This window comes from Pseudochaenichthys georgianus, unplaced genomic scaffold (genome assembly GCF_902827115.2).
Source record: "Pseudochaenichthys georgianus unplaced genomic scaffold, fPseGeo1.2 scaffold_401_arrow_ctg1, whole genome shotgun sequence".
NCBI classification, from domain to species: domain Eukaryota; kingdom Metazoa; phylum Chordata; class Actinopteri; order Perciformes; family Channichthyidae; genus Pseudochaenichthys; species Pseudochaenichthys georgianus.
In genome coordinates this window covers 170,772-242,860 of record NW_027262966.1, presented here as the reverse complement: position 1 = coordinate 242,860, position 72,089 = coordinate 170,772, and the positions used below count along the sequence as shown (strand labels likewise).

The following is a 72,089-nucleotide window of genomic DNA, read 5'->3' as shown; positions in this document are numbered from 1 at the left end:
AGATCATTAAAAACTCTTAAAAGGGCCGTGCTATGCATCGGTTTAAAGCCAGACTGACATTTTTCATGGATACCATGCATGGTTAAAAATGACTGCAGCTGGGCGTAGACTACTCGATCCAGGGCTTTAGATAAAAAGGGTAGCTGGGAGATGGGCCTGAAATTTGGGAGAATGGAGGGATCGAGATTTTTCTTTTTAAGTAGTGGCTTAACCACATGTTTGAAGGCAGCTGGGACACATCCTGAATTAAGAGAGGTATTTATAAGTAATAAAATACTTGCTCCAACTTATTCGAAAACATCTCTAAAAAGGCAAGAGGGAATGCTGTCTGAGGTGCAATTTGTCGGCCGCAGGTGCTTGACTACATCCGAGAGAGAAGAGAGGGATACAGGCTCAAAATGGTCGAGGACAGCAGGGCACAGAAAGGGAGCAGGATCTGGGGTAGCACTAGTATAGGCCTAAGAACAGATATTTTTTCAATATAAAATGTAAGAAATGTATCGCAGAGAGTAGTTGATGGCACAATTGGAGAAGCATCACAAGGATTAATGATCGAATTAAGGACATTAAAAATAACTTGAGGTTTATGGTTGTTTTTGGAGATTAACAGAGAAATATACTCTGTTATATCTCTCACAGGCTCCGCCCTCTACTGGACTCTATGGGTACTCTCTTACCCCGCAAGCATTCTCCCACTGAGACTTCTATGGACGTAGCTGGCCCTGGGCGGGCCTACCTGAATGCGCGCGCATCACACCGTATAAAAGGAGGCCTCGCCTCCTGACTATCATCCTTTTCTCTTCAGCAGCGGAAGTGATTCCACGAGAGACTGAGACGTTTGAAAGAAGAAGAAAGAGTTATCATACCTCCAGGGAGTCGCCACTGCTAGAGACCCGGGCCTGTCCTTCGTGCCCTGGTTTAAATAGCGGGCGCCGATCCCCACCACCTTGCTTCGAGTGGTTGGGGGACCAGGATATGGCTGAGGCGGTGCCATTCACGTTCGCCATTCCTTCCGGGTCTGGCGTCCATGGAAGTCCACCGCCCAGGGCTGTACTCTCCCTGGATGATGATCGTGGCGGCGGATGTGTGGGCTACTCACTTATTGCGAGAGATGCCCCCGCCTCACCAGGTCAGAGCGATTATTGGACCGCATGGCCGAATAAGTAGCTTGGTCCACGGGCCTTGCCCCAGGCCCGGTTCCCCCAGGGACCGGTGCTCGGTGGCTTCACGTGATATAGGGTCGCCCCTACTTCATCACAGGCCGCCACCGCTCCCCGCCGTGTGATGTCCCTGGGAAATACAGCGTTAATACGTGGGCGCGCGGCCCTCGTGAGAGTGGCCGTGGTGCGTTCAGGGACCCTCGCAGGAAAACGGTGGTTTACGTTTGTAAACTCTAGTTCTGGAGTGAGGTGTGTGTGTGTGTGTGGGAAAAATGCATTCAGTAAAGACTATTGCATTTATCCCAGAGTAAGAGTCATTTCTCTCCACAATTCCACTTTCCCCCATAATGTCCGTTTCAAAGAGACGGCATTGTGACGGCGCGCGTGGCCCCCCTCCCGAGGGCGGGCCACGGTGCGTTCAAAGATCTCAGTAGAGAGGTGAGACGAAGGGAGAGGTATTCACTCCAGTTCTGCAGCGTCCCACCCCCTTTTATGGGCATGCGAGAGGTGAAGCTATCCTCTCGAGAGGGGATGAGTTTCCTCTCAGCAGAGATTCAGGCACTGGTGCAGAAACAGACTGTGTCTGTTGTGCGCCCTCAGCGCAGGGAAGAGGGTCTTTATTCCATATACTTCCTGGTTCCCAAGAAGACAGGGGAATTCAGACCTATTCTAGATCTCCGCGTACTTTCATGTAGAAATTGCTCCAAAGCACAGAAAGTATCTGCGTTTTGCCTTCCAGGGAATAGCCTACGAGTACAACAGGCTGCCGTTCGGCTATTCCCTATCCCCACGCACATTCAGCAAATGTGTGGCCACAGCGCTTCAACCGCTGCGCGCACATGGCATGAGAGTTTTATTTTACATAGACGACCTCATAGTCATGGCTGGGTCATGGGAACAGGCAATGTTTTGCACAGCACAATTGATCACACACCTAACCAGATTAGGCTTCGCGATCAATTGGAAAAAGAGCACCCCCATACCTCACCAACGGGCGTTGTATTTGGGTGTGGTGCTCGATGCAGGCACGTTGCGCGCCACCCTGTCAGAGAGCAGACGTGCGTCCCTTCTTCAGGGGGTACGCAGACTGCGACAGGGGGCGACAGTGACAGCTTTTACTGTCATGCAGACGCTGGGTCTCATGGCGGCTGCTCACATGATGGTCCCGTTAGGGTTACTACATATGCGCCGCCTGCAGAGGTGGTTCTCCAGCCTGCGCTTGGATCCCAAGAGGCACAAGTGGTGGCTGGTGACCATACCCCCCTCAGTGAGGGGCAACCTCCGGTTTTGGGGGTCCCCGGATCACCTCCGGAGGGGGTCTCCACTGGGACGGGTGACCTCCTACATCACAGTGTTCACGGATGCATCCGGAACAGGATGGGGAGGGACCTGCCTGAAGAGGGCTATAGGTGGGCACTGGGCTCTAACAGAGTCTCGACACAGAAACCTCCTAGAGCTACGGGCGGTAGTGTTAGTCCTCCGGCATTTCAGGCCCCTAATTTAGGGGGAACATGTAATGGTCAGGAGCGACAACAGCACCACAGTGGCTTATATCAATAAGCAGGGCGGAGTTCGATCCGCCGCCTTGTTGACCACAGTGGAGGAACTGTGGTTATGGGCTTCAGAGGTGGTGTTATCTCTGAGAGCCCTCCATATCCCGGGACTGGAGAACGGGGGAGCCGACCTCATGTCGAGGCCAGGCGAGTGGGTGCTTCACCCGAAGGTGGTGAAGCAGATCTGGGCCCAGTTCGGGAGAGCGGATCTGTTCGCCAGCCGGCGAAACAGCCACTCTGTGGTTCTCCGTGGCTCGGAGCGACGACCCACCCTTGGGGGTGGACGCGTTTGCACATGAGCCATGGCCAAGGAAGCTGCTATACGCCTTTCCACCGCTGCTTCTCATTCTCCCCCTCCTGAGGAGAGTGAGGCGAGAACATCTGTCAGTCATCCTAGTGGCTCCGGATCGCGTTGGGGCGCCGTGGTACTCAGAGATGACACAGATGAAGGTGGGCCAGCCCTGGGCGGTTCCCCAGTTCTGGGGGGCGATGTCTCAAGAGGCAGGTGCAATCGGGGCGTTACCCACTCTCGGCCGTCCTCTCCAGGTTTGGCTCCTGAGAGGGACAGGTTGAGACAGGGTGGATTGTCTGATAGTGTTATTCAGTCTATCCAGGCAGCTAGAGCTGGATCCACCACAGCCTGTTACAGGCCGAAGGTGGCTAGGATTCCAGCGATGGTGTGAGGAGCAGAGAATAGAGCCCCTATCTTGTGAGTTAGGCTCTATTTTATCCTTCTTACAGTTACTGGTGGACAGAGGGCTTGCGCATTCAACAGTGAAGGTGTATGCAGCAGCCATCTCGTCCTGCCATGAGGGATTTGGCGGCCGGTCAGCCTTTAGTCAACCACTGATGTCGCGGTTTTTACAGGGGGTCAGGAGGCTGCGCCCAGTAGTGCACACCTCCACCCCACAGTGGGACCTGCCCCTAGTGCTCGAGGCTCTGGCCTCGGGGGCGTTTGAGCCTCTGGAGCTCTCCTCTCTGAAAGCATTGTCGTGGAAAACAGCTTTGCTTCTTGCCTTAACGTCAGCCAAAAGAGTGTCCGAGTTAACTGCTCTGTCGGTGCACCCGAGCTGTTTACAGATTCGGGGTGACCGGAGCGGCGCAACACTCAGACCGAACCCCTCCTTTGTGCCCAAGAGCCTAAGGAGTGTCAAGGGCTATTCAGTTAGGGGGTTTTAGGCTTCCCCCCCATGGTGGGACCAGGGAAGCTAAACTGCACCTCCTCTGCCCGGTGCGTGCGCTAGCATGTTATGTAGAGCGCACGGCTGCCCTTAGACCAGCGTTTCTCAAAGTGTGGGGCGCAGAGATGTGATAGGTGGGTCGCCAAAAAAAAAAAATTATTTAAATTTTTTTTTTTTACATTTTTTTTTCACATTTATTTATTATTTATACACTGGTGGAATATCAAAACAACGACCCGCCCGGGGTGCACAACGTATCAATGAAAAGCGACCCTCTACCACACAAAACAACACCTGTAGATAACCCAATTTGTGTTCTTTGAAATTGAAAAGGATATTGCATTGTGTTTGTTACTTTCGTTGCAGTTGTATGTCTTAAGTGTAATTTGGCATGCTTTTATTTTGAAGGCAAGTTTACGCTGTTGACAGTTGTTGTTGCTATGGAAACAAGAAACGTTTCACAGCGGGCGGAACTTGTCATAAAGTCCGCGATAATAAAGCCCACCCATTTAGAGGGAAGATATGATTGGTCAATTGTACTGTCATTTGACATTACTCTCGTTCAGTTACTATAGCTGGCCCTCTGTGAATTCATAGCTGGACGTCCAATCAGCTCCTGTCTTCACAGACTCGCAGAGAGGAGCTTCTTTCATTTAACCCTTCACATTCAAACAGAAACTGAATAGGCAGATTCAAAGGATTTATTTCTTTGGAAATGTTATTTTAAATACAATTTAATCAAGTTATTTTTGGTAAAACTATTGACAAATATTTAAAAAAAATATATAAAGAAAAATATAATTTGTTTTAATGTTTTTAAATATTATTTTGTAGAATATCTTAGGCCCTCAGAGACAGGCTCGCCACTGGTAAAAATCTCTCATACACACGTGTGAAACGCTCTCACAGACACACACAACAGCGTTGCAGTCGGGAAGAAAAGCAATGTGGAGCGAGAGAGCGAGAGAGCAAGAAAGAGAGCACAGCTTTATCTATTTAATAAAGTTGTACAAAATAAAGTAAGAAATCATTCCAATGTGTACTATAGGACAGTAAAAAGTTTAAAAGGGGAGTGATTAGGCAAATATGCATAAATAAAAAGAAAGAATGCTAACTAGGTAACATAAGATAAGAATAAACAAGTTTAAATGATTTGTTGTGATCATATTCTAAAGATGTTTGGATTATTGAAAAGTATACAGCTCCCTTTCATGTGAGTGTTGAGAGCTGTAGCCATAAATTCATGTTGGGCTCAAAGTAGGGCTGCTCGATTATGGCAAAAATCATAATCTCGATTATTTGGGTCAATAATTGATATCACGATTATTAAAAACGATTAACCATTTACTTTGAAAAACATCAATTTATTGAAGAAAATAATTTGAAAAGTATGTTTTTAACAGTTGATTACCCTGAACTTTAAGTATAATTCAACTGAAAAACCTATTTAAAAAATAAATAAAATCGTTTTATTTCGATTATGTTGTTTTCATAATCGTTGCAAGCCAAAATCGTAATTGCGATTAAAATACGATTTAATTGAGCAGCCCTAGCACAAAGTGCACCAGATTGATGCATTCAACTTCAACATTTAAAAAAAATCTTCCTGGGGGTGCATGCCCCCGGACCCTCGAGGATGTGACGTCCACCACCAAATAAAGCAGGTTAAAATAATTAAATTGCATACATTTTATTTTAGTAAACACTGAAAACGGGTCCCACAGACCCAAACAGCACTCAAAGGTTAAAGGTAGCATATAATAATGTTAAAATGTGCTAAATATATACACTGCAAAAAAACAAAAAAGAGGAGTAAAAGTAGCTCACGACTTGTTTTATTTTTTGAAATTTTATTGGAGCGATGAGGAACAGGTGGGGCTTGAAAAAGCCCACCTGTTCAAAGTGGGGAATGACAGAAAAAGTTTGAGAACCACTGCCTTAGACGCACCGAACAGCTGTTCGTGTGCTTCGGGGGCGGGGTGATCGGGAAAGCTCTGTCTAAGAAACGCCTGGCAGGCTGGCTCTGCGAGTGCATTGCACATGCCTACGGACAGGCAGGGAGAGCCTGCCCCACGCGGGTCCGTGCACGCTCCACACGGGCTGTGGCTGCGTCAACAGCCTTATTCAACGGTGTGAGTGTGGAGGATATATGCACAGCGGCATCTTGGTCGACGCCAGGCCCCTTCATAAGGTTTTATCTCTCGGACATGTCGGGCTCTTTCTGCTCGTCTGTACTTGCGGGGGCAACACAGGACAGGTAGGGGGGAGGGGGGTTGTGGGTCAGTTGGCATCTGACCCCCTCCCCGGACGTAATGCGCCTTCGCTGTTCTCAGGCCTTCGGAGGGTCCCGGGAGGGGCGGGGGTGGCGCACTGGGCCCTTACAGGGCTGGAGGGCTGCTCTCCTCCTGCCGAGAGCAGGAGGGGGGGAGCCCTCCACACTTTAGTCCACACACTCGACACGGGGTCAGTGTTTGAGTGTGGGGCAGGGGCTCTGGCGCTCTCCCTGTTATCCTTAGGGATTCAGGGAGGCAGGCGTGTAGTTAGCCCTTTCGGGGCCGAGGGGGCTCTCCCCATCCAGGGTGGGGGGGTCCCCCGGCACTGTTTTTTGAGCACACTTTTTGCGAGGTAAGCGCAGCAGGGTGTGCTCTTTCAGCCACAGCCCAGATTTCTCCTCGGTTACAACCGGGTTAAAGGAGAAGGTGGGGCAGCAGCTGCTGACCATAATAGTAGGGTGGAATATTGTTGGACGACAGTGCGCGTATACATCGCGGCTCCACCCACTGTACCCATAGAGTCCAGTAGAGGGCGGAGCCTGTGAGAGATATAACGTCGGGTTACGTAGTGTAACCCTTGTCATATTAGCACAGGCGGAGCCCTCTACTCGGGGCACTGTCTGTCCTATTCCGCTCGCTGAAGAGAGGTGTAGGATGATAGTCAGGAGGCGAGGCCTCCTTTTATACAGTGTGATGCGCGCGCATTCAGGTAGGCCCGCCCAGGGCCGGCTACGTCTATAGAAGTCTCAGTGGGAGAATGCTTGCGGGGTAAGAGAGTACCCATAGAGTCCAGTAGAGGGCTCCGCCTGTGCTAATATCACAAGGGTTACACTACGTAACCCGACGTTTTGACTGCTTTGACGTCTGGTAATCGGAAAGGCAAGCGCGAAGAATTTCTAAGGAGACATGAAGTTTATCCTTTTTCTCTCTGCACGCCTACAAGCGCGTCTAAAAGCGCGAGTACAATCATTGAGCCACGGCTCTGAGAGAACTTTGTTGCGTCTAAGCGTAAAGGGAGCAACGGAATCCAGTATTAGTGTGCATGTCGAATCAAACAAAGAGATAAGCTCATCTGCACTAAAAGCACAGTTCACCTCTAATTTACAAATCGGATAAGTATTAAAAGCATCTGAAAACTGTGAGGCAGCCAAGGGGTTAATTGAACGCAGACAACGCGCAGGGGCCCATGATTCGACTCCTACAGAAGAGATCGAGGTTGTAAACAGAACCGGTAAATGGTCTGAGATACGCGTTCCTGCACAGATTTCATCCACAGAGATAGACAATCCAAACAATAATACTAAGTCTAAGGTGTGTCCTTTATCGTGTGTTGGACCAGCCACAGACTGAATGAGACCGAAAGAGTCAAGGAGGTTTAAAAAATCCCTAACCAGAGGTATAGACTCGCAGCACACATGGACATTAAAGTCTCCGCAGATCAAAACACGATCATATTTCACCATGATCCTGGACAGAAAGTCAGAAAAGTTAGTTATGAAATCATTATTGTACTTTGGCGGACGATACACGACTGCGCAGACTCTGCGCAGAGTATAGGCGAGGCTGGATTCAATTAAAAAAGCTGCAACTCAAAGCTAGCATAGCTAGTTACAGGGTGAAGCAATCGGCATTGGAGATTAGCTCTAAACACTGAAGCTATGCCCCCACCACGGCCGGTGGTACGGGGGGAGCTGAAGAAAGTACAGTCGGGAGGAAGAAGTTCAGAAAACGGTACATACTCGCCGGTGTGGACCCAGTTCTCCGTCAGGAACAATAAATCCAGATCATGAGAGGTGAAGAAGTCGTTTAACAGGAACGTCTTGTTTGCTATTGACCTAGCATTTAGCAAAGCCATGCAGAGTTTTCTCTCCGGGCTGGCCGAAGGTGTAGTGCGTCTCAGCTGACGAAGATGAATCTGAAGGAGACTTGGTGCGTCCCAACTGCACGCCAAAGGACACTGACCAAGCGTCGCTATTAGACTATCAGGGAGTGAGACAGTGTTGGATCACGCACACCTGTGTCTTATATACCTGTGCGTGCCAGTACTACTTGTGTGTCTTACATAATTATCCACGTCATCTGTCAGATGGGGACATTCCCCCATACATATGGAATATGTAGCTGTGTGGAGAGATAGTCTGTTCACTCAGAGAACAACGGTTACAATGTAACCGACAGTTATCTGCTTGGGCCCATCGGGTTGTGTATGTGGTTGGAGCACTGGTGATGGTCATCTGCCAGCCAGAGGTGAGCTGTTGAAAAGTGCATTGTGTCTAGAGTAGGCCAGCTGTTTGTGACAATCCCTGAAAGTTTCCATATGTAATTATGTAAGCTAATATATTTTTGAAAATAAACATTTTGACCCAAGACCACAAGAAAAATGGTCAAGTTTGGTCCTAAAAGTGAATGTCAGGTTTCAGGTTTCAGGCCCGCTTTTTGTGATATTATATTTGGTTATTTAGTGTTTATTCTACTTCTATCATAAATACATTACAATTATTAATGCAAAACACTTTCTTTTAAAAACAGCAAATTCATACTAAACCTGCATGGAAAGTGACCAATCTTACTAACATTTCACAAAATATGTTCTTGCAAAAATAGTTCACCAAGGCAAACGTTTTGGACAAAGAACTGCCGATCTTTGTGATTTACTGTACGTATCACATTAAAGTTAAGGCAGGGGGCCAAACATAGAAAGCTTGATAGTTTATTAATTCCCATAATCCTCAGCTGCACTGATAATCATCTAATGTTAGCATGCTTCAAGGTTTGACATGTTCCAAATGGCTAACAATAGCATTTAATTTAAGTAAAGGTGAAAAAGCAAAGACTCACATGGCTGTAGACTGTTGTTTATTGAATATATTACTTCATCATTACATTTTCATTATAGTAACAAAGGTTGAATGATTCACAACAAAATATTAAAACACAATAACAACAGTAAGTGGTGTAACATCACAATGCCTAACATACAGTAAATCTCAAATCCTGTCAAATCTACTTTTTATGAGGATATGTTAAAAGAAGACATTTTAATATTGACCTTAAATATGCATGAAAAGGCAGAACATAATATGTGTTCTAACTTGAAATCTATTACATTGAACAGAATAGTAATATTTTAACATTTGAGGGAAATTCAAGCCAAATCAAGTTAAATCAAGCATATACAATATTGTTGTTGTGCTTTATGTTGATCTCTATCTAATCATGTATCCCTTTAAATAATTATGATAGGAAACACAATCTAACATGGTCAACATATCCCTTTTATATTTCAGCAGCAGGACCCTTCTTCAGAAATCTTAACACGCCTCCTTTGATTTGAGGCAGACCCAGGCCATACACGATAGGGTTATTGAGGGGGGGAATGATCAGATACGCTAAAGACAAAATAACTGCGATGCTTGGATTCAGTTGACCAGCCTCAAATCGAGTCAAAGACACCTCGAGGAAGAGAGAGATGGAGTAGGTCATAAAGGACACGATGTGAGGCAGGCAGGTTTGTAACGCCTTTCCTCTGAATTCAGACGATCTCCTGCTGCAGACCAGCAGAATCTGTAGATATGTGTACAGGACGAAGAATAGGGGGATGAAGATGATGGTCACCAGGACAAACTGACCAGCTATGTTGTTCAGAGTGGTGTCCACACAGGAGAGCTGCACCACAGGCCAGTTAGAGCAGAAAATCTGGTTCAGTTTATTTCCACACAGCGGTAATCTAACAGTAAGATAGAGGCAGAAGCCAATAGTAAATACTGGGTATAAAACAGCAACGAGCACAAGAACCTGCACCCATTTGAAGGTCATTTTACTGTGGTAGTGTAAGGGCTGACAGATAGCAATGAACCTATCGTAGGCCATGATGGTGAGGATGGTCATCTCACAGCAAGCATAGGTGTAAATAACATACATCTGAATAAAGCATAATGGGCGTGAGACCAAATGAGAGTCAGAGACGATGTCCTGCAGGAACCTGGGGAAGAATCCAGCTGAGCCAAACAGAGAGTTTGAACACAGACAGCTGATGAAAATATACATGGGCTGATGCAGAGACTTCTGCAGGAACACTGCCAGAATAATGACCATGTTAGCAGAGACTATAGTCACATAGATGAACAGACACAAGATGAAGAACAGGTATCTGAGGGGCCCAAAGTCTGCAAACAGGGTGAACTGAAAGTAGGGAGGGTTCAGGCTGCTGTTGCTCTTCATGTCTGCTCCAAAGAGAGGAACAATACAGGAACTGTTAATGAGATGCTGTTAGCTACATTTCAGATATTAATACAAAATCAGCCTGCATGCAATCTCCAACAGTTGTATGTGACCATGTTAAATATAACCTCTGGGAAAATCTCACCTCCACATACAGTAGTTCACAGACGTATTCAGGCTCTCTATATCTGCGAAGGAAGGGGGAATATAAATGCACAATAAGGGAAATGTTCAAAGGAAAATGTCGTAATTCAACACCTACAGTAATGCAAACACACAATAAGCCTGCGTGCATGTGAATTACAACCTTCCTAACACTTGTACTTGACAATATTGAATTTAGCTTCAGGTAGCTGGAGAAGAGAAGCACACAAATGAAGGGCAGGAAAAAAGCCTCATAAACTACATGAACCACCAAGATGGTAATTCGCATTGATTTAAACATTATTTCACACTCGTACACATTGCCTCCTTCATGTTTGCAAGTCGGCCTGAACAGAGAACACATTCATAGAAAGAACAAGAGTTATAGAAAGGAGAAGCAAGACTTAAGGAAAGGTCACAAGCAGACAATAATCAATATAATCTCATTTGAAGTAAGTCAAATATAAGTGAGAATATATTCTTTCCTTATTTTAAATACATATATGTGCCAAATACTTGCATGCAGAAGCAGTATACACATGTATACAGTATGATTATCTACCTGTGTCAAGGTACTAACAATAAAACAACGTATGCTACTCAATATTCATATATTAATACAAAATCAGCCTGCTTGCATGCATGTGAATTGTAAAATCTCCTAGGGTTGTAAGTGACAATATTGTGTTGGGAATATCTCACCTCCACATACACTACATGCAGCAAAGGTCTGGCCTGTCTCAGTTATTCAAACAGGAGTTCACAGACTGACTCAGGCTTTCTGTCTCTGGATAAAAGGACGGAATATAACTGCAACATGTCCTAATTCAACACATACAATACTAAAAACCACAATAACCTGCATGCATGTGAACGGCAAACGTTCACAGTTGGACCTGACAATAGGAAATATACATTCCAAGTAACCGAAGAAGTGAAGTACACAAACTAAGACCTTCTCATAAACTACATGCACCACAATCCTGGCATCTCTCACTTATTGAAACAGTATTTCACTCAGATTTCAAATGTTTGTGTTTGCACCTAAAGCAAAAAGAGAGGTGCATTCAAAGAGCAACCGGTAAAGGAAGGAGAGGAAGACCTGAAAAAAAGGCTGCACGTGCCCCAGCCAGCATATAGCATCATCACCATGAAGGATAATGAAAGTGAGAATAATCCTTAGCATATACACCATGTTAATCAATGTTTGTAAAAGCTTGCATAAGAATACCATATTCAATGAATTCAACACTCTCAGTGCATCAGTACATATAAATACACTCATACAGAATATTTATTGACTTACTGGTTCCATGCCTGAAAGTGTAGAAACATTTACATTTGTTATACTTGTGTTCAGATCAGCACGATAACCTTGAAAGCATTCAATATAATGAGGACAACTATTAAAGACAATAGTTAGACAACAACCATCAACAATTATGTTTTAAGATTCAACGTGGGAACTAACAATAAAACAGTGTATGTGACTCAGCTTGCTAGTGAGAGCTTTGACATGATGAGAGGAAGCCCCCCTCCCCTGTAATGATCCACTCTGAAGAGGCTGGACACTATAGGTTTGTCTGCTGCTAGGATGCAGACGTTGCATCATGTTACTGAGAGGCAAACACCTGTGTGTGTGTGTGTGTGTGTGTGTGTGTGTGTGTGTGTGTGTGTGTGTGTGTGTGTGTGTGTGTGTGTGTGTGTGTGTGTGTGTGTTGGCCTCTCAGTAATATGATGCAATGTAACAACAAAAAAGGTTTCTCCTTTATACAACTTTATAAGATCATTTAATATAATACATGGTTATATAATATACAGAGTAATACAAAATAATATGATGTAACACGTTATAACATAAATGTTAATAAATAACATAAATGTTAATAAATAACATAAATAATAATAATAAAGTGGGATTTAATGATGTTTTCTGTAATCCACTCAAACATCCAAAATCCATATTAAGGATTACATTTTACTGTCTGTGTCTGTCTCACACACACACACACACACACACACACACACACACACACACACACACACACACACACACACACACACACACACACACACACACACACACACACACACACACACACACACACACACACACACACACACACACACACACACACACACACACACACACACACACACACACACACACACACACACACACACACACACACACACACACACACACACACACACACACACACAGTTTTCATCACTTTAGGGAAACAAACTCCTCAAAAGTTAGCATTACATAACTCTTCTTGAACATATTCAAACATGACATGTCAGAACACGTGTAATGTAAAAGATAACTGTGTTAATGTCCGTAATGAGGGGGGGGGGGTTAGTTTATTGTTTACCCTTTTCTCCTGTAGTGTGTACCACATGTCTGAGTTTTACAATCCACCTCTCCTCCTCAGAAGTCTCCACTTCAGTGTCCCTTACTGTGCATCCTTCCTCTGCACATTGTGAGGCTTCTTACACACACATACTGCCTATCACTTAAAAGCTTAACATATGCAGGTATGAACACGTTATTAATAACACAATAGATCAAAATAAAACAATATAACAGACATGTACGCCATGTTAATAAAAGTAGCAGTAGGAGGGTATCGAATCAAATCAAATTTTATATCTATTGCACATTTAAAAACGATTTTCGGTCGAGCCAAAGTGCTGCACATGCAGATAATAAATAACACATTACTACCGATGTAAACAGAAGACAATAAATTACAACAGCAAATATAAAAATCAAACACAGGGAAGTGTCATGAGTCGTGCTCTGCTATGATTAGAAGGCCAGGGTGAAGAGGTGAGTTTTTAGTTTTGATTTAAAAGCCCCTAGGGTCTGGGCCGACCTCACATGGAGGGGCAGAGTGTTCCAGAGCCTGGGGCCAGCCGCCGCGAAGGCTCGGTGCCCTCTGGTTTTTAGCCTGGTTTTAGGCACTACCAGTAGCAGATGGTCAGCAGACCTTAATGCTCTGGCTGGGGTGTAGCGCTGGAGGAGTTCAGCTATATAGGCCGGAGCCAGCCCATTTAGTGCTTTAAAAACAAATAAAAGGATTTTAAAATCAATTCGGAACCGAATTGGAAGCCAGTGCAATGAGGCCAGAATTGGGGTGATGTGGTCACGCTTTTTGTGGCCAGTGAGGAGACGTGCCGCTGCGTTCTGCACTAGTTGCAGGCGTTTAATTGAGGCCTGGTCCATACCCACGTATAGAGCGTTGCACTAATCGAGTCTCGAGGTCACAAAGGCGTTGATAACTCTCTCCAGGTCTTTGAAAGATATAAAAGACTTGGTTTTGGCCAATACTCTTAATTTAAAAAAGCAGGATTTCACTCAATGCTGACCTGCTTGTCGAATTTAAAAGTGTTAGTAAAAGTCACTGCAAGATTCATGACCGAGGGGAGGATGTTTGTTTTAAGAGGACCCAGAAGAAGAGGCTGGAGGTTGGGGTCCAAAAAAGATGACCTCAGTCTTGCTCTCGTTGAGGAATCTAGGGCTAAGGTTGCAGGCCTGTGCTCGGTGAGGGGAGTAGGAAGTGATAAACTGGGTCAAAGGTATGGGCCTAGGAAATATGTTCCTCAACAATTGTAAGGCAAATGTCAGCCTTATGAACGGAGGTACCGTGGGACTTGCCCTTCACATGTACGGGAGTCCGCTCAATGGAAATGCGATGTCAAGTTCCGATGTCAAGTTTCTGTCAGCGGCTAGACAGATGTTACCAGTGTTTACCAGTGTTGCCAGGGGCATGATAACATACTCCACTGGAGGTTGGGTGGTGCTGCTGTGAATAAGGCCGACTATGGGTGCCGATGGGCGGACGGTAAAGCACCGCAAAGTAGACCCCCTTTAAGTGTAGCCAGGGGCACGAGAAAAATCCTCCATGGAGGTTGGGTGGTGCTGCTGTGAATAAGGCCGACTATGGGTGCCGATGGGCGGACGGTAAAGCACCGCAAAGTAGACCCCCTTTAAGTGTAGCCAGGGGCACGAGAAAAATCCTCCATGGAGGTTGGGTGGTGCTGCTGTGAATAAGGCCGACTATGGGTGCCGATGGGCGGACGGTAAAGCACCGCAAAGTAGACCCCCTTTAAGTGTAGCCAGGGGCACGAGATTCTTGAGGGTGTGATCATCTTGGTTTAGTCCGTGGGGGAGTGCTTAAGTTCGGGGGCCCGGGGACCCAAGGTGCTCGAGGTTCTGGAGGTACATGGGAGGGATCCTGGAGCTCCTCAGTCCGTGTTTTGGGGGTCTTGGAGCGGCCCCGAAGAGGTGCCTTTGTCGGTGTACCTAATGGGTAAGAAAGCCAGTCTACACAGGTCGTGAAATGTGATTGAAATGTACAGAGTGCTGTACATTTCAATCACTTTGAATGGGAGTCGTGAGGTGTGGATGAAATGGCCATATCTCCCTTAAATTCACAGCAAAGTTACCCATCTTTCACACACTAATTCATAGGTAACAGAGCCATGTGCACCATGCATTTAAAGTAATGTTAGCCAGCTTTCAGACACTAATTCGTGGGTAATAAAGGCCTGTACATCTCCCTGTTTGAAAGGGCCATATCTCCCTTAAATTCACAGCAAAGTTACCCATCTTTCACACACTAATTCATGGGTAACAGAGCCATGTGCACCATGCATTTAAAGTAATGTTAGCCAGCTTTCAGACACTAATTCGTGGGGAAGAAAGTCACCCTGGTCGGGTCGTGAAATGTGATTGAAATGTACAGAGTGCTGTACATTTCAATCACTTTGAATGGGAGTCGTGAGGTGTGGATGAAATGGCCATATCTCCCTTAAATTCACAGCAAAGTTACCCATCTTTCACACACTAATTCATGGGTAACAGAGCCATGTGCACCATGCATTTAAAGTAATGTTAGCCAGCTTTCAGACACTAATTCGTGGGTAATAAAGGCCTGTACATCTCCCTGTTTGAAAGGGCCATATCTCCCTTAAATTCACATCAAACTCACCCAGCTTTCACACACTAATTCATGGGTAACAGAGCCATGTGCACCATGCATTTAAAGTAATGTTAGCCAGCTTTCAGACACTAATTCGTGGGGAAGAAAGTCACCCTGGTCGGGTCGTGAAATGTGATTGAAATGTACAGAGTGCTGTACATTTCAATCACTTTGAATGGGAGTCGTGAGGTGTGGATGAAATGGCCATATCTCCCTTAAATTCACAGCAAAGTTACCCATCTTTCACACACTAATTCATGGGTAACAGAGCCATGTGCACCATGCATTTAAAGTAATGTTAGCCAGCTTTCAGACACTAATTCGTGGGTAATAAAGGCCTGTACATCTCCCTGTTTGAAAGGGCCATATCTCCCTTAAATTCACATCAAACTCACCCAGCTTTCACACACTATTTCATGGGTAATAAAGCCATGTGCACACTGTATTTAAAGTAATCTTAGCCAGCTTTCAGACACTAATTCCTGGGGAAGAAAGTCACCCTGGACGGGTCATCAAATGTGATTGAAATGGACAGATTCCTGTACATTTCAATCACTTTTAATGGGAGTCGTGAGGTGTGGATGAAATGGCCATATCTTCCTTAAATTCACATCAAACTCACCCAGCTTTCACACACTATTTCATGGGTAATAAAGCCATGTGCACACTGTATTTAAAGTAATCTTAGCCAGCTTTCAGACACTAATTCCTGGGGAAGAAAGTCACCCTGGACGGGTCATCAAATGTGATTGAAATGGACAGATTCCTGTACATTTCAATCACTTTTAATGGGAGTCGTGAGGTGTGGATGAAATGGCCATATCTTCCTTAAATTTACATCAAACTCACCCAGCTTTCACACACTATTTCATGGGTAATAAAGCCATGTGCACACTGTATTTAAAGTAATCTTAGCCAGCTTTCAGACACTAATTCCTGGGGAAGAAAGTCACCCTGGATGGGTCATCAAATGTGATTGAAATGGACAGATTCCTGTACATTTCAATCACTTTTAATGGGAGTCGTGAGGTGTGGATGAAATGGCCATATCTTCCTTAAATTCACATCAAACTCACCCAGCTTTCACACACTATTTCATGGGTAATAAAGCCATGTGCACACTGTATTTAAAGTAATCTTAGCCAGCTTTCAGACACTAATTCCTGGGGAAGAAAGTCACCCTGGACGGGTCATCAAATGTGATTGAAATGGACAGATTCCTGTACATTTGTACAGAGTCGTGAGGTGTGGATGGCCTGTTGAATCCGATTTTGAGCACTCTTTTCCCCGCATAAACTAGTTTAAATCACAGTTAAACACTTATTCTGTTGATGTCTATATAACCGACTTCCCGCTATGCATTAAGTCGGTTATATGGACCCTGTACACTAGGCATACCGCGGCCGGTAGTAAATGTCCAACCATTGTACCCTCTGGTCCCTAGGGTATGTAAGGTCAAGGGCAGTACCCATAGAGTCCAGTAGAGGGCTCTGCCTGTGCTTATAATGACTAGTGTTACAATAAGTAACCCACCATTTTGAAGTATTTTAAAAACAACATCAGAGTAGGAGAAGATGGCGTGGAAGGTTTTCAACCAAAAGCTGAAATCAAAGCTTGTAAGGAGGGTGATCTATCCATCAGCGCAATGAACAGTTTCGTCATCAAACTCTGTGTGATAGTCTATGATGTGCTCGAACATCTACGAGAGTAATGCTTAGTTTAGAAATAAACACTTATAGACCTCCAGTAAACACTAAGATTAGCTTTTCATGTAATGTAATACTAGCATAGTTCTTTACCTTCATGTTTTTATGAGTGGGTAGTTTCCAACACTATATAATTTCTTTATTATTGTTAATATTTTCATTACGGTCATTATTATTATTATCTTACCTCTCTCAATTCCCTGGTCTTCTCTGCCACTGTGCACACCAAGCGAGAATGAAAGCACCAGCGAGTAGGAGCTACCCGTGGAAGCCTATGCTGTAAAATATCATCCAGTAGCTTGGTGCGCTTTGCTGAGCGGCTGAAAAAGGTGGCCAAGCCAGAGAGGTGGGAGAAGAAGACCTTACACTCTCTTATCTTGGAAGCTCCCTTTGCCAAGACGAGATGTAAGATTTGAGCATAGCAGTGAATGAAAAGGGCCTGTGGAATTGTTTCCTTAACTTTCGCTTGCACCCCATTCAATCCAGAGGCCATAACAGCTGCTCCATCATTGTAGCACTGCGCGACCACTTTTTCAATACAGCCACTCTCCCTCAGGAACACCAGCAGCCGTGTAGCTATGGCCTCTGCTCGTTTGCCCTCTGTCACATCTTCGTACTTGAAAAAACGCTCTTTTATCCCATCTTCAGTGACATATCGAAGCACATGACATTTGCGCCACGTCGCTAATGTCTGTTCTTTCATCCAACATGACCGCCACAAAAGGTGCCTTCCTCAGTTCCTTTTTCATGCTATCCGTTATTACACTAGCAACAGCGCTGATCAGGTCATTGTGAATCCTCGAGGACATACCGGTAAAGAGTGTTGATGTGGCGAGGTGTGTGTGCAGGTCGCTGTCATATTCTGCCACTAAATCCACCAACTCTATGTAATTCCCCTTGTTTGATGAAGTTACACTCTCATCGTGACCTTGGAACGGCAACTCCTGATTGCCCAAGTGCACCACAAAGTTTATGAGGCGTTTAAAAATTCCTTGGTTCCTCTTCACCTTTTCATTATGAGCGATGACATCCGGCATTGTGTTGCTCATCCAGCTGGAGCTTTCTCCTGGTGTCCCCAAATGTTTTAAGACGAATAGTAGCTCTGAGGTGACCTGAAGCATTCCGATGGCGATGTGTTGATTTGGATAAACTTCAAAAAGCAAGCAATCCCAGCAGTAAAGCTTTGGTTCCCTGGTTGATCCAGTTGTATCTGGCGTAATTGTCGATATTAAAATGCCTCTCGAACCGTTTTTTTTTAAGTAAGTTAAGCCGTGGTGTTGGTCGCCCTTTGGTAAATAACTCCAATTTATAAGTGTAACTCATTCTTGAAAATTACTCGGTTAGTAGTTTTGCAAGGATGTCATCACTATCACTGACATGAGCCATCGTGAATGAACGTATGCTAATCAGCTACTTCCGCCTAGCTTGACCCGTTGTTATAACACATGCATAAACTTGGCAGCGCAGCGGGCGGAACTTGTTATAAAGTCCGTGATAATAAAGCCCACCCATTTCGAGGGAAGATATGATTGGTCAATTGTACTGTCACTTGACATTACTCTCTTGTTGTTTTACTATAGCGGGCCCTCTGTGAATGTACAGTAGGACCACCAATCAGCTCCTGTCTTGTGACTCGCAGAGACAAACTTATTTTCATTCTTTCAGTCCAGACTGCAGCAGGAGGACCGAGCCTGTCTTATGAAACTGCCGGTAGAGCCATCAGCCATGTTTGGCCAGGGGGCCAGTGCCCTGCTGCAACAAGCTCAGGAGGCCCGCCGTTGTGCTCGGGAGATCTCCCGTACCTTTGGCCACCGCCGTGGTGGGAGTAGGTCATCAACCGCTCAAGCTGTATACCCTAGGCAAGGACCTGAGGGACTACTTGGAAGACTCTAGGCGGAGCAGGCGAAGACAGGCAGGTCGGCGTGGTGGCAGGTCTCGGGTCCATGGTTCCCGGCAGCCGCAGCCTTCCTCCTGACGCCAGCAAGGACCCAGCCCTCGCATCACTACAGCCCATCGCATGGTTTGGACAGCTCTGAGCACGGACCACTGGGTGGTCTCAACCATGACCCAGGGTTACCGGCTTCAGTTTGCTCGGACTTCCCTCTATGGCGAGATCAGCTACGGTTTCGTCAGTGACGGACCAGCGGCACACAGAGGCGTTACGGGTGGAGGTTTCCACCCTCCTAGCGAAAGGTGCAGTCAGGGAGGTGTTGCCAGGGGATCGGCGGGCTGAGTTCTATTCCCGCTATTTCCTCGTCCCCAAAAAGGATGGGAGAATTAAGACCAATCCTGGTCCTCAGTGACCTCAACCGGTTTCTCCAGCCCCTGAAGTTAAACATTTGACAATTCCCAGGGTGAGGCAGGCAATCCAGGCAAGTGATAGGTTTACCACCATAGACCTCAGGGACGACTACTTTCAGATTCCCATCTGGGAGGGTCACAGGCGGTTCCTACGGTTCTGCGAGGACAAGATCTTCGAATTCTGTGTCCACCCCTTTGGGATCTCGCTGGCCCCTCGCACCTTCACGAGAGAAGGCTTCATCCGCTCCCTTTGGGGAGTTGGTTTTGCGTGCTAGCCAGCGCTAGATATTGTCTATGGTTTCCCAACAGGTAACCCGGCTGTGAGTGGCCTGTGTGAGGGTGCCACTTGAACCTGTCAGTTGGCCTCACGTCCAGCAGGCTCCTTAAACCCCTGTGATCACTGGCCTTAGCGTCTTGCGGGGCCAGTGAAGCTCTCGGTAGCGTCTTGCGCCTAAGCTTACAGAGGCCGAAGAGAGCGTCTGGCTGTCCTGCCGGCTCAGGGGTTTTGTAAATACTGTACATTTGTATATATTTCGTTTGTAGCAAGGGCTTGGGCCCATCGGGTTGTGTATGTGGTTGGAGCACTGGTGATGGTCATCTGCCAGCCAGAGGTGAGCTGTTGAAAAGTGCATTGTATCTGGAGTAGGCCAGCAGTTAGTGAAAATCCCTGAAAGTTGTCTTGTTAATCAAATTAATAAAACTGGGACAACAGAAGCAATTTCCATATGTCATTTCGTGGAAGGTAATATATTTTTGAAAATAAACATTTTGACCCAAGACCACAAGAAAAACTGTCAGTTTGGTCCTAAAAGTGAATGTCAGGTTTCAGGCCCGCTTTTTGTGATATTATATTTGGTTATTTAGTGTTTATTCTACTTCTCTCATAGATACATTAACATTTTAATGCAAACCACTTTCTTTTGAAAACAGCAAATTCATACTAAACCTGCATGGAAAGTGACCAATCTTACGAACATTTCACAAAATATGTTCTTGCAAAAATAGTTCACCAAGGCAAACGTTTTGGACAAAGAACAGCCGATCTTTGTAATTTACTGTACGTATAACATTAAAGTTAAGGCAGGGGGCCAAACATAGAAAGCTTGATAGTTTATTAATTCCCATAATCCTCAGCTGCACTGATAACCATCTAATGTTAGCATGCTTAAAGGTTAAACTAACATGTTCCAAATGGCTAACAATAGCATTTCATTTAAGTGAAGGTGAAAAAGCAGGGACTCACATGGCTGTAGACTGTTGTTTATTGAATATATTACTTCATCATTACATTTTCATTATAGTAACAAAGGTTGAATGATTCACAACAAAATACTAAAACACAATAACAACAGTAAGTGGTGTAACTTCACAATGCCTAACATACAGTACACCTGAATTCCTGTCAAATCTACTTTTTATGAGGATATGTTAAAAAAATAGATTTTAATATTGACCTTAAATATGCATGAAGAGGCAGAACATAATATGTGTTCTAACTTTAAATCTATTACATTTAACAGAATAGTAATATTTTAACATTTGAGGGAAATTCAAGCCAATTCTGAGTTAAATCAAGCATGTTATGTTGATCTCTATCTATACATGTATCCCTTTAAATAATTATGGAAACACAATCTAACATGGTCAACATATTCCTTTTATATTTCAGCAGCAGGACCCTTCTTCAGAAATCTTAACACGCCTCCTTTGATTTGAGGCAGACCCAGGCCATACACGATAGGGTTATTGAGGGGGGGAATGATCAGATACGCTAAAGACAAAATAACTGTGACGCTTGGATTCAGTTGATCAGCCTCAAATCGAGTCAAATACAACTCGCAGAAGAGAGAGATGGAGTAGGTCATAAAGGACACGATGTGAGGCAGGCAGGTTTGTAACGCCTTTCCTCTAAATTCAGACGATCTCCTCCTGCAGACCAGCAGAATCCGTAGATATGTGTACAGGACGAAGAACATGGGGATGATGATGGTTGTCACAGTGAGAAAGTAACCTGTGACTTTGTTTGGAGTGGTGTCCACACAGGAGAGCTGCACCACAGGCCAGTTAGAGCAGAAAATCCGGTTCAGTTTATTTCCACACAGCGGTAATTTAACAGTAAGATAGAGGCAGAAGCCCATCGCAAACACTGGGTATAAAACAGCAACGAGCACAAGAACCTGCACCCATTTGAAGGTCATTTTACTGTGGTAGTGTAAGGGCTGACAGATAGCAATGAACCTGTCGTAGGCCATGATGGTGAGGATGGTCATCTCACAGCAAGCATAGGTGTAAATAACATACATCTGAATAAAGCATAATGGACGTGAGACCAAATGAGAGTCAGAGACGATGTCCTGCAGGAACCTGGGGAAGAATCCAGCTGAGCCAAACAGAGAGTTTAAACACAGACAGCTGATGAAAATATACATGGGCTGATGCAGAGACTTCTGCAGGAACACTGCCAGAATAATGACCATGTTGGCAGAGACTATAGTCACATAGATGAACAGACACAAGATGAAGAACAGGTATCTGAGGGGCCCAAAGTCTGCAAACAGGGTGAACTGAAAGTAGGGAGGGTTCAGGCTGCTGTTGCTCTTCATGTCTGATCCAAAGAGAGGAACAATACAGGAACTGTTAATGAGATGCTGTTAGCTACATTTCAGATATTAATACAAAATCAGCCTGCATGCAATCTCCAACAGTTGTATGTGACAATGTTAAATATAACCTCTGGGAAAATCTCACCTCCACATACAGTAGTTCACAGACTTATTCAGGCTCTCTATATCTGCGAAGGAAGGGGGAATATAAATGCACAATAAGGGAAATGTTCACAGGAAAATGTCGTAATTCAACACCTACAGTAATGCAAAAACACAATAAGTGTGCATGCATGTGAATTACAACCTTCCTAACACTTGTACTTGACAATATTGAATTTAGCTTCAGGTAGCTGGAGAAGAGAAGCACACAAATGAAGGGCAGGAAAAAAGCCTCATAAACTACATGAACCACCAAGATGGTAATTCGCATTGATTTAAACATTATTTCACACTCGTACACATTGCCTCCTTCATGTTTGCAAGTCGGCCTGAACAGAGAACACATTCATAGAAAGAACAAGAGTTATAGAAAGGAGAAGCAAGACTTAAGGAAAGGTCACAAGCAGACAATAATCAATATAATCTCATTTGAAGTAAGTCAAATATAAGTGAGAATATATTCTTTCCTTATTTTAAATGCATATATGTGCCCAAATACTTGCATGCAGAAGCAGTATACACATGTATACAGTATGATTATCTACCTGTGTCAAGGTACTAACAATAAAACAACGTATGTGACTCAATATTCATATATTAATATAAAATCAGCCTGCTTGCATGCATGTGAATTGTAAAATCTCCTAGGGTTGTACGTGACAATATTGTGCTGGGAATATCTCACCTCCACATACACCACATGCAGCAAAGGCCTGGCCTGCCTCAGTTATTCAAACAGGAGTTCACAGACTGACTCAGGCTTTCTGTCTCTGGATAAAAGGACGGAATATAACTGCAACATGTCCTAATTCAACACATACAATACTAAAAACCACAATAACCTGCATGCATGTGAACGGCAAACGTTCACAGTTGGACCTGACAATAGGAAATATACATTCCAAGTAACCGAATAAGTGATGTACACAAACTAAGACCTTCTCATAAACTACATGCACCACAATCCTGACATCTCTCACTTATTGAAACAGTATTTCACTCAGATTTCAAATGTTTGTGTTTGCACCTAAAGCAAAAAGAGAGGTGCATTCAAAGAGCAACCGGTAAAGGAAGGAGAGGAAGACCTGAAAAAAAGGCTGCACGTGCCCCAGCCAGCATATAGCATCATCACCATGAAGGATAATGAAAGTGAGAATAATCCTTAGCATATACACCATGTTAATCAATGTTTGTAAAAGCTTGCATAAGAATACCATATTCAATGAATTCAACACTCTCAGTGCATCAGTACATATAAATACACTCATACAGAATATTTATTGACTTACTGGTTCCATGCCTGAAAGTGTAGAAACATTTACATTTGTTATACTTGTGTTCAGATCAGCACGATAACCTTGAAAGCATTCAATATAATGAGGACAACTATTAAAGACAATAGTTAGACAACTGAAACAACCATCGACAATTATGTTTTAAGATTCAACGTGGGAACTAACAATAAAACAGTGTATGTGACTCAGCTTGCTAGTGAGAGCTTTGACATGATGAGAGGAAGCCCCCCTCCCCTGTAATGATCCACTCTGAAGAGGCTGGACACTATAGGTTTGTCTGCTGCTAGGATGCAGACGTTGCATCATGTTACTGAGAGGCAAACACCTGTGTGTGTGTGTGTGTGTGTGTGTGTGTGTGTGTGTGTGTGTGTGTGTGTGTGTGTGTGTGTGTGTGTGTGTGTGTGTGTGTGTGTGTGTGTGTGTGTTGGCCTCTCAGTAATATGATGCAATGTAACAACAAAAAAGGTTTCTCCTTTATACAACTTTATAAGATCATTTAATATAATACATGGTTATATAATATACAGAGTAATACAAAATAATATGATGTAACACGTTATAACATAAATGTTAATAAATAACATAAATAATAATAAAGTGGGATTTAATGATGTTTTCTGTAATCCACTCAAACATCCAAAATCCATATTAAGGATTACATTTTACTGTCTGTGTCTGTCTCACACACACACACACACACACACACACACACACACACACACACACACACACACACACACACACACACACACACACACACACACACACACACACACACACACACACACACACACACACACACACACACACACACACACACACACACACACACACACACACACACACACACACACACACACACACACACACACACACACACACACACACACACACACACACACACACACACACACACAGTTTTCATCACTTTAGGGAAACAAACTCCTCAAAAGTTAGCATTACATAACTCTTCTTGAACATATTCAAACATGACATGTCAGAACACGTGTAATGTAAAAGATAACTGTGTTAATGTCCGTAATGAGGGGGGGGGGGGTTAGTTTATTGTTTACCCTTTTCTCCTGTAGTGTGTACCACATGTCTGAGTTTTACAATCCACCTCTCCTCCTCAGAAGTCTCCACTTCAGTGTCCCTTACTGTGCATCCTTCCTCTGCACATTGTGAGGCTTCTTACACACACATACTGCCTATCACTTAAAAGCTTAACATATGCAGGTATGAACACGTTATTAATAACACAATAGATCAAAATAAAACAATATAACAGACATGTACGCCATGTTAATAAAAGTAGCAGTAGGAGGGTATCAAATCAAATCAAATTTTATATCTATTGCACATTTAAAAACGATTTTCGGTCGAGCCAAAGTGCTGCACATGCAGATAATAAATAACACATTACTACCGATGTAAACAGAAGACAATAAATTACAACAGCAAATATAAAAATCAAACACAGGGAAGTGTCATGAGTCGTGCTCTGCTATGATTAGAAGGCCAGGGTGAAGAGGTGAGTTTTTAGTTTTGATTTAAAAGCCCCTAGGGTCTGGGCCGACCTCACATGGAGGGGCAGAGTGTTCCAGAGCCTGGGGCCAGCCGCCGCGAAGGCTCGGTGCCCTCTGGTTTTTAGCCTGGTTTTAGGCACTACCAGTAGCAGATGGTCAGCAGACCTTAATGCTCTGGCTGGGGTGTAGCGCTGGAGGAGTTCAGCTATATAGGCCGGAGCCAGCCCATTTAGTGCTTTAAAAACAAATAAAAGGATTTTAAAATCAATTCGGAACCGAATTGGAAGCCAGTGCAATGAGGCCAGAATTGGGGTGATGTGGTCACGCTTTTTGTGGCCAGTGAGGAGACGTGCCGCTGCGTTCTGCACTAGCTGCAGGCGTTTAATTGAGGCCTGGTCCATACCCACGTATAGAGCGTTGCACTAATCGAGTCTCGAGGTCACAAAGGCGTTGATAACTCTCTCCAGGTCTTTGAAAGATATAAAAGACTTGGTTTTGGCCAATACTCTTAATTTAAAAAAGCAGGATTTCACTCAATGCTGACCTGCTTGTCGAATTTAAAAGTGTTAGTAAAAGTCACTGCAAGATTCATGACCGAGGGGAGGATGTTTGTTTTAAGAGGACCCAGAATGTCAACAGAAGAGGCTGGAGGTTGGGGTCCAAAAAAGATGACCTCAGTCTTGCTCTCGTTGAGGAATCTAGGGCTAAGGTTGCAGGCCTGTGCTCGGTGAGGGGAGTAGGAAGTGATAAACTGGGTCAAAGGTATGGGCCTAGGAAATATGTTCCTCAACAATTGTAAGGCAAATGTCAGCCTTATGAACGGAGGTACCGTGGGACTTGCCCTTCACATGTACGGGAGTCCGCTCAATGGAAATGCGATGTCAAGTTCCGATGTCAAGTTTCTGTCAGCGGCTAGACAGATGTTACCAGTGTTTACCAGTGTTGCCAGGGGCATGATAACATACTCCACTGGAGGTTGGGTGGTGCTGCTGTGAATAAGGCCGACTATGGGTGCCGATGGGCGGACGGTAAAGCACCGCAAAGTAGACCCCCTTTAAGTGTAGCCAGGGGCACGAGAAAAATCCTCCATGGAGGTTGGGTGGTGCTGCTGTGAATAAGGCCGACTATGGGTGCCGATGGGCGGACGGTAAAGCACCGCAAAGTAGACCCCCTTTAAGTGTAGCCAGGGGCACGAGAAAAATCCTCCATGGAGGTTGGGTGGTGCTGCTGTGAATAAGGCCGACTATGGGTGCCGATGGGCGGACGGTAAAGCACCGCAAAGTAGACCCCCTTTAAGTGTAGCCAGGGGCACGAGATTCTTGAGGGTGTGATCATCTTGGTTTAGTCCGTGGGGGAGTGCTTAAGTTCGGGGGCCCGGGGACCCAAGGTGCTCGAGGTTCTGGAGGTACATGGGAGGGATCCTGGAGCTCCTCAGTCCGTGTTTTGGGGGTCTTGGAGCGGCCCCGAAGAGGTGCCTTTGTCGGTGTACCTAATGGGTAAGAAAGCCAGTCTACACAGGTCGTGAAATGTGATTGAAATGTACAGAGTGCTGTACATTTCAATCACTTTGAATGGGAGTCGTGAGGTGTGGATGAAATGGCCATATCTCCCTTAAATTCACAGCAAAGTTACCCATCTTTCACACACTAATTCATGGGTAACAGAGCCATGTGCACCATGCATTTAAAGTAATGTTAGCCAGCTTTCAGACACTAATTCGTGGGTAATAAAGGCCTGTACATCTCCCTGTTTGAAAGGGCCATATCTCCCTTAAATTCACAGCAAAGTTACCCATCTTTCACACACTAATTCATGGGTAACAGAGCCATGTGCACCATGCATTTAAAGTAATGTTAGCCAGCTTTCAGACACTAATTCGTGGGGAAGAAAGTCACCCTGGTCGGGTCGTGAAATGTGATTGAAATGTACAGAGTGCTGTACATTTCAATCACTTTGAATGGGAGTCGTGAGGTGTGGATGAAATGGCCATATCTCCCTTAAATTCACAGCAAAGTTACCCATCTTTCACACACTAATTCATGGGTAACAGAGCCATGTGCACCATGCATTTAAAGTAATGTTAGCCAGCTTTCAGACACTAATTCGTGGGTAATAAAGGCCTGTACATCTCCCTGTTTGAAAGGGCCATATCTCCCTTAAATTCACATCAAACTCACCCAGCTTTCACACACTAATTCATGGGTAACAGAGCCATGTGCACCATGCATTTAAAGTAATGTTAGCCAGCTTTCAGACACTAATTCGTGGGGAAGAAAGTCACCCTGGTCGGGTCGTGAAATGTGATTGAAATGTACAGAGTGCTGTACATTTCAATCACTTTGAATGGGAGTCGTGAGGTGTGGATGAAATGGCCATATCTCCCTTAAATTCACAGCAAAGTTACCCATCTTTCACACACTAATTCATGGGTAACAGAGCCATGTGCACCATGCATTTAAAGTAATGTTAGCCAGCTTTCAGACACTAATTCGTGGGTAATAAAGGCCTGTACATCTCCCTGTTTGAAAGGGCCATATCTCCCTTAAATTCACATCAAACTCACCCAGCTTTCACACACTATTTCATGGGTAATAAAGCCATGTGCACACTGTATTTAAAGTAATCTTAGCCAGCTTTCAGACACTAATTCCTGGGGAAGAAAGTCACCCTGGACGGGTCATCAAATGTGATTGAAATGGACAGATTCCTGTACATTTCAATCACTTTTAATGGGAGTCGTGAGGTGTGGATGAAATGGCCATATCTTCCTTAAATTCACATCAAACTCACCCAGCTTTCACACACTATTTCATGGGTAATAAAGCCATGTGCACACTGTATTTAAAGTAATCTTAGCCAGCTTTCAGACACTAATTCCTGGGGAAGAAAGTCACCCTGGACGGGTCATCAAATGTGATTGAAATGGACAGATTCCTGTACATTTCAATCACTTTTAATGGGAGTCGTGAGGTGTGGATGAAATGGCCATATCTTCCTTAAATTCACATCAAACTCACCCAGCTTTCACACACTATTTCATGGGTAATAAAGCCATGTGCACACTGTATTTAAAGTAATCTTAGCCAGCTTTCAGACACTAATTCCTGGGGAAGAAAGTCACCCTGGATGGGTCATCAAATGTGATTGAAATGGACAGATTCCTGTACATTTCAATCACTTTTAATGGGAGTCGTGAGGTGTGGATGAAATGGCCATATCTTCCTTAAATTCACATCAAAGTCACCCAGCTTTCACACACTATTTCATGGGTAATAAAGCCATGTGCACACTGTATTTAAAGTAATCTTAGCCAGCTTTCAGACACTAATTCCTGGGGAAGAAAGTCACCCTGGACGGGTCATCAAATGTGATTGAAATGGACAGATTCCTGTACATTTGTACAGAGTCGTGAGGTGTGGATGGCCTGTTGAATCCGATTTTGAGCACTCTTTTCCCCGCATAAACTAGTTTAAATCACCGTTAAACACTTATTCTGTTGATGTCTATATAACCGACTTCCCGCTATGCATTAAGTCGGTTATATGGACCCTGTACACTAGGCATACCGCGGCCGGTAGTAAATGTCCAACCATTGTACCCTCTGGTCCCTAGGGTATGTAAGGTCAAGGGCAGTACCCATAGAGTCCAGTAGAGGGCTCTGCCTGTGCTTATAATGACTAGTGTTACAATAAGTAACCCACCATTTTGAAGTATTTTAAAAACAACATCAGAGTAGGAGAAGATGGCGTGGAAGGTTTTCAACCAAAAGCTGAAATCAAAGCTTGTAAGGAGGGTGATCTATCCATCAGCGCAATGAACAGTTTCGTCATCAAACTCTGTGTGATAGTCTATGATGTGCTCGAACATCTACGAGAGTAATGCTTAGTTTAGAAATAAACACTTATAGACCTCCAGTAAACACTAAGATTAGCTTTTCATGTAATGTAATACTAGCATAGTTCTTTACCTTCATGTTTTTATGAGTGGGTAGTTTCCAACACTATATAATTTCTTTATTATTGTTAATATTTTCATTACGGTCATTATTATTATTATCTTACCTCTCTCAATTCCCTGGTCTTCTCTGCCACTGTGCACACCAAGCGAGAATGAAAGCACCAGCGAGTAGGAGCTACCCGTGGTAGCCTATGCTGTAAAATATCATCCAGTAGCTTGGTGCGCTTTGCTGAGCGGCTGAAAAAGGTGGCCAAGCCAGAGAGGTGGGAGAAGAAGACCTTACACTCTCTTATCTTGGAAGCTCCCTTTGCCAAGACGAGATGTAAGATTTGAGCATAGCAGTGAATGAAAAGGGCCTGTGGAATTGTTTCCTTAACTTTCGCTTGCACCCCATTCAATCCAGAGGCCATAACAGCTGCTCCATCATTGTAGCACTGCGCGACCACTTTTTCAATACAGCCACTCTCCCTCAGGAACACCAGCAGCCGTGTAGCTATGGCCTCTGCTCGTTTGCCCTCTGTCACATCTTCGTACTTGAAAAAACGCTCTTTTATCCCATCTTCAGTGACATATCGAAGCACATGACATTTGCGCCACGTCGCTAATGTCTGTTCTTTCATCCAACATGACCGCCACAAAAGGTGCCTTCCTCAGTTCCTCTTTCATGCTATCCGTTATTACACTAGCAACAGCGCTGATCAGGTCATTGTGAATCCTCGAGGACATACCGGTAAAGAGTGTTGATGTGGCGAGGTGTGTGTGCAGGTCGCTGTCATATTCTGCCACTAAATCCACCAACTCTATGTAATTCCCCTTGTTTGATGAAGTTACACTCTCATCGTGACCTTGGAACGGCAACTCCTGATTGCCCAAGTGCACCACAAAGTTTATGAGGCGTTTAAAAATTCCTTGGTTCCTCTTCACCTTTTCATTATGAGCGATGACATCCGGCATTGTGTTGCTCATCCAGCTGGAGCTTTCTCCTGGTGTCCCCAAATGTTTTAAGACGAATAGTAGCTCTGAGGTGACCTGAAGCATTCCGATGGCGATGTGTTGATTTGGATAAACTTCAAAAAGCAAGCAATCCCAGCAGTAAAGCTTTGAGGGACTACTTGGAAGACTGGTTGATCCAGTTGTATCTGGCGTAATTGTCGATATTAAAATGCCTCTCGAACCGTTTTTTTTTAAGTAAGTTAAGCCGTGGTGTTGGTCGCCCTTTGGTAAATAACTCCAATTTATAAGTGTAACTCATTCTTGAAAATTACTCGGTTAGTAGTTTTGCAAGGATGTCATCACTATCACTGACATGAGCCATCGTGAATGAACGTATGCTAATCAGCTACTTCCGCCTAGCTTGACCCGTTGTTATAACACATGCATAAACTTGGCAGCGCAGCGGGCGGAACTTGTTATAAAGTCCGTGATAATAAAGCCCACCCATTTCGAGGGAAGATATGATTGGTCAATTGTACTGTCACTTGACATTACTCTCTTGTTGTTTTACTATAGCGGGCCCTCTGTGAATGTACAGTAGGACCACCAATCAGCTCCTGTCTTGTGACTCGCAGAGACAAACTTATTTTCATTCTTTCAGTCCAGACTGCAGCAGGAGGACCGAGCCTGTCTTATGAAACTGCCGGTAGAGCCATCAGCCATGTTTGGCCAGGGGGCCAGTGCCCTGCTGCAACAAGCTCAGGAGGCCCGCCGTTGTGCTCGGGAGATCTCCCGTACCTTTGGCCACCGCCGTGGTGGGAGTAGGTCATCAACCGCTCAAGCTGTATACCCTAGGCAAGGACCTGAGGGACTACTTGGAAGACTCTAGGCGGAGCAGGCGAAGACAGGCAGGTCGGCGTGGTGGCAGGTCTCGGGTCCATGGTTCCCGGCAGCCGCAGCCTTCCTCCTGACGCCAGCAAGGACCCAGCCCTCGCATCACTACAGCCCATCGCATGGTTTGGACAGCTCTGAGCACGGACCACTGGGTGGTCTCAACCATGACCCAGGGTTACCGGCTTCAGTTTGCTCGGACTTCCCTCTATGGCGAGATCAGCTACGGTTTCGTCAGTGACGGACCAGCGGCACACAGAGGCGTTACGGGTGGAGGTTTCCACCCTCCTAGCGAAAGGTGCAGTCAGGGAGGTGTTGCCAGGGGATCGGCGGGCTGAGTTCTATTCCCGCTATTTCCTCGTCCCCAAAAAGGATGGGAGAATTAAGACCAATCCTGGTCCTCAGTGACCTCAACCGGTTTCTCCAGCCCCTGAAGTTAAACATTTGACAATTCCCAGGGTGAGGCAGGCAATCCAGGCAAGTGATAGGTTTACCACCATAGACCTCAGGGACGACTACTTTCAGATTCCCATCTGGGAGGGTCACAGGCGGTTCCTACGGTTCTGCGAGGACAAGATCTTCGAATTCTGTGTCCACCCCTTTGGGATCTCGCTGGCCCCTCGCACCTTCACGAGAGAAGGCTTCATCCGCTCCCTTTGGGGAGTTGGTTTTGCGTGCTAGCCAGCGCTAGATATTGTCTATGGTTTCCCAACAGGTAACCCGGCTGTGAGTGGCCTGTGTGAGGGTGCCACTTGAACCTGTCAGTTGGCCTCACGTCCAGCAGGCTAGCTTGAGCGGCTCCTTAAACCCCTGTGATCACTGGCCTTAGCGTCTTGCGGGGCCAGTGAAGCTCTCGGTAGCGTCTTGCGCCTAAGCTTACAGAGGCCGAAGAGAGCGTCTGGCTGTCCTGCCGGCTCAGGGGTTTTGTAAATACTGTACATTTGTATATATTTCGTTTGTAGCAAGGGCTTGGGCCCATCGGGTTGTGTATGTGGTTGGAGCACTGGTGATGGTCATCTGCCAGCCAGAGGTGAGCTGTTGAAAAGTGCATTGTATCTGGAGTAGGCCAGCAGTTAGTGAAAATCCCTGAAAGTTGTCTTGTTAATCAAATTAATAAAACTGGGACAACAGAAGCAATTTCCATATGTCATTTCGTGGAAGGTAATATATTTTTGAAAATAAACATTTTGACCCAAGACCACAAGAAAAACTGTCAGTTTGGTCCTAAAAGTGAATGTCAGGTTTCAGGCCCGCTTTTTGTGATATTATATTTGGTTATTTAGTGTTTATTCTACTTCTCTCATAGATACATTAACATTTTAATGCAAACCACTTTCTTTTGAAAACAGCAAATTCATACTAAACCTGCATGGAAAGTGACCAATCTTACTAACATTTCACAAAATATGTTCTTGCAAAAATAGTTCACCAAGGCAAACTTTTTGGACAAAGAACTGCCGATCTTTGTGATTTACTGTACGTATAACATTAAAGTTAAGGCAGGGGGCCAAACATAGAAAGCTTGATAGTTTATTAATTCCCATAATCCTCAGCTGCACTGATAATCATCTAATGTTAGCATGCTTCAAGGTTAAACTAACATGTTCCAAATGGCTAACAATAGCATTTCATTTAAGTAAAGGTGAAAAATCAGAGACTCACATGGCTGTAGACTGTTGTTTATTGAATATATTACTTCATCATTACATTTTCATTATAGTAACAAAGGGTGAATGATTCACAACAAAATATTAAAACACAATAACAACAGTAAGTGGTGTAACTTCACAATTACAGTACACCTGAATTCCTGTCGAATCTACTTTTTATGAGGATAGGTTAAAAAAATACATTTTAATATTGACCTTAAATATGCATGAAGAGGCAGAACATAATATGTGTTCTAACTTTAAATCTATTACATTGAACAGAATAGTAATATTTTAACATTTGAGGGAAATTCAAGCCAATTCTGAGTTAAATCAAGCATATACAATATTGTTGTTGTGCTTTATGTTGATCTCTATCTAATCATGTATCCCTTTAAATAATTATGTAAACACAATCTAACATGGTCAACATATCCCTTTTATATTTCAGCAGCAGGACCCTTCTTCAGAAATCTTAACACGCCTCCTTTGATTTGAGGCAGACCCAGGCCATACACGATAGGGTTATTGAGGGGGGGAATGATCAGATACGCTAAAGACAAAATAACTGCGACGCTTGGATTCAGTTGATCAGCCTCAAATCGAGTCAAAGACAACTCGCAGAAGAGAGAGATGGAGTAGGTCATAAAGGACACGATGTGAGGCAGGCAGGTTTGTAACGCCTTTCCTCTGAATTCAGACGATCTCCTCCTGCAGACCAGCAGAATCCGTAGATATGTGTACAGGACGAAGAATAGGGGGATGAAGATGATGGTCACCAGGACAAACTGACCAGCTATGTTGTTCAGAGTGGTGTCCACACAGGAGAGCTGCACCACAGGCCAGTTAGAGCAGAAAATCCGGTTCAGTTTATTTCCACACAGCGGTAATCTAACAGTAAGATAGAGTAAGAAGCCAACAATACACACTGGGTAGAAAACAGCAACGAGCACAAGAACCTGCACCCATTTGAAGGTCATTTTACTGTGGTAGTGTAAGGGCTGACAGATAGCAATGAACCTGTCGTAGGCCATGATGGTGAGGATGGTCATCTCACAGGAAGCATAGGTGTAAATAACATACACCTGAATAAAGCATAATGGGCGTGAGACCAAATGAGAGTCAGAGACGATGTCCTGCAGGAACCTGGGGAAGAATCCAGCTGAGCCATACAGAGAGTTTGAACACAGACAGCTGATGAAAATATACATGGGCTGATGCAGAGACTTCTGCAGGAACACTGCCAGAATAATGATCATGTTGGCAGAGACTATAGTCACATAGATGAACAGACACAAGATGAAGAACAGGTATCTGAGGGGCCCAAAGTCTGCAAACAGGGTGAACTGAAAGTAGGGAGGGTTCAGGCTGCTGTTGCTCTTCATGTCTGATCCAAAGAGAGGAACAATACAGGAACTGTTAATGAGATGCTGTTAGCTACATTTCAGATATTAATACAAAATCAGCCTGCATGCAATCTCCAACAGTTGTATGTGACCATGTTAAATATAACATCTGGGAAAATCTCACCTCCACATACAGTGGTTAACAGACGTATTCAGGCTCTCTATATCTGCGAAGGAAGGGGGAATATAAATGCACAACAAGGGAAATGTTCAGAGGAAAATATCGTAATTCAACACCTACAGTAATGCAAACACACAATAAGCGTGCGTGCATGTGAATTACAACCTTCCTAACACTTGCGCTTGACAATATTGAATTTAGCTTCAGGTAGCTGGAGAAGAGAAGCACACAAATGAAGGGCAGGAAAAAAGCCTCATAAACTACATGAACCACCAAGATGGTAATTCGCATTGATTTAAACATTATTTCACACTCGTACACATTGCCTCCTTCATGTTTGCAAGTCGTCCTGAACAGAGAACACATTCATAGAAAGAACAAGAGTTATAGAAAGGAGATGCAAGACTTAAGGAAAGGTCACAAGCAGACAATAATCAATATCATCTCATTTGAAGTAAGTCAAATATAAGTGAGAATATATTCTTTCCTTATTTTAAATACATATATGTGCCAAATACTTGCATGCAGAAGCAGTATACACTTGTATACAGTATGATTATCTACCTGTGTCAAGGTACTAACAATAAAACAACGTATGCTACTCAATATTCATATATTAATACAAAATCAGCCTGCTTGCATGCATGTGAATTGTAAAATCTCCTAGGGTTGTACGTGACAATATTGTGCTGGGAATATCTCACCTCCACATACACCACATGCAGCAAAGGCCTGGCCTGTCTCAGTGATTCAAACAGGAGTTCACAGACTGACTCAGGCTTTCTGTCTCTGGATAAAAGGACGGAATATAACTGCAACATGTCCTAATTCAACACATACAATACTAAAAACCACAATAACCTGCATGCATGTGAACGGCAAACGTTCACAGTTGGACCTGACAATAGGAAATATACATTCCAAGTAACCGAAGAAGTGAAGTACACAAACTAAGACCTTCTCATAAACTACATGCACCACAATCCTGACATCTCTCACTTATTGAAACAGTATTTCACTCAGATTTCAAATGTTTGTGTTTGCACCTAAAGCAAAAAGAGAGGTGCATTCAAAGAGCAACCGGTAAAGGAAGGAGAGGAAGACCTGAAAAAAAGGCTACACGTGCCCCAGCCAGCATATAGCATCATCACCATGAAGGATAATGTAAGTGAGAATAATCCATAGCATATACACCATGTTAATCAATGCTTGTAAAAGCTTGCATAAGAATACCATATTCAATGAATTCAACACTCTCAGTGCATCAGTACATATAAATACACTCATACAGAATAATTATTGACTTACTGGTTCCATGCCTGAAAGTGTAGGAACATTTACATATGTTATACTTGTGTTCAGATCAGCACGATAACCTTGAAAGCATTCAATATAATGAGGACAGCTATTAAAGACAATAGTTAGACAACTGAAACAACCATCAACAATTATGTTTTAAGATTCAACGTGGGAACTAACAATAAAACAGTGTATGTGACTCAGCTTGCTAGTGAGAGCTTTGACATGATGAGAGGAAGCCCCCCTCCCCTGTAATGATCCACTCTGAAGAGGCTGGACACTATAGGTTTGTCTGCTGCTAGGATGCAGACGTTGCATCATGTTACTGAGAGGCAAACACCTGTGTGTGTGTGTGTGTGTGTGTGTGTGTGTGTGTGTGTGTGTGTGTGTGTGTGTGTGTGTGTGTGTGTGTGTGTGTGTGTGTGTGTGTGTGTGTGTGTGTGTGTGTGTGTGTGTGTGTGTGTGTGTGTGTGTGTGTGTGTGTGTGTGTGTGTGTGTGTGTGTGTGTGTGTGTGTGTGTGTGTGTGTGTGTGTGTGTGTGTGTGTGTGTGTGTGTGTGTGTGTTGGCCTCTCAGTAATATGATGCAATGTAACAACAAAAAAGGTTTCTCCTTTATACAACTTTATAAGATCATTTAATATAATACATGGTTATATAATATACAGAGTAATACAAAATAATATGATGTAACACGTTATAATAAATAACATAAATAATAATAAAGTGGGACTTAATGATGTTTTCTGTAATCCACTCAAACATCCAAAATCCATATTAAGGATTACGTTTTACTGTCTTTGTCTGTCACACACACACACACACACACACACACACACCACACACACACCACACACACACACACACACACACACACACACACATACATACACACATACACACACACACACACACACACACACACACACACACACACACACACACACACACACACACACACACACACACATACATACACACATACACACACACACACACACACACACACACACACACACACACACACACACACACCACACACACACACACACACACAGTTTTCATCACTTTAGGGAAACAAACTCCTCAAAAGTTAGCATTACATAACTCTTCATGAACATATTCAAACATGAATAAAAGATAACTGTGTTAATGTCCGTAATGAGGGGGGGGGGGGGGTTTCATGGTGATATCTGTTAGTTTATTGTTTACCCTTTTCTCCTGTAGTGTGTACCACATGTCTGAGTTTTACAATCCACCTCTCCTCAGAAGTCTCCACTTCAGAGTCCCTTACTGTGCATCCTTCCTCTGCACATTGTGAGGCTTCTTACACACACATACTGCCTATCACTTAAAAGCTTAACATATGCAGGTATGCACACGTTATTAATAACACAATAGATCAAAATAAAACAATATAACAGACATGTACGCCATGTTAATAAAAGTAGCAGTAGGAGGGTATCAAATCAAATCAAATTTTATTTCTATAGCACATTTAAAAACGATTTTCAGTCGAGCCAAAGTGCTGCACATAATAAATAACACATTTTGATTTTTGATATACTTTATTAATCCCCGTGGGGAAATTGTTTCTCTGCATTTGACCCATCCTAGTGTTAGGAGCAGTGGGCAGCCATTTTTGAACAGCGCCCGGGGAGCAGTGTAGGGAACGGTGCCTTGCTCAGGGACACCTCGGTAGCACTTGGTCTTGCCGGGACTTGAACTGGTGACCTTCCAATTGCCAAGCCAAGTCCCTATCGACTTCGCCACCACCGCCCCACATTACTACCGATGTAAACAGAAGACAATAAATTACAACAGCAAATATAAAAATCAAACACAGGGAAGTGTCATGAGTCGTGCTCTGCTATGATTAGAAGGCCAGGGTGAAGAGGTGAGTTTTTAGTTTTGATTTAAAAGCCCCTAGGGTCTGGGCCGACCTCACATGGAGGGGCAGAGTGTTCCAGAGCCTGGGGCCAGCCGCCGCGAAGGCTCGGTGCCCTCTGGTTTTTAGCCTGGTTTTAGGCACTACCAGTAGCAGCTGGTCAGCAGACCTTAACGCTCTGGCTGGGGTGTAGCGCTGGAGGAGTTCAGCTATATAGGCCGGAGCCAGCCCATTTAGTGCTTTAAAAACAAATAAAAGGATTTTAAAATCAATTCGGACCTCAGTGCAATGAGGCCAGAATTGGGGTGATGTGGTCACGCTTTTTGTGGCCAGTGAGGAGACGTGCCGCTGCGTTCTGCACTAGTTGCAGGCGTTTAATTGAGGCCTGGTCCATACCCACGTACAGAGCGTTGCACTAATCGAGTCTCGAGGTCACAAAGGCGTTGATAACTCTCTCCAGGTCTTTGAAAGATAAAAAAGACTTGGTTTTGGCCAATACTCTTAATTTAAAAAAGCAGGATTTCACTCAATGCTGACCTGCTTGTCGAATTTAAAAGTGTTAGTAAAAGTCACTGCAAGATTCATGACCGAGGGGAGGATGTTTGTTTTAAGAGGACCCAGAATGTCAACATAAGAGGCTGAAGGTTGGGGTCCAAAAAAGATGACCTCAGTCTTGCTCTCGTTGAGGTTAAGAACATTTCTGCTCAGCCAGGACTTCATTTCTGTCAGGCAATCCATCAACTGCTGTAGTGAGTGTTTGTCATTTCCTTTGAGAGGCAGATAAATCTGAACATCGTCAGCGTAGCAGTGGAAGGGAATGTTACGTTTTCTGAGGATTGAACCTAGGGGCAGTATATACAATAAAAAGAGGATGGGGCCCAGGATAGAGCCTTGGGGAACCCCACAAGTAAGATGGGCCTTTGCAGAGGAGAAGGCACCTAGCTGCACTGAAAAACTGCGGTCTGTCAGGTAGGACCTGAAACATGCAAGGGCAGAGCCTGTGATGCCAGCGGACAGTTCGAGCATATATTGGTATATTGCACGAAGTATTGTATATTGTTAATTGGAGGATAACAAGCTCTTTATTGGTTACAAATACATTTAAAAAGCACACAGTGAAATGTGGTCTCTGCTTTTAACCCATCCTAGTATAGCTATTGAGGGCCCTCTCCCAGCAGTAGCAGTCCACACTCCATTTTTAGATCTGTGCGGGGACTTGAACCGACAACCCTACGGCAGTTATTGCACATCAGAAGTCTGGTAGCTCTGTGTACAAATGTGCAAAATAATCTGAGGGTTGTCCCACCGGAGGAGAACGCTGGCATTTCTACGACTTCTACTTGAAAGACTACGGAGGGATAGGGGCTGCAACATTAGTTTGTGTGTATATATATATATGCTATATATGCTCTGAACTTTCCACTTCCTGCCTGCCCGACATTACGGCTGCGTCGCGTCAAAAATAGGATTCATCCTAATTTTAGAGGAGCCCTGCGCTGAGACGCTTCTGAGCCGTAACGCGCCGCGTGTGGTGGAATAGCACCCATTGACTAGAGTGGCCGCGATTGCCGTGAGCTCCGCGATTGCCGTGAGCTCCGCGATTGCCGTGAGCACCGCAGACGGACCCGGTGGAATCTAGGGCTAAGGTTGAAGGCAGTGGATAAACTGGAAGTGATAAACTGGGTCAAAGGTATGGGCCTAGGAAATATGTTCCTCAACAATTGCTAGGGATAAGGAGGCAGCATTTCCTACAGCATATTATCCAGATTATCGCCAACTCCGCTGTTGACGTTGCCAAACAGGTAGTGTTGGATATGTGTTGCTGGCCTGGGCGAATTGGGTCCAGTGACACCGACAAATGGATGGTGGAAACCTGGTTCTTGCAGAAGGCTGTGTCCTGAAGAGGCACCTGAATAAGCCTCCACCAAACCTCCTCTCCTTACATCATTTGTATCTGAGTTTACAGTGAACGCTCACAGTAACGTGATCAATCCACGTTACATCAAACATTGCCTTTGTATTCAGTACAATTCAGCTGAAGCTCTTCACGTGTTGATGGAGTTGAATGAGATCCATAGAGGAGTTAGCAGTCAGATGAAAAACCTCCCACAGACTCAGACACTGTCTGCCACTCTTTGTGTGAAGCATTAGCACTCTGCATCACAGCTTGCATGTTACTGCAAGAGAGACTGTTCAGGTATTGTTCATGAGAGTGAACATATGATTTGCCTGCATTGCTGATGGATGCTCAATTCAATGTGACATCACTTTTGATGGGCATGTGGAAGTGCAGAGATATAGATATCTGTATTTTGTGATCATGTTTACAGTTTATGTTCTGATCATCTGCAGTATTTCCACTATTGTATGAACCCTGTTATTCTCAAAAGCCTCCATGAGCCTATGTACATCACATCACATGTCACTTGTTAGACGCTTTTATCCAAAGCGACTTACATACTCAGTACTGTGGGCAATCCCCACAGGAGCACTTTGGGGTGAAGGGTCTCAGGGACACAACGACATGCTGACTGCAGTGGGGTTTGAACCTGTGACCCCCTGAACCTAACACCAACGCTCAACCCACTGCGCCACACGTACATGTTCAATCCAGCTTTGTTGATTGACTCTGTTCTTTATAGCACCAATATTTACCCCAGGCTTCTGATTGACTTGTTATCAGAGAAACAGATCATATCTTCTCGAGCCCGTCTGTTTCAAAATGTGATGAATATGACTTTGACCTTTTCAGAGTCTTCCCTGCTGGCAGCCAGGGCCTGCGACAGATACGTGTCTCTGTGTAAACCTTTGCATTATTCAACCATCGTGAGGAAAATGACTGTTGATGTCTGTCTGGTTTTGTCTTGGCTTCTGCCGACTTGTGAGACTGCAGTGGGATGTATTCTTTATTCTAATAGCAAACTCTGCGTTTTTACTATTACGGGGATTTTTGTAACAATTACATTTACAATCTTCAGCGTGTGAGCTCGAGCGCTCTCTCTGTATGTGGAGTGTTCATGTTGGTAAATCTGTCCCTTCTGCTTCTTATCTTCATACTTTTTACATACACCAGGAGACTTATACTATCATATCAACATGGTAGAGAATACAGGAGAAAAGCTGCACAGACCTGTTGACCCCACCTGTTGGTTTTAATCAGCTTTCCCTGTTTATTTGATTTAGATGTTGTTATAATTCGTCTAGGATTAAATATTCCCAAAAAGACACGTTTGATATTGACTTTGCAAATAGTTTCCTATCGCTCCGTCTTCAACCCAATCATATATGTACTGAACGTGAAAGAAATCTCTGAACACCTTAAATTGTTGTTGTGTGGGATCAAATCACACTAAAGTCACCTGGGTTGGGTGAAGAGTTACTAAACACAGCACAACAAGTCAGGACATGTGTGTTTGGTAGACGACTACTTTTTTGTAACAATGCTTCTTGGCATTACATTTCATACCGTCGGAAAGCCTGTTTATTTCTCTTTTAAATGGAGCCACGTTTGTGAGGAACAAGCGTTTGTGGGATGAGAAACAGAGCTGAGTGTGTGGGTCACGCCACGAACAATGTGCCAGAGCTTCTCTGCCAAAGCCAAACAGCTTTGTGTTGCTGTTGACTCTTCGTTGGTGTTGTTTGGTGTTTGGAAACTTGAATCAAATGCAGATGATGAAAAATGAAGAAATGTGACAGAAGAGATCAGGAAGCTGCAGCTTTAACAGCCGCCCCCTCAGAGACGGATACTAACAATTACAAAGAAGAATCACAAATAATATTTACCCAACATAATAAAGTACACAACAAAAGCCTAAAGAGTGTGTGTGTGTGTGTGTGTGTGTGTGTGTGTGTGTGTGTGTGTGTGTGTGTGTGTGTGTGTGTGTGTGTGTGTGTGTGTGTGTGTGTGTGTGTGTGTGTGTGTGTGTGTGCCTCTCAGTAATATGATGCAATGTATTCAGATGACAGCAGTGTCCACAGAAGCTGATGTCATGAGGGTCTTTAGGCCCCCCCCGAAATCATGAATCAGCTAAATATTTTCTCTCTTACACATAAACGTTTGGCAAATACAAAAAAGTCTAGTTTTAGTTGCGTCTCTAGGTAAGACTGGAAAGTGTGTATGTGTGTCTATTAGGGTATGTGTGTGAAGTGGAGACTTCTGAGGAGGAGAGGTGGATTGTAAAACTCAGACATGTGGTACACACTACAGGAGAAAAGGGTAAACAATAAACTAACAGATATCACCATGAAACCCCCCCCCCCCCCTCATTACGGACATTAACACAGTTATCTTTTATTCATGTTTGAATATGTTCATGAAGAGTTATGTAATGCTAACTTTTGAGGAGTTTGTTTCCCTAAAGTGATGAAAACTGTGTGTGTGTGTGTGTGTGTGTGTGTGTGTGTGTGTGTGTGTGTGTGTGTGTGTGTGTGCGTGCGTGCGTGCGTGTGTGTGTGTGTGTGTGTGTGTGTGTGTGTGTGTGTGTGTGTGTGTGTTGGCCTCTCAGTAATATGATGCTAATGAGGGTCATTAGAGCCCCTCCCCCCCTCTCCGACTACAGCCAGTGCACATAGAGCTAATTATGACCCAGTGGTCACAGTGAGTCTCGGGGGGGGGCTCTCTTGTCATAATCACCTGAGCTGCTGAGGTGATTATCTCAGTAATTGGTCCGAGGCGGTCAACAGAAACGTTTTCTCCTTTGTCCTCTGAGGAGAGAAACTTTGGCCTGTGAGCAAACACATTAACGACAACTTTATAAGATCATTTAATACATGGTTATATAATATACAGAGTAATACAAAATAACATGATGTAACACGTTATAATAAATAACATCAATAATAATGAAGTGGGACTTAATCATGTTTTCTGTAATCCACTCAAACATCCAAAATCCATATTAAGGATTACGTGTTACTGTCTTTGTCTGTCACACACACACACACACACACACACACACACACACACACACACACACACACACACACACACACACACACACACACACACACACACACACACACACACACACACACACACACACACACACACACACACACCCACACACACACACACACACACACACACACACACACACACACACACACACACACACACACACACACACACACACACACACACACACACACAGTTTTCATCACTTTAGGGAAACAAACTCCTCCTCCAAACATGACATGTCAGAACACGTGTAATGTAAAACATAACTGTGTTAATGTCCATAATGAGGGGGGGGGGGGGTTCATGGTGATATGTTTATTGTTTGCCCTTTTCTCCTGTAGTGTGTACCACATGTCTGAGTTTTACAATCCACCTCTCCTCCTCAGAAGTCTCCACTTCAGTGTCCCTTACTGTGCATCCTTCCTCTGCACATTGTGAGGCTTCTTACACACACAGAATGCCTATCACTTAAAAGCTTAAAATATAATGTACCTGTCACATCCTCACGATGCTGATGGCAAACACTCTACCGATGCAATAGGGAACGTTCTGAGTACCTCATAACAGCCTTCATAAAGATCTCATCAGCATCAGAACCAGAAGTCCTTTATTCGTCCCGCATCGTGGACATGTTCATGAACAGCAGATCGTGCAGGTAAGGTCAAGAAACAAATAAAAGAATGGCTAAGTAAGCACACGTTATTAATAACACAGTAGGTCAAAAACAATATAACAGACATGTACGCCATGTTAGTAAAAGTAGCAGAACGAGGGTATATTGCACAAAGTATTCTATATATATATATATATATATTTTTTTTTTTATTGAGGCAGGCACAATGAGTTTACATTTATACAGTCAATATTTTTTTTTTATTTTCCCCCTTTCCCCCCCTCCCGGTCCTAGCTAGTAAATTAAATAACTAACTAAATAAATAGATACATGTATAGGTAAAAGTAAAGTAATGTAGAAGATAATATTAAAAGAAAATTAATAGATTGATTGATTGATTTTTTTTGATTGATATACTTTATTAATCCCCGTGGGGAAATTGTTTCTCTGCATTTGACCCATCCTAGTGTTAGGAGCAGTGGGCAGCCATTTTGAACAGCGCCCGGGGAGCAGTGTGGGGAACGGTGCCTTGCTCAGGGACACCTCGGTAGCACTTGGTCTTGCCGGGACTTGAACAGGTGACCTTCCAGTTGCCAAGCCAAGTCCCTATCGACTTCGTGGCAAAGTCGATAAGGGAATAAAGAATAGTAACAGTAATAAATGTACCCATACTCACATATATATACCCACATATACACATACACATACACATACATGTGTGTACATACCCACACACATCTACACATGCACATACATACACGTACCTACCTATATACATGTATACAAAGACACAAGGGAAAAAAAGAAAAAACATACACATATATTCGTAGTTCCCCCCATTTCTTCTTAATTTAGTGTCTTAAGTTCAGCTATGTAGTGTCTTAAGTTCAGCTATGTAGGCTATCATAGAGCCCCAGACAGATTCAAATAGTTTTGAGGAGCCCCTCAGGTTATATTTAATCTTCTCAGTCCTTAATCTTAAAGTTCAGGTACAACATTACATCTTTAAGCCATAGAGATGCTTTAGGTGGTATAGAAGATGTCCATTCTAGGAGTATTCTTCTACGTGCTAAGATAGATGCAAAGGCTATACTGTCTTTAGCTTTCCTCTTCAACATTCGGTGGCCAGGTAGTACTCCAGAAATGGCAGTTTCTGCACATGGTGTCAATACCACGTCCAAGGCCTCAGTAAGGTGTTTGAAAATGCTTGTCCAGGATCCTTGTAGGCGAGAACAAGACCAAAACATATGAGTCATGTTTGCTGGTGACGTGTGGCATCTGTTACAGGTATCCGTAACATTTGGGTATATTTTGGAGAGTTTAGAGTTGGTGTAATAGATACGGTGGACAACTTTTAGTTGTATAAGATTAAGCCTGGCACAGGACGTACTATTTTACGAAAAAGTGATTTTGGTAGGAAGACTGGCAGACATTAAAAGAGGTACAGAAAGCGAGGGAGAACGTTCATTTTGATACAGTTTACCCTCCCTCTGTATATTTTTAATTGGAGGATAAAAACCTCTTTATTGGTCACAAATACATTTAAAAAGCACACACAGTGAAATGTGGTCTCCGCTTTTAATCCATCCTAGTATAGCTATTGAGGGCCCTCTCCCAGCAGTAGCAGTCCACACTCCATTTTTAGATCTGTGCGGGGGCTTGAACCGACAACCCTACGGCAGTTATTGCACATCAGAAGTCTGGTAGCTCTGTGTACAAATGTGCAAAATAATCTGAGGGTTGTCTGAAGATAAAAAAAGTGGACATCTCGTTTAATATCCAAGATGTACAGACATATTTAGCTGTATAAGTTTTGACCTGTATGAAGACAGAACATTTGTAGATACAGCTTTGGGTCTCTAGAACATTTGCTCAGAAAAACTAAAGTGAAAAGTAACAAATAAAATAATAAAAATCTTGATCTCTAACGAGGGGTTACATATGGTAACCCTTGTCATATAAGCACAGGTGGAGCCCTCTACTGGACTCTATGGGTACTACCTTATCATGCAAGCATTCACCTACTGAGACCTCTATAGATGTAGCCGGCCCCAGGGCGGGCCTACCTGAATGTGCGCGCATCTCACCGTATAAAAGGAGGCCTCGCCTTGACCGCCTCCTACACCTCTCTTCAGCGAGCGGTATAGGACAGACAGTGCCCCGAGTAGAGGGCTCCGCCTATGCTTATATGACAAGGGTTACCATACGTAACCCCCCGTTAAATCTCTCACAGGCTCCGAGCCCCGATGTATACACATGCTGTAGCTTCCAGCTCCGTTATCCGGCCGCTATGGTCCGTAGCAGCTCGTTCAAGCTCAAGCACAGTTTACCGTGTTGCTCGACTTTATCTTGTAATGGTCCCATTGACTCTTTTTTTTTTTTTTTTCAATATGTTTATTGATTTTCAGTTTACAAAAAATCACATAGGACGAAGACATAGAGCCAAAAGCAATACATATATACACAGGACAGCTACTTTACATTAAAGAAAAGTAGCAACACTAAATTAAATTGGTACATACCACAAGGGCACTCTAATACATCGGCAATCATCGAGTTTTCCAGTAAAAGGACCGTATTTCTACAGAGGATATCACAGTCATTTACATGTTACCATATTGTAGCACATTATAAAATTATCGCATTATCCTGCCCCAGTTTCGTTCAGAAATTGAGATAGGTCGTTGTTCTTGGTGTACTCTATAAAACATCCCAAGACCTTCTGGAACAGTTCTTGTTTGTCTTTAAGAATGTAAGTGATTTTTCTAAAGGCAGACATAAAGAAAGTTCCCTAAACCACTGTGCAATACTAGGTTTGCCCAACTTTTTCCATGTTAAGGCAATCACTCTTTTTGCTTGAAATAAACATATATCTATAAAAACTTGTTTATAACGTTGTATGTTATGTCCATTCGGATATAGGCCAAGTAGGAACATTTTTGGTTCCAGCTTTAAGCTGATCGCTAAAATATTCTGTACTGTTACCCTAACCTCTTCCCAGAATTCCTTTATTCTTGGACATAACCATAGACAATGAAACAGTGTGCCTTTTCCTTCCCCACATCTGGTGCACGTGTCTGGGATATTAGCGTTACATTTATTCCATTTTTCTGGTGTAATGTACACTCTCATGAGCCACTTGTATTGCAGAAGCTTTAGACGTGTATTACCCGTCTGTGTTTCGGCCGCCTTACAAGCTGTGCTCCACTGTTCCAATGTTAGATTATCCTGTAAGTCATTTTTCCAAGCATTGAGTCTGGAGTTCGAGGATTCTGAGGAGAATGCCAGCAGGAGATCGTAGAATTCAGATATGATGCCCTTCCCAAAGGGGTTTTTAATTAAAACTTTCTCCAATATGGACAGAGGAGGGGCCAGCATGAGTCGGTCCTGGTTCGCTCCTACAAAGCTCCTGAGTTGCAAGTATTTAAAAAAAAATTTACGAGGAATTTCGTGTTTACTGACAAGTTCCTCAAATGATAAAAACTTCCCATTATCACTTCCAAACATGTCTTTTAACTGTCCCACCCCCTTTTCCACCCATAGTCTAAAACCTCCATCGGCATTGTCTGGCACAAATTGAGTATTTCCCCATATCGGGCTGAACCAGGAGAGAGAAGAAGGTTCGTTCATATATTTTTTAACCTCCTGCCAAACATCAATCATATTTTTAACTATAGGGTTAGTTGTAGTTTTTTTAAGGTTTTTAGGGTTGTCAGAGTATAGATAAGTGGGAAGTGGGAGCTTTAAGGAGCAAGACTCAACATCCCTCCACATCGGATGCCTCTACTCTGTGTAGTAAAACATCAATGTTCTCAGCTGAGCTGCCCAGTAGTACCACAACATGTTAGGGAACTGTAATCCTCCTCTATCATAAGGCAAGTACAAAAGAGATAAACGGAGCCTGGGGCGTCTGTTATTCCATATACAATTACTAAACATTTTCTTCATTCTAGGAAAAAAATCTGGTGGGGGTGGCAGGGGGATGTTTTGAAATAAATATAAAAGCTTGGGGAGAACATTCATCTTGAGAATATTAATTCTACCCATTAGAGAGATCGGAAGGTTTGACCATCTATCAACTGATTTGGAAATGGACTCTATAATCGGATTATAGTTAGAGTTCACAATATCTTCCAATTTGGGGACAATCTGAATACCCAAGTAAGGAAAGTATTTACTGTTCTAAAATGACCAGCATGTTTGGGTGGGTTATACCTTTCCTCCGAGTTAAGGAGCATGATGGAGGATTTTGAATTATTTACTTTGTAACCCGATATTTGGCTGAACCCTTTAATCAGATCCATAAGAGCCGGTATAGAGTTCTCCAGATTTCTAAGGAAGAGAATCACGTCATCAGCGTAAAGAGCTATTCGATGGTCAAACCCTCTCACATGTATGCCTGAAATCATTGTGTGCTCTCTCACAGCAACAGCAAATGGTTCAATTGTGATTAAGAAAAGAAGGGGGGATAGAGGACAACCTTGTCTACAGCCCCTACCGATCCTAATCGGCTTTGATATGATATTATTTGTAATTATTTCCGCATACGGGTCGTTGTATAAAAGTTTTACCCAATTACAAAAATTCTCCCCAAAGCCAAAGCGGACAAGAAGTTCAAACAAATAGAACCATTCCACCCTGTCAAAAGCTTTCTCAGCCTCTAATACCAAGAGAGCTGTATCTGGCGCCCCCCTTTGGTCATGGAGAATGTTCAAAACCCGTCTCACATTGTGAAATCCCTGACGGCCAACCATGAACCCATTTTGATCCTCTTTTATAATTTCCGGCAGCAGGCCTTCCAGTCTTCTTGCCAAGATCTTACAAAGTATCTTCAAGTCTGAGTTTAGGAGGCTTATAGGGCGCATATTTTCGCACTTGTCATTTGATTTCCCAGGTTTTGGCAGAAGTGTGATCAGGCCCCTCTCAGGGTGGGAGGAAGTATTCCATTTTGAATAGATTCAATAAACATTTCTAAAAGGGGTGCCTTTAATTTCGCTTCAAATTTTTTATAGATATCGATGGGCAGGCCATCCGGTCCTGCTGCTTTCCCCAATTGCATGCTCTTTACTGCCTCGTAAATCTCCTCCAAAGACACTACATTCTCTAATTTCAAACTTTCCTCATCCGATAATTTGGGAATCGTGAGGCTATCTAAGAATGGACTCTGGAGCATTGTCCCCTCGTCTATTTCAGAGCTGTATAATCTTTCATAGTAATCCCTGAAAGCCCCATTTATTGCCACAGGGTCTGCAACGGTCTCCCCCTTGTCATTATTCAGCACAGTGATAGTCCTTTCAATTTGAAGTTGTTTTATACGCCATGCCAGGATTTTACCTGACTTTTCCCCTTGATCGAAGATGGATTGTTTAAGCTTCAGTAAGTTATCTGCTGCTTTAGAGGCTGACATTTCATTATATTGTGCTCTTAATAGTAACACTTCTTGGTGTAATTTAGGACAGGGATCTTTAAAATAGGTGTTTTCCATGGCTTTAATTTTGGACTCTAATAATAGTATTTTATTGACTCTTTTAGTTATTTTCGGACAGAGGTAATCTCGGAGCGTAGGCTGGAAGACAAAGAATACATTTTTCCAAAAATGTCGGCTTTCAGGGAGTCCATCATACTTTGTAAAAGTTTGGCGTCGAGTGCGTTAGCTTCAGCCACCCCTCGAGTAGCGTTAGCCGGGTCAGGCAAAGGCGAGGTTTTGCTGCGGCCTCCTCTCTGTGCTTCGGATTTTTGGCGAGCAGAAGACATTTCGGTTGTTTTGGTTAACAAAAGTCACGTACGACGAATCCTTAGTTTATGTTCTATTTCATTTCAACAATAAAAGACCAAAATTGTGCAGGATTTATGAAATTAAGTCACATTCCCAGGAGCAGCGGAGAAACACGTCTTACATCCTCAGTGCCAGTGACTCACCTGGACAGCTAATATTAGAGTTTTTCTTTTCAGACCTGAGAGCAAATAGTTTATGCTGCCTACGTTTCTTTGCTCTCCATTATAGAAGCATTGAGATCCATGTTTTTAATTATTATTTAAATGTTTTTCTCTCTTGTGTTGGACTTGAAGCATGTGACATGAAAGAAAATGTTTTGCTGTTTGCCGGGTGGGAGAAAGGGAACTTTGAAAATGGATTGAAGGGGAATGGCGGTATATACGGTGAATATAAAGTCATTTGGGCAAAGATGGAAACGTGCTGTAAATGCTGAGCTTGAAATGGATGTGTAAGAACCGCAACACTAGATATGATTGTTCTCAGGGACATTTTAGCTTCCGTTTTGTTTTACTGGTTTGAGTCTTTTGTGTTGTCCCATATGATGCAAATAAAGTAATCAAATGTGAGAAAGTATGGTATGTTCCTTTTAAAAATGTCTTAAAGTAATGTGTTGTGTACAGTACCATTTATGTGATGTCTAATGACATATAACATGATAGAAGGAAAACACTTTTTTCAACATTTGTTTAAGTCACAAACAAATGTCTTTTGTCTAATTGTGTGTAATGTTACAGAAAATGGCAAAACACAAGTAACTAATTTGACATTTTGGTAAATTACTAAAGGTGAAGATGTGACAGGGTGGAGGCTTTTAATCGTTTTCTTTTTTATATATAAACAAATATAAACGGAGGGCGAGATTTGGTACAAGTCCATCAGAGAAAACCTCTTTTATACTTATTGTATGTTTATTGTGTACATTATGAAAAATGCAGAACATTGAGTGCAAGTGACTATGAAATAAGACCTTTGTGTTTTGTAGAAAGGTTGTATCTACCTGTGCTTGGGTGGAAGTTCTTGTTGATGAGCAGACAGGTTCCGATGCAGGGATAGTCCATCTTGTAGCGGTAAGGGTCACTACAGCTGCGGGGGGCGAATCTCACTGCTGCCTGCAGGCTTTGCACCCAACCTAAAAATACACACACACACACACACACACACACACACACACACACACACACACACACACACACACACACACACACACACACACACACACACACACACACACACACACACACACACACACACACACACACACACACACACACACACACACACACACACCCTTGTGGAAACAGGGATGGATACTGAACAGGCCTACCAAACAGAGGCCCCATTACCCAAATGATCATAGCCCTTCTTGGCTTCACCAACAGAATGAAACTAAAAGAGCTACGTACAGAAAAAGACTCAAAATAATCACAAAGCAACAACAGAGAAACAAAAAAATACTTTGTAGGGTTAGGGTTAGTGTTAGTGTTAGGGTTAGGGTTAGGGTTAGAGACACCAGACGACTTTAAAGAGTTAAACAGATGTCAAAGAGACTCAAAACTATTTTAAAAAACATAAAATAATTGTAAAGAGTTACAAAGACTTCGAAGAGACACAAACATATTTTAAAGAGACAAAAAAGATTATTAGAGATGCACTTGATAATCAAGATGTATGTTATGGATGTAGGTATGACCTTGAGTTGTTTATGTCAAAGTGCTTCAGATGATAGAGTACTTTAGAAAGACGGAGAAAACTGAGCACACACTAAGACTAAGGAACAGTCATGCTCGTGAACCTTCTATATTTACATCAGTATATTGAAGTTTGACAGCTGGAACGTTCAAACAAAAGCCTTGAGATGCTTTTGTTTCTTTTCAGACATTCCCACACCCTCACTGACATGTTTGCAATGCCTGCAGTTCACAGACCGTCAGGCACCGGCTGCTTGTTCTTTTTGTCAGCCTGCTTGTCTCTCATATTCACTGTGAGCGTCAGAAGAGTGATCTATGCTTCTCTTCAATGAGACTCATTCCTGCCACCTGGCATCAACCTGGCTGCCACTTAATTTGTTCAAGTCTTTCTCTGCAGCACTAGACCAAATTACAAAACAATAATCAAGCTGTGACAGAACCAATGCATCCAAAACCTGTCTAGTGACATCTAGTGGCAAATACTTGTGACACACCCCTTCCCATGTTACATACATCTTGCAATATTATGAGAAACCTCAAGACAAGAATGGGTGAAAGCACAAACAACAGAAGAAAATATAATAAATCACATGCGATTCAACAATCATTTCTTAAACCAAAATGCAAAAGTTATATCCCTTGAAATCCTGAATCCAAAAGATTGAAATCTACAAACCACATTAGTTGAGGTTTGTAGCTCAAGGTTCAAGGTTCTTTATTGTCAAACTAACATAGCTACAGAGTAATTATGTCGTTGAAAATCTTAGGTCACAGGCTTCTCCAACAATGCAACACAATAATACAGATTAGCAGATAATATTAAAACAATATTGTAACAACATGTAAGTCCACGTGGTACAGAGAGAGTATTTAGAAGCAACTCATGAGTTTATTTTGAGCCATTTGACTTCTGCACCAGAAGGTGACAGCATAGTCCCAGCAAGATTCTTTGATGTCACGTACAGTCTACAGTTACATCTCACAGGGCTGCTTTCCTGGAAAATCATTTTGTTTTAAGGTTGAACTATCTGTATTTATTTCCAACTGGTCTAAAATAATTGCGCATTAAGGCCGATGAAAGGCTTTGAACCTGTTTTCTACTGGGTTTGGTTTGCTATAAAAATAGGAATGATTAACATAGTTTATCAGGATGGTTTTTGTAAGTCGGTGGTGACATGTTGAGCATGCAGCCTACAGTAGATGAAGCCAGAGGAACATATCAAATGTAGTTAAGAAGGCCTTTAATTAATCAAAAGCCCTGCAAAATGTACACTATTTCAGGAATTGAAATTATTACAACTGCATGTTTAATTAGGAATATATTTGAATCCCAAACTGCAATGGTGCATTAAATGTGGATGTTCATAAAATACTGTAGTTTCTCTATTCTTTAAACATGTTCTGACATGACAAGAGATTTCTAAGCCAATGAACTGCTCCCTATGGTCAAGGTGCGTCTGGTTTCTCCCGCCCACAGAGGGAGCGGCGTTCCTGATTGGCTGAAAGTTGAAGAACAGTTTGACATTTCCTTATACTGTAATAATAGTAGAGACGGGGGCCACCGACTTACAGAGAGGTAGGTTTATCTAAAAAAAACAATATATATTATAGATATGTCATTAGTTTTAAAATAATAAAATTCAATAATGTGCTTTAAAGGGCCCATGTCATGGCCATTTCTACTGATCATAATTCTATTGTTGAGGTATACTAAAATAGATGTATACTCTGCAATGTTCCAAACTCACATTGGTTTCTCATACAGCATCTCTGTAAAGTATGTGTATTCACTCTCTGTCCTAAACGGCCCCCCTGTGAGCCCAGTGTGCTCTGATTGGTCATGCGACATGCAGCTGCTCGTGTGGAGCTGCTGTGAGGAGCAGACAGGGCTTCCGTGTCGGTAAAACAAATACAGCAAGTACAAGCGAAACTCATCCTGAGCACACACACACTCACAGCCGAAGTAAAAACAATAAGTGTGGCTTGATATTGAGTAAGGTTTATAACGCTGTGAGCATGGGTCTGCGGAGAGAATTTCTCCGCGATCCCAACTTAGCAGTCCGAAAAACGTTTACCCATTTAAACAGTCGTGGTAGATACCTTGTTTGTTTTAAGCATCATAAATACACAAACAACAATGAATACTTACAGGTTGTGTACCCGAATCTCCCGCTGGTCCAAACAAAGTAGGAACAGCATCGTTCTTCAGTGCCCTACACTGTACATATCCGGCATGAGTCGCTGAAAGGTTTGTGTCGTGAAAGGCTGGCAGAGGGTGAAAATGGGAAATCTCCAACGAGGTGTTACTCACTACAGGGTGTACTTTGAGGGTTTTTGACTCTGCAGACCGTTTACATGCATACAAACCTTCATAACACACAAGGGGACGGGTAATAACCGGAAAAGCCTGACATGGGCCCTTTAAGGTGTCCCTTTCTATCAGCTCTGCACCGTTATGGTGTAAATACAGCCTATCTACCAATTGGATCAAATATAAAAGTCAGCCGAATTAGTGTTGATACTGCAAGGAGACGTATTAATAATAATAATAATAGATTTAATTTGTTAGCGCTTCTACAGGTGCTCAAAGACGCTTTACCGATATAGTGAAGGGAAAAGAAGAGGAAGGAACAACAAATAAATATATAGTTAAAGTTAAAGTAAAATAATACAAAAACAATCACACATTAAAAGCCAGATTGAAGAGGTGAGTTTTTGTGAGTTTTTTTAGGGTGGTGAGGTCAGTGCAGTCTCTGATGGGTTGGGGGAGTGAGTTCCAGAGGGAGGGGGCAGCGACGGAGAAGGCTCTGTCCCCCCAGGTCCGGTGATTGGTGCGGGTGGGGATGGACAGGAGGTGGGGGGGGGCCTGATTGTTGAGGGCTTTGTGAGTAATGAGGAGGACTTTGAAGTTGATTCTTTGACGGACGGGGAGCCAGTGGAAGTTCTGGAGGACGGGAGTGATGTGGTCTCGGGAGCGGGTGTGGGTGAGGAGGCGGGCAGCAGAGTTCTGGATATGTTGGAGTTTATTGATTAGGTTGGATGGTATGCCGTAGAGCAGGGGTCGGCAACAGGCGGACCGCGGTCCGGATCCGGACCCAGACGCCGACCTATACGGACCCGGAGCTATAATCAATACATTAATAGGGGATTATTCAGCTCCTCCCGCTTTTTTAACGCTGATTTGGGTGACTTGTGTAATCCGTGGAGAACCGAAGAGTTTTCGTTTTGGGGGTGGGGGGGGGAGTCCGTCCGTCCGTCAGTCTGACTGACGGACAACTTCTCACTTCAAAAAAGAAGAAGAAATATAGACCACAAAACAAATTAAACAAGCGATTAGGACTACCTGTTTTTCCTGGCTAAGGACAGGTTCCTTGAACACAACAACGTGTCTTCACGTGGTATATGTCTCGTCTGAAAGGAGTGCTGACAGAGAGCACCGGAACGCCGCTCCAGCCCTTAAAATATTGCAATACCCATAAGGAGCCGTACACATGCATGCTGCAGTGTTTGCGTGGCTGTGTCTTTAGTTGTAAGCACAGTGGCGATCTGTTGTTATTAGCATCTGGTTAGCTAGCTATGCTAACGAATTTAAAGAGCTTTTCTACAACCAGGTGGAAGAGAGCTCTCTCCTGAGAGGCTCAAATAACCTCAGCTCAGTGAGGTTAAGGCACACCTTGATATGATCAATATAGTTATTAATGAGACTAAATGAAAAACAGGTATAAAATACTATATGACAGTAACAAAAAAGTTGTTAAAAATAACAAGAATAGAGTTTAAAATGGGAGTGATTTGTAAAATATCCAAAAAGAAAAATATGCTTACAGTTCTGTTTCATATGGGTGTTGAGAGATGTATCCATAGATCTCTTAATGTTGCTCTCAAAGTGTACCAGATTGATGCTTTTAACTTCAATATTTAAAAAAAAATCTTCCCAGAGGAGGTTAGGGCCCCCCCCACTTAAATCATGTTCACATGGATAGGATACTAAATACATTTGCACACATCTTGTGTCCATATCCTCTGTTTTGGTGGTCATGCCACACCGTGGTGAGATATCTGGATTAAGAGGTTGCTTTTTCTTTGCACAGCATGAAAGAAAGGCCAAATGAATGGGCTGTGATTTTAGTTTGTTTAAGCAGAGATTGAGTTCAATAATTTGTACAACCCTCGGAGTATGTTGTAAAAATTGAAAGGAAAAAGGTTCCCCACCCCTTCTGTAAATAATAATAAAAACCCTTGATTTTTAACTTAACATCTCTGTCTCCTATTGATCTGAGTATATTATAAAGAATAGCCAGTTAATTGAAGCATTATAGCACAGGCCTTTGTCAGATGGTATATTACGCTGTTTTTTTTCTGCTTCGAATAGTTATCTCTTTTTCAACCATACCTGTGTTTGCATCACTGTAACCAATGAGCACCTGCATGTATGAGAATAGCCCTGACTCCATGTCGGCCCAGATTTACAAATTCCTGGCAGGACAAGCTCGAGCTAAATTCTTACACTGAATTTAAAAAAAGTGAGTGAGGGACTGCAATATAAGAGGGAAAGAAAGAGAAACTTTAAAACTGTTCAATTGTTATGATGTGTAAAGACTGATGTTGTTCTATAATCGTCTGAAACTGTTAAATCATGATGTGAAATGGTTAACAAAGAAAAAGGGACTCTCAAGCTGCTGCTACACTTTATTTTATTTATCTAAAATTAAGCACTTTTAAGATGCACATATTTTCAAAAGCTATTTTATTTATTTTCTCTATTTTATTTGTAAATGCAGCCCGAGAGGAACATTACACATATCCACAGTATTTACTGTATAGTTCAATGTTAATTGACAATAAATATTGTTGTTTTTGTACTTTCTTTATTTGATTGGCAGTCAGTTGTTGATTACATGCAGACGTTGATAACGCTACAGGTCACTTCAATATATATAATACTAATTCATGAAGCAAGTTAGACATTTTGATGTTCCGGATGGGGAGATTTTCTCTAACTGGACCTCGTTGAATTTTAGTTGAAGACCCCTGCCGTAGAGGATGCTATTGCAGTAGTCGAGTCGTGAAGTGATGAATGAAAGAATCAGGGTTTCAGCAGCAGAGGAGGAGAGTGATGGGCGGAGACGGGCAATGTTTTTGAGGTGGAAAAAGGCGGTCCTGGTGATGTGATGTATGTGGTGGTTGAATTTGAGCTGACTGTCGAAGATGACTCCGAGGTTGTGGATGTGAGGGGGGTGGGGAGATATAGTGTGGCTGTCAATGGTGAAGTTGAAATTCTGGATGTCTTTGATACGGGATGGGGGGCCGATGATGATGATATCTGATTTGGCACTGTTCAGTTGGAGATAGTTTGTTTGCATCCATGCTTTTATTTCTGAGAGACAGTTGGTGAGAGTGGAGTGTGTTGTGGGGGTGATGGTTTTTGTTGAGATATAAAGTTGGATGTCCTTGGCGTAGCAGTGAAATTGAAGGTTGTGGCGACAAATTATTTTTTTTGTATTGTGTGAACTAGAGCTAGATAGAGAGAGAAAAAGGAGAGAAGGTTTGCTGACACATAACAGGTTTGGTTCTCCAAAACACTGACGATAAATCTTGTTGAGTGCTACTAACACATGTTTGTTTTACCATTGCCCATGATCCTTTAAATGTACTGTCTCTTGCAATAATGGGGAGTTAAAATGTATAAAAACAATCATCATATTGAGGCTGACGATAAGTATTAAAGCTGCAAGCAGCGATGATCGGACCTCGCTAGGGCTGCTCGATTAAGGCAAAAATCATAATCACAATTATTTTTGTCAATATTGATATCACGATTATTAAATACGATTATTCATTGACTTTGAAAACATCAATTTATTGAACTTTTAAAAAATAAATAATAATAATTTGAACAGTATCTTTTTAAGAGTTGATTACCCTGAACCTTAAGTATAATTCAACTGAAAAACCAATACAAATATAAATAAAATAAATTATACATTTATATCTACAATTAAATAAATAATATCAAATTAAAGAATACCAATAAAGAAGATCAACAAATATGTTTGGGCGCACTTCCACAACCTACTGAACATAATAAATAAAAAATAAATTAGATTGTTGGCAAAGTATTCATCTGAAGACACATATTTTTCAACTTCCCCACAGACTTTGTCACAAAGGGCAGAGTTCAAGTTATGTGGGAGCCAATGGGAGCTGAGCTCCCATGAACTTGAAATCATACATCTGTGGGGGTCGCTAATACATTACCAACAACCTTTATTTTAATCACAGATAATGCATGTGTCAATGCAACGAGTATTATTTACGTTAAGGAGGTAAATAGGCTAAAAGAAAAACATATTTTCCAAAAGAACTACGCGTCGTATTCTCTCTTGAATGACAATATGCTGCACTGCACTTCCAAGGTGCGCAATCAATTATTGGCAATCTATGCCTGTGAGCGTGGTGCGCGAGCAGAGATGATGTGTGTGTGCGCAGTTAAACCTTTTCATATTTAAGTTTGTAGCAAGTAGATAGCTGCTGCTGCTGTGTGTGTGTGTGTGTGTGTGTGTGTGTGTGTGTGTGTGTGTGTGTGTGTGTGTGTGTGTGTGTGTGTGTGTGTGTGTGTGTGTGTGTGTGTGTGTGTGTATGCATAAAGCTCAGAATACTCTCAGCCAGCTGCCTCATTGCGAAAGGGAATGCAGCAAAGATAATCGTTTTATTTTGATTACGTTGTTTTCGTAATCGTCGCAAGCCACAATCAAAATCAAGATTAAAATACGATTAATTGCACAGCCCAAGCCCTCGCACATCCATTCAAGTTGGGGTAGTGCCATGACTGGTGGAGACAGGATCCAAGGATCAACATTACGTTCTGCATGGAGGGTGATGTGCTGAAAATGCTGTGTTGCAAATAATAATAATAATAAGAATGCATTTTATTTGTATGTTGCCTTTCAAGCCTTTCAAGGTCGCTGTACAAGATGAGAAAACACAAAAACAAAACAACAGCATAAAAACCAGACAATGCAGTATATAATCAATCACAACAGAGGATGTATGATGAGTAGTGATCAGGGTGGTATACCAGTGTGAAGAGACATGTTTGGTGACGTGGTTTGAGTGTGGTGGCGAGGTTGAAGAAAAAAGTCCCAGACTCTACTGTGCACAGTTTTAACCGGCGGTTGTCCAAGACAGGATCCTGGTCAAACGTGCATCCTGTTCCCGACGCCAAAATGTGCTGGGAATTCTTGAAATTAACTAATCAAAGAGATGTCTTTTTAATCTTTTGCAAAAGAGGCATACAACATGAAGAGCAATGTCTCCACAGCCGAGTGCAACCACTCAAACTGATGAGAGAGCTTTTATACAGTTTAGTAAATAAAATAAACAACTCTCTAACAGACATATGGGGTTTTACAGAAGAGCGGGAAAGGTAGTCTGTTCTTATGGGATTTTTTTTGTTTGTAGACCAGGGGTGTCCAAACTGCGGCCCGGGGGCCAAATGCGGTCCTCTGAATCGGCCCTCAGCAAATTCCTGAAAGTGTAATGAAATACGGCCCACACATGAAACTTCTGCTTGTCTTATATTGTACTTCTTAAATATATGTATACACATATATTACACAGTAGTATTCATGTGTTAATAAGCCCTCCTTTCTCCACAAACATGCGGTGGTCAACATGGTCCTGCTGTGCACTCAATAACTTAGCATGAACTGGCATTGATATATGGAAGTGGGGTTGCATATGGTCCTGCTGTACACTCAATAAGTTATTGAGAATATGGAAGCCCACTTCTCAATATTATTAATAATTCCAAAATAATAATAATAGTTTTTATAACTTTTGGAGATCCCACATCTCAATATGGATGCCCACTTGCCTGGGGGGTTCCCACTTCAGGACTCCCACATCTCAATATGGAAGTCCACTTCTCAATATTATTAATAATTCCAAAATAATAATAATAATAATAATAGTTTTTATAACTATTAAATATGCACTTGGGTCAATTCATAAGTAGTGCTGTGGTGCAGTGAGCAGTGAAAGCTGGGTAAAAGTTATGTGAATGCAGCAGCAGCAGGCTGTGACACGGTGGTACACAACGATGTGTACACTGGGTCATTCAGAATGTGCTATTTCTGAATAAATAGCACATTCTGAACATATGTCAAACAGAGATTCCTATTAAAAGTTATCTATATATACCTATGGGGATTGGGGCGATGTCCCACATGTCAATATGGAAGCCCACTTCTCAATATTATTAATAATTCCAAAATAATTATAATAATAATTGTTATAACTATTAAATATGCACCCATATTGACTTGGGTCACATATAGTAATGAATTCAAGGAACTCAAGATTTGATGCCATGGGCGGGATTCGTACCCCACTCTCACCACACCAAGGTGTCAATCAAAATTGACAAAAAAACACATCAAATCACATCTACAAATCAATACGAAGCTAATGAAACCACTTTCAGACTCCTGAACGCGTGTTTACAAGTTTTAAAACGTAGCAATGGCTTTTCACATCACACCATTGTGTGATATATGATTCATATGATTAATATGATGAAATTAATGTGTATAATGTTTTTAAATGTTCCCAATGATTGTTCTTATAATGTTTCTTAAATGTTTTTGTATAAATGTATTTGTTCGGCTATATAATATGGAGAGTCTGACAGGAGTTTCGATCCCGTGTCACCCGTGTAGCGACCTGGATCGCCTCAAGCTTATAGCTGTGTTGTCTATTATAAACATTCTGAACGGCACATTTACCTATGTTTTCCACCATCAAAATGTACAAACGACACATTAAATCACATCTACAGATGAAGACGAAGCTAATGGAATTACTCGCAGACTCATAGTGTGTGGAAATTGAGACTTGAGATCTCTCACATTTCTGGGCTAACCAGAAATGTAAATAGTGCTCAAACAGACAAACTCGACTCAACCGAAACTGGTAGTCAAAATATAATTATTATAATATATATTATAGATATTATACTATATATATGTTGTGGTGCACTTTTTTTTTTATTCAAATATTGCTATATCTGCAATCAAAGTCAGTCAGTCTCCCAGTACTGGGTACTAGTTAATTCCACTATCCCCACTATATTTAAAAAATAAGTCATATATAAAAAAATAATTTAATGAAGTCTGAGTTTTTTTTGTTGAGATCCATAGAAAAGGGGTGAAAATGGAAAAAAAAGTATCCTAAAATAGTGTCCCGTAAGGCGGGTAGAGTCCCTGACAACTCCCCTTACATTCCTCCAGAGTCGGAAAAAGTCTAAGTCAACTTTTGGAAGAACCATAGAAAAGGGGTGAAAATGGAAAATATGTATCCGAAAATAGTGCCTCATATGCGGGTAGAGTCCCCTGACAACTCCCCTTACATTCCTCCAGAGTCAGAAAAAGTATGTTAACTTTTGGAAGAACCAGAGGAAGGGGTGAAAATGGATGAAATGTATCCGAAAATAGTGCCTCATATGCGGGTAGAGTCCCCTGACAAATCCCCTTACATTCCTCCAGAGTCAGAAAAAGCATGTTAACTTTTGGAAGAACCAGAGGAAGGGGTGAAAATGGATGAAATGTATCTGAAAATAGTGCCTCATATGCGGGTAGAGTCCCCTGACAACTCCACTTTCCTCACATTCCTCCAGAGACCAGTTCAAAAACTTAAAGTTTTTGAAGAACCATACTGGGGGGTCTCCAGGCAACACATGTACCGGGGCCAGAGTGCACATGGAGCGGGGAGACATTCCTCCATGAAGTGAGGCAGCCGTTTTTCTTCTGAGTCCTTTCAAAAACCGACTTCCGGTTTCCGATTTCGTGCAGACAGTAGTCTTTTACACCATCAAAATGGACAAACGATGCATCGAATGACATCTACAGATCAAGACGAAGCTAACCGAAGTACTCCCAGACGTATAGCGTGTGAAACACGTGTACAAAGTATCCGCAAACGGACCAGTGGCTGTGATGCTAGCTTTGCTGCTAGCGGTTAGCATTTTCAATGGAAAAATACATTGAAATGGCTGCCGTTAGCTTAGCGACTAGCGGTTAGCATAATATTAGTATTTCACACATTCACTGTTCACCCTGACATAAATTATAATGTAACCCATTATCCCTCTCTTAATTCAACACAATTGTTTTATATTTAATAATTCCATAATAACTAAACCTATAATAATTATTTTAAAAGTATCCCTCTCTCAATTCAACTAATTTTAAATATTTTTCACATTTCCATTAAAAGGTCTCAGGCGGGTATCGTACCCAGGTCCCCGAGAGCAAAGAGTAACGCTTATCTCAGTACGACACAGGGCCGCTTAGAGATTACAGGGAAAAAAGTCTCCTATATATGTATATATTTTTCAGTATGTATATCAACGGGACATTTTCATATCTTTTCCGCCATCAAAATGTATAAACGACACATCAAATCACATCTACAGAACAAGATGAAGCGAATGGAAGTAATCCCTGCGTGTGAAAAACGTGTATTTTACATTTAATAGTTACAAAATGAATAAACCTATTAAACTAACTACCCTAAAATACTATAACACTAACTATACAATAATCAACTTCAAATATGGAGAGTCTGAGAAGACAACTTTCCACATATAATTATCTCTTGACTAAATATAAAATTTGTTTCATGCATGCCATAGCATGGATTCGAACTCGCGACCATCCGCACCAATGAGCAACGCTGATATCACTGCAACTGCACTGCTTAGAATCTGCCAGCCTTGTGGTGGGGGAGGGGAATAAAATGAAATGGCTCTTAGTACTGTGTACACGGTCGCAGGGTCCCCACATTTTGCAAGCAGGGTCCACACAAGTGCAACAACACACTCTCAAAGGCTCGGAGCGCCAAGCACATTTTTTGAATTTTTTTCAATTTGCTCATTCTTCTCCAGCAAAACCCTGTCTGACTCTACGAGTAAATCAGGATTTTGTGAGAAAGTTTGCCATTTGATTGAAAAAAAGTTATGTTATTTAGGCCCTTTTTGTGCCCTGTGAAAAAATTATCTATTTATATCTCTTTTAGGATTTCACGTTTTTTTTATTAAAAATATCTTATAGGAGCGAACGGTAGCAGCTGGATCCCTGAAATTATACACCAGTGTACTACATATAGCGGGGAACATTTGCTGTGAATATCAATTGCGTCACTCAAATGCTTGATTTTATATCAATATTATTCCAATGAAAAGCTAATTTGTCCAAAAGTGCTACTAAGTCTACTAAGATAACAACGTCTGATCGGTTCGGGCTCAATGGCTATTCCCCACCTTTAATTATTCCGCATCCTATGGTACCCTCTGTGAGTCTCTAGGACCTCAGGGGGCGGAGCTAGGGCAGTCAGACGTCAATGGCAGTAATGCATGATGGCATTTGATTGAAAAAGAGTTCTGGGTGGGCTAGGGTTCCCATATTTCAGATTCCTGATCTGGGCCCTATTTAGAGGCCCCCTGAAAAAAATTATCTCTTTAGCCCTTTTCAAAGTACTTTAAACACTCACGGAGCACTGCGGCTTCTCAAAAGGCCTTAAGGGAAGGTTTTGTTACATTTTAAGCCGTAACCTTTGACATTTAGTCGCACCAGAGGCACCAATTTGCATCTGCTCTCCGAGACGGTTAAAATGACATCAAGCTCAAAGCGGTCGGACTTTCCTTTGTGCTGTAAAGGGCACCGTACGGCATGAAAGCGTGACCTTTGACCTTTGGAGCTTTGTTACATTTCAAGCCGTAATCTTTGACATTAGGAGCAGCGGAGGCATCAATCTGCATGTACTCTTTGAGCCGGTTCTAATGAGAGCAAGCTCAAAGCGGTCGGAACTTCCTTTGCGCCGTCGAGGGTACTGTCGGCATTGCGAATGTGACCTCTGACCTCGGTTTTGACCTTGTCCGAGGTCGCAGGGTCCCCAAATGTTGCAAGCGGGTTCCACACAAGTGCAACAACACACTCTCGAAGTTTCGGAGCGCCAACCACATTTTTTTAATTTTCTTCCCCTCTGCCAACACAAGCCTGTCAGATGCTAAGCTCCAGACAGCATTTTGTGAGAAAGTTTGACATTTTATTGAAAAAAAGTTTTGGGTGGGTTACAGTTTACATACTTCAGATTCCTGATCTGGGCCCTATTTAGAGGCCCCCTGAAAAAAATTATCTCTTTAGCCCTTTTCAAAGTACTTTAAAACACTCACGGAGCACTGCGGCTTCTCAAAAGGCCTTAACGGAAGGTTTTAGTAAATTTTAAGCCGTAACCTTTGACATTTAGTCGCACCAGAGGCATCCATTTGCATCTGCTCTCCGAGACGGGTAAAATGACATCAAGCTCAAAGCGGTAGGACCTTCCTTTGTGCTGTAAAGGGCACCGTACGGCATTAAAGCGTGACCTTTAACCTTTGGAGCTTTGTTACATTTCAAGCCGTAACCTTTGACATTAGGAGCAGCAGAGGCATCAATCTGCACGTACTTTTCGAGCCGGTTCTAATGAGAGCAAGCTCTAGGCGGTCGGACCTTCTTTTCCGCCGTAAAGGGCACAGTACGGCATGAAAACGTGACCTCTGACCTCGGTTTTGACCTTGTGGAAGGTCGCAGGGTCCACACAAGCTAAACAACACACTCTCAAAGGCTCGGAGCGCCACCCCACCCCCCACCCCGGGGGTGGGGGGTGTCCGACAACTCAATATGGGGTCCCACTTACCAAATATTTGTAATGATGTGGGGGGGTTGTCCGACAACTCAATATGGGGTTCCACTTACCGAATATTTGTATATAAGTATAAGTACACAGTACGTTAATATTTGTTTAATATGTGGTAAGTGGGCTCTCATATTGACTTTCTGCCACCCCCCATGCAGTACAAGTACAATTTGTATTATTAGAAGAACTATTAGAAGACCGCCACCTAGGGTCCAATAACATGCACCACACGCATATGTTGTGTCCGGCACAAATATGGACATGTCGGGCTCTTTCTCCTCGTCTGTACTTGCGGGGGCAATACAGGACTGGTAGGGGGAGGGGGGTTGTGGGTCAGTTGGCATCTGACCCCCTCCCCGGACGTAATGCGCCTTCGCTGTTCTCGGGCCTTCTGAGGGTCCCAGGAGGGGCGGGGGGGCGCACTGGGCCCTTACAGGGCTGGAGGGCTGCTCTCCTCCTGCCGAGAGCAGGAGGGGGGAGCGCTCCACACTTTAGTCCACACACTCGGCACGGGGTCAGTGTTTGAGTGTGGGGCAGGGGCTCTGGCGCTCTCCCTGTTATCTTTAGGGATTCAGGGAGGCAGGCGTGTAGTAAGCCCTTTCGGGGCCGAGGGGGCTCTCCCCATCCAGGGTGGGGGGTCCCCCGGCACTGTTTTTTGAGCACACTTTTTGCGAGGTAAGCGCAGCAGGGTGAGCTCTGTCAGCCACAGCCCAGATTTCTCCTCGGTTACAACCGGGTTAAAGGAGAAGGTGGGGCAGCAGCTGCTGACCATAATAGCCGGTCAGGGGCAGTAGGGTGGAATATTGTTGGACGACAGTGCGCGTATACATCGCGGCTCCACCCACTGTACCCATAGAGTCCAGTAGAGGGCTGAGCCTGTGAGAGATATAACGTCGGGTTACGTAGTGTAACCCTTGTAATATTAGCACAGGCGGAGCCCTCTACTCGGGGCACTGTCTGTCCTATTCTGCTCGCTGAAGAGAGGTGTAGGATGATAGTCAGGAGGCGAGGCCTCCTTTTATACGGTGTGATGCGTGCGCATTCAGGTAGGCCCGCCCATGGCCGGCTACGTCTATAGAAGTCTCAGTGGGAGAATGCTTGCGGGGTAAGAGAGTACCCATAGAGTCCAGTAGAGGGCTCCGCCTGTGCTAATATGCCAAGGGTTACACTACGTAACCCGACGTTTCAAGCCAGTACTTTCGACAGAAACACACGGCAATGTTGTCCGGACTGTTGTTTTTATGCGGCACCGGCTTGAACAGGTCATGTGATCTGATCACGCCGGCGTGACGGTCGACTCCAAAGGGTTAATATTAAATACATATAAGTATTTTTACAACTTGTATTTAGAAATACTCTGTTGTAATTATTGATGCATACATGTGTTCATCCATTCAATGTGGCATCTGCTATAATGGGGTTAATGTATGATATTACTTATATAATACAATACATTATAATATATGATATGATAATTACATTTTAGTTTTATTCATTTCTTATTTCATAGTTTCTCATTATTATTATTTTTATCGCTCATCTTATTTTTGATTTTATTAATCTGTTTGAATCTGTGCTGTCCTGTTTTTTACTCTCACCCTGTTGCTGTTTGAACTACTGAATTTCCCCACGTGATTAATAAAGGTCCATCTTATCTTATCTTAATGTATAAGTTGATTTACTTCAATCTACTGTACTGTGTAAAAACACCCCAACAATATTACAAGAAATATATTGCATAAAGCAAACTATATACTTTATTTGATCAAAAATATTGATGTTTCTACAACACCCAGTTGTCTTTGTGTATTTTGTGAATGAAGCGCCATCTCATGGTTAAATCCTGTAATTGAACAAATGGGGATATTGGGCAATGCCCTCTAGCAATTTGGCAACACCCCCAGCCACTGGCATCTGCTGGGCTTTTGACCGGGACACACCCATTTGAGTCTGATTTGGAGTGCTACATCTGTAGCATCTGTAGCACAGAACTCAAGGTAAAAATACCCTTATAACTTATCGTAACTGCACAAACAAGATATCCGATTAAAGCTGAGATTCCACAGATTATATAGGAATTGGTATCATCACAGAGCGATCAGAATTCGCAAAAGCAAACACAGACATCACAACACCAGATTGTCTCACCTTAGCTGTTGGTTTCTGATCAAAAGTCATGTTCAATGGCATTAAAACGATAAAAAAGCGGAGGATTCACTCTGACAAAATAAGATCAAATCGACTCCCTAATTAGTCATTCCAAAAACTTTGATTCACCACTTTTTTGCGTTCAATTTGTAAAGCAACTTCAGTCCTAATCAAAAATACCAAATATGTAATCATTGTCAGGATTTTAACCCTTTAAATGCCATTTTGAAAACATCAAATCATTGTTTTCCATATAATACATATCTGGGAAGTGGCTTCTTTTTTTTATCACAGTCTTGGATATGTCACAGATAGTGAGAGTAGAGAGTGATACGGAGGATGACGGTTATAAAGAAACATGTTTCTGAGATACTTTAAAGAGGCGTTAGACATACCGGCTGCAGTCTGAAGACGACGGGGATCTTCTTCTCGGAGCAGACGGCGATCAGGTTGCCCGGCAATAGCTGATTGGCCGACAGGAACTGATCGTCCCGCCCCTGATCGATCAGGACGTCCAATGGAGGGCCGGGGTACATCGTACTCCTGGAACACACACACACACACACACACACACACACACACACACACACACACACACACACACACACACACACACAGTTACACACAAACGTCAACATTTATTGAAATACTAAAATAGTTGACGGTTATTTACTGTATCGTTCGGTAGATTCAGTTTGCATTAAAAAGAAAAATCATCGTAACAAACGAGTCAATATACAAACGTCATAAAGCTCTGGAGGCTCCAATACATATTTAAATAGCTAGAATAGATATTAAAGAAACAGAAAATAGGTGCTTTTTCTACACTATAAACCTCGAGCTTGCTTTTAAATGCTCTTTAAAAAAGATTACTAAATGAGATCATGATAATTATTTCTAAAATTAACATAAACTATGCGTATCTAACCAAAAAAATCTGCTTTAATCCATCTTTGTTTTCATCTATTTTGCACATTCTTTAGACAAGCTAAACACCTGAAGTACTTCTACACATCATCTAATGTACGAGTCTAAACAAGTTAAATATCTGCAGAAATACGTGACTTCACAGACTCTTCTGCAGGATACATTAACAGCTACTAGCATAACACACTTGAATCTGTGGTGGAGCTAATGCATTGTGGGTAATGTAATTACCCAATAAGATCAGTATCATTATTTCCAAACTTCACATAAAATATTTTCATTTAACCAAAAATTCTGCTTTAACCCATCTTTGTTTTCATATGTGACCTGTTCTATCGAAATCAGTCGCATTGACCCGAAGACACATTTTGAGTTGTATACGCTGTTGGAAAGAGGAGATTCCGAGCTTTCTAATGATATCAGGATTGTTTTTGTTCTCCAAATATTAAGCAAAACATGTCACATTATATAATGACTGATGATTGATTATTAGTGGATTATTAGTGGAGCAAATGATCAAAGTAGTACGGAGGGAAGATATATTCGTTTGGATTACTGGGGGAAGCTCGCGAGTGTGTGTGTGTGTATACGTGTGTGTGTGTGTGTGTGTGTGTGTGTGTGTGTGTGTGTGTGTGTGTGTGTGTGTGTGTGTGTGTGTGTGTGTGTGTGTGTGTGTGTGTGTGTGTGTGTGTGTGTGTGTGTGTGTGTGTGTGTTTGTGTATTTTTGCATTTGTGTGTAGTGTTTGTTTCCCGGGGAAAACACTCACGAGAAACACCGGCTGTTGTTATGCCTGCTGTGACGTCAAGTTACTCCGTTCTCCGCTTGTAATTATGCCGAAGCTTCAAAGTTGTATTTATCATCTGAATTTGCCGAAACAAGTTTAATATTCTGAAAGCCAAGTCTTTGTTTATTTGAAATCAGATGAACACAAACTGTAACGGACCCTGCCGTGTTATCTATGATTACTATACGCTTACATTCAAAATGTCAGCCGGAGGGAGGGAGGAGGGGCGGCGCTGCGGAAGAGCAGATTGCGAGTGAGTGGTGCCTGTCTTCGTCCCTTTACAAGCTTCAAACATGTATCTATGGTGTGATTTTGGAAATAAAAGTTTCATATTCTGAAAGCCAAGACTTTGTTTATTTAAAATCAAACAAAACACCCGAACCCCGAAAAACTAGTTTCTTACGCAAATCCACGTTTATTTTGAAATAGAGCCGTTGCGACTTCCGACTGATTTCGATAGAGCGGGTCACACATATGTTGTACGTTCTTGTATTTTATACAACCACAGCAAACATATATATGTTTTTCGTGTGATGATGAGATCTGATGACACTGATGAGGTGTGTTTCCTCTCACCTGCCAGGGGTCTCTGTCCGACCCCAGGTATCCAGAGAAAGCCTTCTGACCCCAGGGACTCTGAGCCGGGTTACAGATTGGAGAAAACGCTGACACAGTCTGAGGAAACACGGGAGAATGAGAAATAAGGACCAGAATATGTGAACACACACACACTGGATTCAAGATTCAAAGGTGTTATCATCATATGCTCAGCAGCTACAGTGTAGAAATGGCAATGAAATGCTTCTGACCTGAGCTCCTCCAACAATGCAACATATATCATAAAATACAAATAGTGCAAGAAGTCTACATATATGTAAATAGAATATGATATGTAGAAGATTAGCATTGCACTCAGGGTCAAATACCAACAGACACACTGAGGTAAAGACAGAGTAACATGTGCATGCAGGTAGGGAAGGAAACAGCTGTTTATATGTGTGATGTGTGTGTGATAAACAACACTTACACGTCTCCTATTGTACTGTTTTTAGGCAGATATTACAGGTCTCAGATATATAAAAACATGTCTATGAAGTGTTTTGCTCAAAATACCAAACCGATCATTCTAGCCTCAACCCCTCTATTTCAGCGCTGATATTTGTTGCCATCCACACGATATTAGTCCTGGTGCAACAGTTCACTAACAGAGAGTTTCACAGGCAGTTAGGGAAAAGGTTCTATAAAAATCAAACAATTTGAAATGTTGTTGATCACTGCTAAAACATAGCTATTTTCCATCATTCCTGTGACCTAGTGTCCAAAAGTATAGTTTAAATATAATGCCTATAAAACCCTGCCTGCTGTCATTGTTGTTTTATTTAACACTTTTGTTAAACACTAGACCCCATGTCTTTCAATATATACTTCATTGCCCACCAGGGGCAGTTCTGGGGGGGGGGGGGGGGGGGGGGGGGGGGGGGGGGGGGGGGGGCAGGAGACTTTGGACCCCCCTGTGGCACCCCTAAAAAAAAAAGAATAGGCGGAACTAACTATTATTTGTCATTCTAGTCGGACCCATTAGAGCGTAAAAACTGTAACTATAAGTATCTGAACTAAATATGTGTACTGAAACAAATACCAATAGCTGTATTGCATTGTTGTTATGCGCAATTACTTCATACTTTCTTTGTCTTTTTTGTCCTGCATTTATTGGGCCCCCTTCAGAAAATAACTGGCCCCAGCCTGGACCCCCAGGTCAAATTGGTCTAGAACCGCCACTGTCGATAATTGCAGTGTAGATATATGTACTGGGTTTTCTGTTACTGTAAAAGATGGGCTTATTAGCTATAGCTAGCTCATTTTTCAGATGGGTCCGTTGGGTTGTCCTTAGGCAGTGTTCAAAGACATCCGGGGTCCTACAGCGGTACCACGCTCTCTCTGTCCATGCTCTGAGGTCCGGTTGAGGACAATGACCCTACTACTGTATGCCAATGATCCAAGTATCAGCAAGTTAGTTCCTCTGATTCTGATTTGAAATGGTATAAAACAAGTCAGATAGTGGGAATGCTGACAATGCTGACAAAAGCACAAAAAGACCACAAAAAGACCTCTGGTGGTCATCCGGGACTCATAGAACCGTAGTTACAGCCGTAACTATCGTTCTATTTCGTCCCTAATGACCGCCAGAGGCGGTGCTTATAGCACTTGATGACTATACCAACCATGTCATGAAGAATCCGAACACTTGCTTACCTAGCTGGAAGCAGCGGAGCTCGGCAACAGGACCACGCCCAAAGGATGAGGAGTGGCGACATTGACCCGGTAGAACCTGGAGAATGTGCCAGACGATGACCACGATGCCGCAGCGCAGATGGTCTCCAGGGACACCCCTCTCAGGGCAGCTCAAGATGTTGAGATGCTCCTTGTAGAGTGACATCTCACCCCTGATGACGGGGGGGCGGCCACTGGCCCCATAGGCATGTGTGATTGTATCCACAACCCAGTGGGACAGCCGCTGTTTTGAGAGAGCACAGCCCCTTCTCGTGCCGCCATGGCAGACGAAGAGCTGCTCTGACTGTCGTATATGGGCCGTAGCACCAATATACGCCTCTAGGGCACGCACAGGGCACAGCAACTCAGTTGTGCCGTTCTCCTGTGGGACATTAAAGCGCGCCAGCTGGATAGGCCGATTGAAGTGGGCTAGTGGAAGCACTTTGGGCAGGAACGCCACGTTTGGCCAGAGGGCAACACCCGAGCCATCGGAGTTCCACCTCAGGCATGTATCACTCACAGAGAGGGCATGTAGCTCTCCAACTCATTTCCCTGAGGTCATGGCCAGCAGAAATGCTGCCTTCAGGGACAGCCACTTAAGCTCCACCTGGGCTAGGGGCTCGAAGGGAGGAGATGACAGGGAATTCAGCCCTAGGGGCAAGTCCCAAGCTGGAGCCCTCGGGGTGCTAGGCGGACGCAGCCATAAAGCCCCTCTCAGGAAGAGGGACAATAACCTGTGGCGCCCCACTGTGGCGCCGTCCACTCCCACATGACGGGCAGATATAGCAGCCGTATAGACCTTCAAGGTGGAGTGAGAACGGCCACTGTCTAGAAGAGACTGCTGTCTGGGCAACAGCGTACCTACTGTCCCAAGGAACACGCACATGCTTGCCCCCCAGTAGGGGTAGAAAGTGCGTGAGTGCAAGCTGCACAGCCCGAAGCTCTAGCACGATGGCATGGCGTGCACCCTCCTGGGCAGACTACTGACCCTGAACGGTCCTGCCCTATCGTACTGCACCCCACCCTGAGAGACCTGCACCTATGGTGACGGTCTCCTGGCGGGATGGGATGGCGCCCATGGGCACGCCCATCAGGAGATAGGCCCCTCCAGTGTGACCGAGAGTGGAGGCAACGCTGCGACACCCTGACTTCCCTGCGCGTCCAAGTGAAGGCTGTTCAGCCACATCTGCATGGGGCGCAACGCCAGCAGGCCCAAGGGCACAATGGCAGAGGCAGCCTGCCCAAGGGCCGAAGGAACTGAATATAAGGCACCATGTTACCCGGCCCACGTGGAAGTAGGCATCCCTCAATTCCACGGCTGTGCATGTGCTGTGATCAGCATATATAGTGGTAGCACCTTCAAGAATCTGTTGATTCCTCTGAGGTCCAAGATCAGGCGAAATCCGCCGACTTTCTCGCTCACGAGAAAGAACGCCAAGTAGAACCCCCTGGGCTAAGCAGAGGGTCTACTGGCTCGATTGCGTCCTTGGACAGAAGGACGGACAACTCTTGGGCCAGAGCTAGGGCCTCTGCCGGATCGCTGACGACTGTCATTTTGGCCGGGCCGAAGGCTAGGGGCCGGAACTGCGGTTCGTACCCCTGGGTCAAGGTGGAAACCACCCAAGGGTCGGAAGTACAGACAGCCCAGTAACTGAGCTGTAACTGGGAAAGCAGCCTACGACAATAATTCCTTACATTTATTATAGCGCTTTTACAATGACTCAAAGCTTTACATATACACACATTACACATATATCATACATGCAATGGTCAGAAACTGTGGACAATACCCACAGGAGCAAGTTCAGGTGAAGTGTCTTGCCCAAGGACACACCGGCTTTACAGACGCAGCAACGGCGGGTTTCACACCTTGATCTGATGATCATTGCACAGTGCACTGCGCCACACCGTCCATCTTCACGCCTCGAGGTCATCGAGGCGCTTTTACAAGTACACATTAGTATTATACATGTACTGTGGACAATACCCACAGGAGCAAATCCGGGTGAAGTGTCTTGCCCAAGGACACAACGGCCTGACGCAGTGGCGGCGGGAGCGGGTTCCCCAGCACTCCCCCTTGATCTGATGATCGGATGCACAGACCACTGCGCCACCCGTCCTCGAAAACGACGACGGTCGTAGGCCAGACCTGGCGACGAGTCTGCACCAATAAGGACATAACTCGTCCCCCTTCCCTAGACATTAGGGCAAAGGCTTACAGTGATGCATCACTGAGGCCCAGCAAAGAAGGCTCAGCCGGCGCCTGCTGCAGAGAGGTAGAGAAAGCCAGTATCAGATGCATGCCGCTGTGTCGTATGCCCTACAGAGCAGCTCGTTTGTGACCCTGCACTGAGGCAGAGGGCACCTGGCATCAGGAGCCCAAATCGGGGAGGCGATGGCAGGCTCAATGGATGGCAAGCGACCCAGCCCCACCCTCGCCGGATCCTGCCTGGCAGCAGAGTGGGAGAGGGCCCTGGTGTCTCTCCAGCCTGCATGGAGGTCCCTCAGGTACTCCTCTGAAGGAGGAACAGTGGGAGTGAAAAGGGGCAGGGTTATGCCAGAAAAAGGCGCTAGCCTGAGCCAAGTCGGCCTGCAGAACCTGAAGCTGCAAGCGTAACAAGGCTGCACGAATAATGGCCGCCATGAAGGCGTCCTCCGTGCTCTGCAGAGAGCTCTGAGCAGAGAGCTCTGAGCAGAGGAGTGGGAAGCCTCCTCTGGGGTGAGCTGGGCTCCGCCCCCCCCTTCATAGAAGAGGTTTGTCCCGAGCCGCTAGCGCCATGGCATCCTCAAGTAGAGGTGTGGCAACCGAAGGAGGGCCAGGCGGCAAGCTAGTAGCCCCCGCACCGGCCCCTGGCTGAAGGGCCAACAGGAGCGACTTCGTCTGCTCCATGACGGAAGCTAACCGACCCACCTTAGAGGACAGCCTGTTTC

At 43.4% G+C, this 72,089-nt stretch overlaps 3 protein-coding genes and 1 pseudogene across 3 annotated transcripts; 1 reads left to right on the top strand and 3 right to left on the bottom strand.

The window, feature by feature from the left end:
- Positions 1–9,443: 9,443 nt before the first annotated feature.
- Positions 9,444–10,388, bottom strand: LOC117442262 (olfactory receptor 51I2-like). Its single transcript, XM_034078256.1, has one exon. The coding sequence runs from the start codon at positions 10,386–10,388 to the stop codon at positions 9,444–9,446; it is 945 nt and encodes a 314-aa protein (XP_033934147.1).
- Positions 10,389–21,188: 10,800 nt separating this feature from the next.
- LOC117442261 (olfactory receptor 51L1-like) lies at positions 21,189–22,133 on the bottom strand. Its single transcript, XM_034078255.1, has one exon. The coding sequence runs from the start codon at positions 22,131–22,133 to the stop codon at positions 21,189–21,191; it is 945 nt and encodes a 314-aa protein (XP_033934146.1).
- Positions 22,134–32,986: 10,853 nt separating this feature from the next.
- LOC117442260 (olfactory receptor 10J5-like) lies at positions 32,987–33,931 on the bottom strand. The gene has a single exon (XM_034078253.1). It carries the CDS (start codon positions 33,929–33,931, stop codon positions 32,987–32,989), a length of 945 nt encoding a protein of 314 aa, XP_033934144.1.
- Positions 33,932–39,527: 5,596 nt separating this feature from the next.
- LOC117442259 (olfactory receptor 13C2-like) lies at positions 39,528–52,168 on the top strand (annotated as a pseudogene).
- Positions 52,169–72,089: the final 19,921 nt, after the last annotated feature.

Excerpts from the sequence above, each read along its gene's own strand:
- LOC117442262 (XM_034078256.1), bottom strand. The coding sequence starts at position 10,388 with ATGAAGAGCAACAGCAGCCTGAACCCTCCCTACTTTCAGTTCACCCTG.
- LOC117442261 (XM_034078255.1), bottom strand. The coding sequence starts at position 22,133 with ATGAAGAGCAACAGCAGCCTGAACCCTCCCTACTTTCAGTTCACCCTG.
- LOC117442260 (XM_034078253.1), bottom strand. The coding sequence starts at position 33,931 with ATGAAGAGCAACAGCAGCCTGAACCCTCCCTACTTTCAGTTCACCCTG.